This window comes from Papio anubis, chromosome 8, assembly GCF_008728515.1.
Source record: "Papio anubis isolate 15944 chromosome 8, Panubis1.0, whole genome shotgun sequence".
In the NCBI taxonomy this organism is placed as follows: domain Eukaryota; kingdom Metazoa; phylum Chordata; class Mammalia; order Primates; family Cercopithecidae; genus Papio; species Papio anubis.
The window spans coordinates 110,205,676-110,277,764 of NC_044983.1; positions in this window are offsets into that span (position 1 = coordinate 110,205,676).

Genomic DNA, 72,089 nt, shown 5'->3' on the forward strand with positions numbered 1-72,089 from the left:
TATAATTTCAATGTCCCTTTTTACTTTTATTTTTGTTCACTGCTTTAATTTCATTTCCTTGAACATTTCCTGCCACATAACGCATACCCAATAAATATTTAATAAATGAATGAAAAAAAAATTTTCAGTACTAACATTGGTGCTTCCTATTTCTACATTTGCCTCCATAGTTGCTTGTCATTCTGACTACTTCCTTGGCCATTTTGTTACCTCTGCCTCCTATGATCCCACATAATGTTGCCACTTTCTTCTAAATCAATCTGCCTCTTGAAATAAAGAAGAATATTCTGGAAGGATATTAGAACAACCTCTCTAGAGAGACTCTAGAAAAAGAAATTAACTGAGTGACCCTACCCAGTATCAGCTCGAAATATATTACTTGCATTTGATGTGGAGGACTGGCTTTTTAATACTGGTAATGTTAAATTTTTTGGTTTCACATTTCTCCCTCAAGTCCCTTCAAACTATGCCATTCTTAGTGGGTAGTAAGTTGATATTATTGAATTCCCAGAGTGGGCATTACAGCCAAGTATCCCATGTGGAATTACACTGAACAAATCAAGATACTTTCCCTAAGGAGGTAACTAAAACAACATAATAAAGTGAGATATATGATAGTAGATATTAATAAGAAGCATTGGCAGTGTAGAAGAGACAGTAGTTAATTCTGGGTGTGGAGGTTGAATAGCTCTCATAGTAGTAGAAGCTTTTGAACTTAACCTGAAAATAGGCATGAATTTTTTATAAGTGAAAATAAGGAAGAAATATCTCCAGGCTATGAAAACAGCATGAGTAAAGGCAAAGAGGAATGAAGTATTGATGTGTTTGAGAAATACTGAATGATTCAAGGTGATTAGACCATAGGGTGCATGAGACAAATTGAGATTGATAAAGTAGGTTGAAAGTTACATTAATAAGGTCAAATGGGAAATACAGACTAATAAGAAACAAACAAAACTTTGTATTTCATAAAAATGGGAACAAGTGAGTAGACATTTCCTTTACAAAAAATAACTCCATGTGAGAGTTACTGGTGAATTTTGATACCCTCATATGATACTTGTTTTTCTCTAGGTTATTTTCTCTTGGATTACCAAATAATATTGTGTAACTGCTTGCTTGCTGCAGTTTTACTCCTGATTACCCTGTTTTATCCTTCCTTTTAGTTTCTTATTTATTACATGACTAGGTTTTAGAATCTCACTACTGTCTCTCCAGCACTGACCATTGTTTTTCAGCTCTCTTTCTACCACTTCCCCTTGACTTTGAAAAGAATTATCCCTATTTTAAACACTAAACAGATAACAAACCAAAGAATTGGTACATTATTTTATAAACATTCTTTATTTTATAAAACAGACAAATATATAATCTGTCCAAGGTGGAATTATTAATTCTTTAAATCTAGAACATGTGAATGTTCCGTTTCACACCTGACAATTCTGAGTGCTGTAATGCAACCAGTGCACTATTGTTAGAAAAGATAATTTCCTTTAGAAACCACACTCACTAGCCAAATATTCAAAATTTGGAGAGGATTCAAATTCATGAGCTAAAGGTAAAAACAGTTGGAATAAACTTGGTCTTTTATTGTAGCAGAGCTTCATTCCTGTAGTGTGTGTTGACTACTTCATCCCATAGAATTAAAAGACTGGATTCTCCCATAAGCAGAAAGGTTTCATAGTGACATATTAAGGATATATAGTTATTTCTAGAAATTAAAGATTTGTTTTGCCAAAGGACACATACTGGTTTTGATGTTAATCTTTCTGGATCCCAAGTTTTAAAGATATAGATAGGGAATGTATTGTCATACTCCCAATTAGAATAATAAAATGCTGGTTTTATTTAAGAAAATACTTAGAGTGGGCAGTGCCAGTCCTCGCACACAAACCCGTATCTAAATTTGCAATTTAGAATATTGCTGTTGATGGAAGAGATGGAAAAAGCATTTCATCCTTGACCTCCTTGAGTGTTGGCTGCAAAAGGCTCACAGCTGCCCAATTCTCCAGAGAATTATCTTCTATTGATCAGGCAGTTGGCCATGCTTGCTTATTATAGCTCCTCTCCTTGCCTTTACATTCTCCCCTCACTCACTCCCTTCCTCCCACTCACTTATCACATGACATATACTTTGTCAGATGACCAATCATTCTGATTTATCTGGGATTTTCCCATTTTTGATTCTGAAAGTCCCACATCCTGGGAAAACCATCAGTCCTGGGAAAACTAAGATGGCTGTTGATGCTACAATGCACCTCATCCTTGATGTTGGCTCAGCTTCTTGGAAAACTGAGAAAATGTATTTAGAAGGGTACTGAGATAAAATTTTAGATGAAATGAAGATAATTATTTTAGATAATATAATTGCTGTGCTTTGCTTTTGTCACCATATTGCCTCATCAAATATAAAGCTGTACACTCTAAGACAATGCTGAAAAAATGATAGGCCAGATAGAGCACCAATGCAATAATTCAAGCATGGTATTCTGATAAATGTGTAATAAGTCAATGGTCGGAGAAAAGTCAGATTCAAGAGAACTTAGAGGGAGATTCAAATAGCACATGATGTCAAGATATCCGGAAGATATAATGCAATTTGTAAATATTTGTTGAATAAGCTATTTTATTAAAAGATAAAATGTACAAAAATACAGTTAGAAGGAATAAGATGTAGTGTTCAGTAACACAACAGGGACACTACAGTTAAGAATAATTTATTGTGTATTTCAAAATAGCAGAAAGAGTAGATCTGGAATGTTTCCAACACAAAGAAATGGTAAATGTTTGAGGTGATGGATATCCAAATTACCCAAATTTGATCAACACACATTGCAGGCTTATGTCAAAATATCACATGTACCCTATGTATATGTACAACTATTATGTGTTCATAAAAATTGAAATGAAAAATAAGTTCAAAAAGAAAAATAGATAAGACTAAGAGAGTAAACACCAACATAATTGAACTTAGTAGATGGTAGTATCATTAATTATGGAAGATCAAGTAGAAGGATCTGTATTAATTTATATGGCACTAAAATAGAAGAAAAGAGGAAGAGACAGTGGAAAAATAGAGTTCAGATTTTTTAGACCCTTCTGATAAAGTTTTAAAACAGTGGGACCTAATTTATAAATAGCATCCTGAATTTTGATTCAGGTCAGCAAATCTAGCATAGTATTTCAATCTACTTTTTAGACCCAGCCTATTCTGAGCATGAATATGTAGAACTTATAAGTAAATGAATACTTAAATAAATAATAAAGTTATGCCAGTTTTTGAATTATATCTCCATCACATATAATTTATCTGAAATTGTTTAAATTACTTGGTTAAGCTCAGCTTTGTCATCTATAAAATGAGTAAAACAATATTGCACATGAGGTCATTGAAAGGAATAAACAACATCGCATGTAAAATTCCTGGCCAGTATATATAGCATGAAATAAGTACTCTCAGGCAATATTTGTTGTTCATACTAGAAACTAGAAAAAAACCTTTAAGATTTCTTAGTCAATTTGTTTCCTATTTCCTGGAATGTAGCTAAATCATAGTGGGAGGGTAAATTTTTTTCTGTTGAAGGAATATCAAAAAGTAATATTGCACAAGTATGTTGTTAGGCAGATGGTCTTTATTATATACCCAGATTACAACCTTCTTTGTTACCAAACAAAAACTGTTTCAATGAATACTCAATTAATCACAACTCAGTTTCTTAAAAATGTGAATTCTGACTTTCAGGGGTTTTCTGCGTCTTAATCTTTTCTGTAGTATTATTTTACAAACATATATGCCTCATTATTTCCAGTTTCCCTTGGAGGCTTCATCCCCAGGATTATAGTTCTTTGTTCTCTTACTTCTCTTGTTCATCCCTCCTCTTTTAATAAGATTCTGTGAACCACTGTAGTTGTAGCTTATCACATTTCCTTTCACACAATCCTTGCCAATTTTCTCCAAAAGTGCTTTGTCATGGCATGTTCAGATGTCAAGCACTGCTGCATCTCAAAATGTACAAAACATCCCGTGCATTATATCCTAGGTGTTAGTAATTCCTGCTCAATAATATATTCTCGTGTATAAATAGAATTTCCAAGACTTAAATTAAACTCAGTCATTACTGGAGAAAGGTGACTTTATCAAGTGAATCTACTTCTTAAAACTATTACTATTATTTGTAAATAATCTGTTTCTATTGCTGAAGACAACCTTATAGAACATGTGTGTTCTCAACCCTTCCCTACTAGATACCTGATTTTGAAAATGCATACTGTAATTCTGACTCCACTCTTCTAAAATTAAATGAATACATAACATAGCTTGCCAAACACAAAATTTTAAAAACAATACTAGTGTCCAGTGTAGTATAATGGAGGAAAATGGGACATGAGTTATAATTGTTATGTAAATTTTAATATATAAATATTCAGACATCACCACAACGGAAGACAAAATACAGTGACCACATGCATACCTGTGCTTTATAAGACGTAATATTAGAAGAAATTTTAGTAAAAACATTGATATCGGAATAACTACTGGTATTTCAATAAGTTAGTAATAGACCAGACTTTTCTGTTATATGAGAAGAGAAAAAGCATATATTATGGTTTCAACTGAAGCAGAAACAAAATGTTAGAGCAAGTTAAGGACTTCCAGAAAGGAGGAACTAAAAAATATCACGTTGTCACAAATGGCCTTATTAATAGGACAGTGTCCACATAATTCTGTATTTACAGCATAGCATGCAAGTGCTACGGAAAATAATCTTCTATACTGAATTACCACCACCTGGCAAGACATACATTCAGACTCTAAAACTTAAAAGAAAAAATCCAAAAGGAAGCATATTTTATTCAGTTAAATGTAATATAAGACAAGTTGGAGAGAAAAAGTAAGATGAGCTATATAGAAAGTGAAATGTGGCCTGGGCATGGTGGCTCACGCCTGTAATCCCAGCACTTTGGGAGGCCAAGGTCGGCGGATCACCTGAGGTCAGGCGTTCGAGACCAGCCTGGCCAACATGGTAAAACCCCCTCTCTACTAAAAATACAAAAATTTTTCTGGTGTCATGGCATTCCCCTGAATTCCCAGCTACTTGGAAGGCTGAGGCAGGGGAATCACCTAAAACTGGGGCAGTGAGCCACGACTGCACTACTGCACTCCAGCCTGGGTGACAGAGCGAGACTCCATCTTAAAAAAAAAGTGAAATGTGGAGACATTACCAGAAGACTGAAATAGATAGACACCCTCAGATAAATAACATTTTAATATGTAATGCTCAAAATATATCTTTTTAATCATTGTTATAATTTTCAATAACAATAAAATGTTTTTATCAACTATTGTTCATATTCTTTATGTTTCTTATTTGATGGTTACTTGTTTATTGTGATTTATATATAAATGGGACTCAATGGATAACTATATGAATGACTAACACAACATTCAAAAATCATGTTAAAATTGAGAAAATTTTTTATTGTGTGAGACCATTCCACTAATTCCAGAGGTGCTCCACAGAATAATCGTAGCAACAAAAATGCTCTTCCATATTTCAAAAATGCTTTTCAAAGAGGATTAGTACTTCCCATAATGAAAACACAGCTACAAGGGGTCTTCAGCTCCCTCCTGAGGTTTATGACAACATAACATGGAAATTTCTCTTAGAGGAATAGACAATGTGAACAAATCTATTATAAAGATGCAAGGAAACAAGGTTTCCTTAATCAATACGAGTAAGGTTTAAACTCAAAATGTTTTCACTTACCAGCTCTGTGATGCTGAAGTTGTTATCTTCACTGGTACTCTGTTCTAACCTGACCAATCATCCTGGTTTGCCTGGGAGTTTCCTGGATTTCACCCTGAATATCCCATGTCACAGGAAACTCTTTAGGGACAGGCAAAACAGGATGAACAGTTGGTTGCCTTAATTTCATCACTGGAAAAAGAGAATGTCCTCATAAGATTTTTAGTAGGTTAGGTCATAAACGAGGAAGTATTTGAAGATGACTTAACAGAGTCTGGCACATACATAGTAAAGTTTCCTGAATTATAAAGGTTATTATTCTAAATAACCAATGTGATAAAATAATCTAGAAGGTGAACATATAGTTTAATTTTAAAGCTAAAAATCTCAATTTACATTTTGCTGCATATCTTAACACCTAGCCTAACAATAAAATCAACAAAAAATAGTAAGTCACAATTAATGACTATTCTTGTTTATAATAGGAACTCTGTTAAGAGTTTGAATATTTTATTTTACATTTATAATTTTCCTTTTTCATATTAAAAACAGAGATATTAATAATTGTCAAAGGTTGCATTATAAGAAAATGGCAGAAGTAGATCACTAACCGTCAAATTAATCTGACTCTCAATTCTTTGCTCTTAAGCAGCTAGTTCATGGCCTGTTTTAAGTAAGAAAGCATTACAGGCATTGAAACAAAGGTCATATTTCTTAGATTGTGGTTAGGATTAGGGTTAGGGTCTAGCCAAACACTGAAATGTTCAGCTTTCGTAATCACATTACACCAAATTATACGTTTACATTACTTGTATACTTTGTCTGGTGAGCTTGAGAGAGTAGAAAGCAAGATATTGGTACAGATCCATCATGTAGAATATGAGAAGGCACAATTTTTCTCCAATAATATTACATATCCATTAAATATATGTGTCTTCGTTTACATTCCACCCGCAGCAGAGAGTATGACAGTCAGTTGAATCTGTTTAATTTATTTATGTTTAATTCCAGGCTACACCAACAGAGAAGAAAGTAAGACAGGAAAAACAAGTCAGCCAATATAGAATGTAGTATTAAAACCATTATCGTGGTGTGATTGGAGCCTTATCCTTCTGGGGAATTCAAGAAATTAGTGAAGAACGTGTACCTTAGAGTTGTCCAGCCAAAAGGTGAGGGAGCTGGAGTATGAATACATCAACTAACCTGTATTCATTAGCAGAAGGTAGCTCCCAGGGGACCTTTATTCTCCAGATCAGAATACTTCCAGAGCAGGTTTCAGCCACCAGAGAGAGCCCTCAGACAGCTGAAAACAGGTTAGGATGCAGTAGAGGATACAACCCAAGGAGATATGGCCAGGCCACAACAGTGTCTGCTACATCATGGTACTCTACTTATCTTTTCTTAATGCCACTTCTATTTGGACATATTTAATTCTATTATATTATCTAATTTGTCAGGTATACTAAGCATTTTAATCTTTCATGCCCCTGCTGAAACTGTAGTCTTTATTATTAAATTATTTTCTTTCTCTACTTGGAGAATGCGTATTCTAAAAAGCTTGTCTTAAATATAACCGTTCCCAAACCCCTTTCTAGTTCCTCTGAGAAATATTATTCACTTTCTTTTTTTTTTTTTTTTTGCATTCTCTTAGTATATTATCCATAAGTGTTTCTATTTTAGCAAAAAAAAAAAAAAAAAAAAAAAATAGCATTTATCTATGCTTCTCAAATCACCCAGAAGCTGCCTAGGAATTTCTATGTTTTTAAGAGGTTTCAAAGTACTATTATTCCAGCTACCTATCATGCTACCTAGTATATAGCATGTATTCAATAGAAGGTGTATTATAACATAACATAATCATCTTAAAACTTTCAAATCACAAATGTTGGCTAAGAATTTAAAACACTAATATAACTTTCTGAATAAACAGTTAATATAGTATTTCACTAGTTTTAAAATATTTACATGAGATTAAGTGCAGGACAGCTTACCCTTATTCCTAATAGCATACAAAAAATCATGTAATATATCTAGAATTTAATTCTCAGGTTATATTTATGAATATTTTTACCTTTGTGTCTGTTGATTGGCAAACATTCCAATCTAGGCAGACAGGTTTTAGAAATTCCCTTTGAAATTATCCAGTGTAAATATTTTTCAAAGTCTGAGGAAAACCTAGGAAAATATGTTTAATACTCTGATATTATTTTTCCATAACTTTCAACAAATTTTGCACAGCACATCGAAGTTGCATCATATAAGTGATTCTTATGGCAACTTAATTCACTAGTGATTTTCTTCAAATCTCAAGTGTTGATCAAAGATATTAACATTACTGTGATTTTCTCTGTCAATAAGCAAATACTCTTCTGGAAATAAATCACTAATTCAGAAAGAAAGTTACTATTAACCTCTGTAAATATTTGATGAACTACATTTCAAATGGAAAATTCTTGATGCTCAAGAATTTATATATAGATGTACAATTGTTAGGAGTAGATTAATATTTATCTCCTAAGTATACTCATAAGAAATGGAACCTAAGATGAAGCAGGATGGTAGGTATCATATTTTGGTATAATATAATCATTATACAAATGGGTTTTATTTAAAATAAAGGATAGTAAAAGTGAGACCTTAATTTATCACAACATTTTTATTTTACAAATAAAACTGTATGCCCCAAGAAAGGTAATTATTCTAATATCCAAAGTCTAGAATGAAACAAATTTAAATCCTTTGATCTCCTCATAGCATGTATTTCATGAGACAGCAAGAAACAATCTCCCTTTCTCCCTTTTATCAAGTTCAAACAATTAAGAAATCAGACAGATAATGACAAGTGGCAGTCAAAATATGGTACAATGGATTTAACCCACTGATCTAATGACCTATCCTTCTTCCATGGGGAAGGGATAATGAGACAAGAAGTGTTACTAGCATCATTACTCTCAGGTATTGGGTCTTAAATGTTTGGTCTCAGTATTCCTTTAGATACTTAAAACATCAGATACCTTAAAAAGCTTTTATTTATGGATGAAATTCATTGATATTCTGCTGGAAATTTAAAACTGAGAAATGTTTAACATGGTTATTGATTAACTAATCTAAAATAATAAACATATAACATGTTAAAATAAAGAATATATTTTTATAAAAATGACATTTTACAAAATATAAGAGTGTTAGAAGTGTCATTGTTCTATATTTTCCCAAATCTCTATAATGCTTTATTGAATAGAAGACAGCTAGATTCTCAAATCTGCTTCAGCATTCAATCTGTTACCCTACCACATGCCCGCTAGTTTCTTGAAATCTCTACTGTATTTTAGTGAGAGAAAGGGAGTTTATTGCGACACTATTCACCCTAGCAAAGACTTGGAAACAACCCAGATGGTTGGTTCCATCAATGATAGACTGGATTAAGAAAATGTGGCACATATACACCATGGAATGCTATGCAGCCATAAAAAAGGATGAATTCATGTCCTTTGTAGGGACATGGATGAAGCTGGAAAACATCATTCTAAGCAAACTATCACAAGAGCAGAAAACCAAACACTGCATGTTCTCACTTATAGGTGGGAATTGAACAGTGAGAATGCTTGGACACAGGGTGGGGAACATCACATACCGGGGCCTGTCATGGGGTGGGGAGAGAGGGGAGGGATAGCATTAGGAGATATACCTAATATAAATGACGAGTTAATGGGTGCAGCACTCCGACATGGCACATGCACACATATGTAACAAACCTGCATGTTATGCACATGTACCCTAGAACTTAAAGTATAATGATAAAAAAAAATGTCAAATTACAACTTAATATTTCAAAAATAATTTTGATATTATGGACCCTGTGAAAGGGGCTCCATATCTGCAGGGGTCTTTGAACTGAACTTTTAGAACTAATACATTAGTGGAAATCCCTCCACATAGAAACTGGAAATCAGGGAAGTGCAAACTTCTCTAAACACGTACAACAGTGCTATGTCAAAAGCTTGAGTTCTGGACTAAAATTAAGGTCCATGATCTGTATAATTGTTGTAAAACCCATAAATTTTCTAAATTTAAGCTTCCTCGGAATGATGGCATCGTGAATATATAAAAGACTTATTTTAAAATCCAAATGTTATCAAAACTCTTTATGAACTATATATTTCCTATGAGCACTTTTTTATTGCTCACATTTTCAACTGATCATGGAATTGGTAGTTTTATTGTAACAAATCTTTTATAGGTTTATCTTTGGAAACATATTTTCTACATCTGTGTCATGTAGTTACAAATTATTATTTCCACTCCTTTATATTATCCTTGATTTTATAGAAAAAGACTACAATAAATAGGATACTAATTTAACAATAGAAAGTCTGCTTTCCTTTTGTTGGACTAAGTAAATATTTCTTTCCATGTTCATGTTTTATTTTCAACAAATATGTATTAGCTAGACAATTATTTTAAAGAGCGTCATTGATATTTGCTTTAAACTAAGATTGTAAGCTAAAGTGTCTTTTTCGTTGAAAGCTGCAGTAAAATTCCCCAATAACTCTTCGTTTTGAAAGTGAAAGAAATGGAAGTAAATCAGTCATGTAATTCCTTTCTACTTCACTAATCATGAGATAAATTTCTCCAAAACAGAATGATCTCCACCTCAAAATATTATCCAGAGATCAAACCACCTAGGGACTGCAACAAGCTGATGGATTAATGATAACAATAGGCCAAAACTGACAATCATCTAGGAAACTTCAGGAGCATTAAAAAAACAGAAACAAGATCGTAAAGAATGAAATGTCAATGGGAAGAGCCATGGTAAAAGTGCTGAATGTAAATGTCTTTGTCAAAAAAAAACAAAAAAACAAACAAAAAAACATGCCCATGGGATAAGCAGGTGAAGCACTACAGGTTTTCTGAAGGCTAAGGGAAATTTGAATATATTCATGAGATAAGTGATGATAAATACTAAAAGAAAAAGATACGGGAGTAATTAATGAGCATATATTTTAAAGGATCAATAACACAGACAAAAGGTAGTTCGCATTGGAAAGGCATTATTCCACTATCCAATGGTGAAAGAAAGAAGGAAAGAATTAATTCATTTATTTAATAAAAATTTATTTAGTGTCTGCCTATTGTCATAGTTTTGTCTACACTTTTGTAGGATAGCAGTGATCAAAACAAGCAAAACTCCTTGACCTCAAGATTTACATTCTACTTGGCAAAAGCAATTATTTAATCATTCAAAGTAATTTTTCAATCAACTACATGATTTTAAGAGAGAGAGACACAGAAAGAGAGAGCGAAAGATGGAGGAAAGAGGAGGGAGGGAGTCGGGGGGGAAGGAAAGAAGGAGGGAAGGAAGGAAGGAAGACAGGAAAGGAAGAAGGGGGAGAAAAGACAAAGTGATAAATGTTATAGACAATAATAAAGGGAATGGGGGTCCAATTTTAAATAAATTAGTCAGGAAAGGCTTTACTGACAAATTTAAACCAAGACCTGAATGAAGACACAGGTTAGCTATATAAACATCTGAGAGGAAAGAATTTCAGGCAGGGAAAAGGGTTAGTACAAAGGCCCTAAGGTGGGATCATAGCTAAGGTGTTAAAGCAGAAGCAGAGAGAGGTCCTAGAATGAGCAAGGAAGAGAGTAACAGAGTATGAGGGCAGGGTGGTTATGAGGGTTTAGTTCATGGAGGGTATGGTTGGTTATTTGAAGATTTTTAGATTTTACCCTGAGTTGAATGGATAGCTGTTGGAAAGATTTGAAAAATTAGTTACATGAAAATGATTATTTTGTCTCCTGTATTGAGAAGAGATTTTAAGAGAGAAAGAAGGCTGGGAGACCAATTTGGAGTCTTACAATACTATTGGTGAGAGAAGAGTGTGGCTTACATTCAGATGGTAGCAAGGGGAATGGTCCAAAGTCGTAAGATTCAGGATATATTTTCGTTCTAAAGCTCACAGGATTGGCTGAAAGTTTTGATGTGAGGTGTGAAAGAAGTAGAGAAATAAGGAATGAATCATGAGCCTGAGGAAACTTGTAAAGAGGAAGAAGAAAAAGATATAATGAGTTCAAGTGCAATGGACTTAGACTTAACAGTAAAATATCTTTGTGGCCATATTCCAAAACAGGAGTAATTACGCAATTTCAAGACAATAGAATGTTTTGAAACAGCTGCTTGAACTTGATCAAGTTCAGAACATGATATAGAAACAGAAAAATGTTCTTCACTGCTTTCTGAACTCTCTCAACCTCCTTACTAACTTGAGAGAGCATGAGGACTTGATGAGTCCCTTGACTAAAACCTCAGAATTACTTCTTACACCACAAATCTGAGTTAACTGCATTCAATACATCTAACCCTTCAACAGCTCCTGCCATCCACTATTTCATGAAACTCATACAAAGCACTTGTTTTTATTGACACACTTTAAAGTAAATCACGGCATTTCTGGTTTTGCCTACTGCCCCAAATCAGAAACCAGTTTCACATGGATATTATCAATAGTATTATTATTATTTTAAAGATACCAATCCTTTTCCAGAACTTCTTTAAGGAGTCTAAGGAATAAAAATGTTTGAGAAAACACATTGACTTGCACAAAATAATTAAAACAGCCAAAAATGTTTGCTCAAATAAATGATTACTATTATCTGTGTGCTATGTAATAGGAACTCATGGTTTGACTGTATTATACAAAAGTTTAGCCTCCCAGAGTGTTAGATATGAGGGGCTACAGTCATTAGGCATAAACTCTATCAGCAATTTTGCTGTGGTTACTACTATCTATATAGCTAAGTCATCTTATTTCTATCATGGGATACAAGTAAACCACAGTGTGCCCAATCATGTAAAAGGAACAGAGCAGACATGTTAAGAGGAAGGAACAAGACTTTCTCTTAGAAAGTCACGGACAGTTTCACTCATCACTCATCATGTGTGATACCTTTCTATTGTCTCATTTATAGGCTGGGGGGAGAAAGAACATTATATATTGTCATTGAAATTTAATGTGAAGAGAGAAAGAAATGGGACCTACCAGTTTCTGTACTAAGTTCCAAGCCTATGAATTTCTTTTAATTATTGATCTCATAAATAAACCTTCAAGAATATTTTTAGTCTTGTATCTCTTCATGGGTTAATCAGAAATTAATACCTGGATTTTATGAAATAATGAATTTGAATGCAAAAGAATCTTTGAAGATAACTTTAATTATTTTGTGATTTATGTATCTAAAGGTCATTTAATCTCAAGTAAATTAAACATTTATTATATGCCATTTACAACGTGAGGCACTTGGATAAATAGTGACCATGACAGGCACAAGTCCTTCCTTAAGACAGTGTTAGAATTGGTAAGGGAAGCAATAAATTAGAACCATAACAAAGCATGTAACTATAGAATCTGGAAAATGCAGATAACCTGAAAAATTCTGAAGTGGTCAAGGATGGCTTACAAAGAAGAAACTGCTGAAACCTGAAGAATATTTAAGAATCACCAAGCTGAAGTTGTGAAACAAACAAAGCACAGTATGAGTTAGAGTCTAGATAGGAGATTTGGCAAATTTAACAGGTTCCTCTAAATCTGAAATAAATTCCATGTAAGTGCACCATAAGAAAAACAGCTGGCAAAGATTAGGAAAGACTGGCTACGGAAATAGGCAGGCACTAATTCATAAAGGCATTTTTATTTTTACTTTTTTTTATTTTTTATTATACTTTAAGTTCTAGGGTACATGTGCACAACGTGCAGGTTTGTAACATATGTATACATGTGCCATGTTGTGCTGCACCCATTAACTGGTCATTTACATTAGGTATATCTCCTAATGCTATTCCACCACCCTACCCCGACCCCACGACAGGCCGCAGTGTGTGATGTTCCCCACCCTGTGTCCAAGTGTTCTCATTGTTCAGTTCCCACCTATGAGTGAAAACATGCGGTGTTTGGTTTTCTGTCCTTGCGATAGTTTGCTCAGAATGATGGTTTCCAGCTTCATCCATGTCCCTACAAAGGACATGAACTCATGCTTTTTATGGCTGCATAGTATTCCATGGTGTATATGTGCCAACCCAAATGTCCATCAATGATAGACTGGATTAAGAAAATGTGGCACATATAAAGGCATTTTTAACCTAAACTAGGGAGTCTGGACTCTTGCAGGGGCAAAGTAAAACCATTTAAAATTTTTAACAAGCTTCATTGCATTTTCACTTTAAAAAGGTTTTATTCTTATTTGTTAGTTTGATTTTAAGTTGTGAGCTTGTTAATACATAATGTGGCCTGTGCATGTTTTGGCTTCTTTTTTATTTTTAGGACTTTATCTTGCCTTCATTATTGCTTTTAATAAACCAGTACAGATACAATTCAATCTTATTTGTTCTCTTTCCCAACACATTCCTAATCCTTCCCCTCTCTCCAGAGGAAATCATTTTATTGATGCACATACACGTTCTTTAACCTATGTTTTTATAAATTTGTTTATATGTATGTTCCACTAACAATATTTAGTATTACTTTGTAGTTATAAGATCTTCAGATAAATGCTATCATCCTCCAGTCATATTCTGAAATCATCGTGTTTTAGTCTGTTTTTTTCTTTCAATAAACTTTTTAATTGTCTTCTTAATTTTTTCAATGACCCATGGGTCATTCAAGAACATACTGTTTAATTTCTATGTGTTTGTATAGTTTCCAAATTTCATTTTGTTATTGATTTCTAGTTACATTCCACTGTTGTCAGAGAAGACACTTGCTATAATTTCAAATTAAAAAAAAAAAAAATTTAAGGCTTGTTTTGTGGCCTAACATATATCCTTGAGAATGGTCAATGTGCTAAGAGAAGAATGTATATTCTGCAGCCATTGGATGAAATGTTCTGTAAATATCTATTAGGCCTATTTGGTCTATAGTGCAGATTAAATCTGATGTTTCTTTGTTGATTTTCTGTTTGGACGATCTGTCCAGTCCTGAAAGTGGGGTCTTGAAGTCTCCAGCTGCTTTGCATTAGGGTCTCTCGCTCTCTCTCCTGAGTTGTAATAATATTTGCTTTATATATCTGGGTGCTCTAGCACTGGGTGCATATGTATTTACAATTGTTATGCCCTCTTGCTGAATTGACCCCTTTATCATTATATAATGACCTTATTTGTCTCATTTAATAGTTTTTGTCTTGATATCTATTTTTTTTCTGATACGTGTAGCTACTCCTCCTTGTTTTTAACTCTGTTTGCATGCAATATATTTTTCCATCCCTTTATTTTCAGTCTATGTGTATAAAAATACACATGTATAAAAAGACAAATAGACTGTTTCTTACAAGCATCCATTCAGCTAACCTGTCTTTTGACTGAAGAGTTTAGTCCATTCACATTCGATGTTATTGTTCATAATAAGGACTTACTACTGCCGTTTTCTAAACTGTTTTTTAGCTGTTTTGTGGTCTTCTCTTTCTTCCTTCATTTCTGTGAAAGTATATTTTTCTGGTGTTATGTTTTACTTTCTTGCTTTTTATTTTTTGTGTATCTGTTGCAGGCTTTTTGATTTGTGGTTACAAACCACATGAGGCTACATGTGGTTATCATAAATAATATCTTATAACCCATTGTAAGGATCTGATAGGACTCTGAATCCCTTCTCTGTATTATCTTGAATTTGGTTGAACCTCCTCTAAACAGCTGTTTTGAATTCTGTATCTGAAAGCTCACATATCTGTCACCCTGGGATTAGTCACTGGTTCCTTATTTAGTGCATTTGGTGAGGTCATATTCTTCTGTATGGTCTTAATGCTTGTGGATGGTTTTTTAGTGTCTGGGCATTTAAGAGTTAGATTATTTATTGTAATCTTTGCATACTGGTCTTGTTTGCACTTGTCCATCTTGAGAAAAATTTCCAAGCATTCAAAGGGAATTGAATGTTGTGATCTAAGTCTTTGGTCTCTGCAGCCATATCTGCATTAGGGAACACCCCAAACCCAACAATGCTGTAAATCTTGCAGACTTTTAGAAGTACTGCCTTGGTGGTCTTTAATAAGATCCGCTAACAACACATACATATAGGACTTCTTCAAAATACTGCAGCCCCTAGGCCCCCCATTGCATAATCACACATTCCAGATAACCATGTCACAAATTTGAAAAAAAATTCATAGTATGAAAAATTGAACAATGTTGGGAAATCCAGAATATTAAAGAATAATTTATATGCCACATCAATAAATAATAATCTAAGTGTGTTTACAAATATTACAGTTAAGATTAAAAATTGATGAAGAGGTTGGACATGGTGGCTCACGCCTATAATTCCAGAACTCTGAGAGGCTGAGGAGGTTGGATCACCTGAAGTCAGGAGTTCAAGATCAGCCTGACCAACATGGTGAAACCCCATTTCTACTAAAAATACAAAACTTAGCCAGGCATGGGGGCACATGCCTGTAATCCCAGCAACTTGGGATGCTGAGGCAGGAGAATCACTGGTACCCAGGAGAAGGAGGTTGCCGTGAGCCGAGATTGTGCCATTGGACTCCAACCTGGACAACAAGAGAGAAACTCCGTCTTAAAAAAAAAAAAAAAAAAAAAAGAAAAGATGAAGGAAGATAAAGAATGAGATGAGAACAGAATTGAATATGAACAGTTAGTTATATTAACAAAACCAAATAGAAATTCTTGGACTAAAAAGCATAGTTATTGCAATAACTGTACTCAAAGGCTACATTAAAGAGTAGTCTAAATAAAGGAAGATATTTCATTAATTGCAAAATAAACTTGAGGATGTTATCCAGAAATAATTACAAAATAATAAAGTGATAGAAAATAAAAAAGAGAATTTTTAGGTTATAGAAGCAAACAAGGTAAAGAATGGGAGAAAGACAACATTCCAGGTGATGATGGTCAAATGATGTTTTAATTAAAGAAATATATGTGTTCAAATTTTGAAGGAGCATATGTGATTGTGAATAAGATAGTTTAAAAAAATCTATATGTAGAAACTTTACAGTTATGCTGAAAAATAAAAAGTACCAGCAAAATCTTAAAAGTACAAAAACACTGAGTATTTAAATATTCTTAAACAGATTTACAGCTGACTTCTCCTGAGCAACAACACACCACAGAAGACTATGGGAGAGTATCTCCAGTGGTCATGAATGGTAACTTTCAATATAACAGACTTTTAAAATATCAATGTAAGGGGTACAAATGCAATTTTGTTACATGGATATACTGCATACGGGTGACATCTGGATTTTTAGTCTAACCGTCACCAGAATAATATGCATTGTGCCCATTAAGTAATTTCTCATCTCTCACCACCCTCTCACCCTTCTGAGTCTCCACTGATAATCTATATTTCAAGAGTCAAGATAAAATAATGACATTAATAATTATGCACACATCAAATTACACAAGTTATTCACAGAAAGAACTGCTGACTCAAGCATGTAGAAAACACAAAGCCTGATAGAAAGTATAGAGATTACATCAGTACTCATAATAAAATATTATTTTGAACAGAATGTATTACGAAAAAGAAGGAGGCAGCTATGCTCACCACCATGCCAACAATGCTACACTTTAAAAAAAAAAATTATTCTACTACAAAGACACATGCACATATACGTTTATTGCAGCACTATTTACAATAGCAAAGACTTGGAACCAACCCAAATGCCCATCAATGATAGACTGGATAAAGAAAATGTGGCACATACACACCATGAAATACGATGCAGCCATAAAAAAGAATGAGTCCATGTCCTTTGCAGGGACATGGAAAAAGCTGTAAACCATCATTCTCAGCAAACTAACACAGAAACAGAAAACCAAACACTGCATGTTCTCACTCATAAGTGGGAGTTGAACAATGAGAACACATGGACACAGGGAGGGGAACATCACACACCTGGGCCTGTTGGGGGGTGGAGGCTAAGGGGAGGGAGAGCATTAGTATAAATACCTAATGCAGACGGGCCTTAAAACCTAGATGATGAGTTGATAGGTGCAGCAAACCACTATGGAACATGTATACTTATGTAACAAACCTGAACGTTCTGCACATATATCCCAGAACTTAAAGTGAAAGAAAGAGAGAGAAAGAGGAAGGAAGGAAGGAAGGAAGGAAGGAAGGAAGGAAGGAAGGAAGGAAGGAAGGAAGGAAGGAAGGAAGGAAGGAAGGAAGGAAGGAAGGAAGGAAGGGAAGGAAGGAGGAAGTGGAGCAAAATGGCCAAATATAACAGTCCAGCAATTGTCCTCCCCAACAAACTAGCCACACAAGAAATGACCTTCACAAAAAAATCAATAAATAAGTTAAGTGATCCAAGTACCCAGATTTAACATCATATCAAGAAAAGAGGCACTAAAGAGGGTTGGAAAGACAGTCTTACATTCCTGCATCACCCCTACCTATTTCCTGGCAGTGATGCATGACATGGAGAGAATCTGATTGCTCCGGAGAGAGAGAACAAAGTAATCTGGGGACTTTGCACTGAAATGCAGTGCTGTCCAGTCCACCTGTTTCTCTTTCCGGGGAGACTAATGGGTTTCATTGTCCTAGATTTTTTTTCATGTCAATGTCTTGGATTATATGTATTTTATTCCTATTTTCATGAATAATCCAAATTTGAGATTGCAAAATATTTATGTGACTATTTTTCTGGCACAGATATCAATAAGCATCAGGCTTCTTTGTAGGATAGAGGCTTATATTTTTAAATTTCTATTTCATAAATAGAACATTACTTTTGGCTGTTATGTATATTACTGAACCTCAGTTGCAGCTTGCAGCTCTCTGCATCATACAGACTTGAGTCTTCAACATCTTTCTGCAAGAATTTTAAATACTTAATAAATGCCTATAATAACTTTCCCAATTATGTTATCCACTCAGCTTCAAGCATCTTTCAATATTATTTTTGAGTTCACTTTTTATTTCTGATATTGGAGAATTTATCATTCTTGTGTTTGAAGTTAGTTATCCATTTTAAGTTATTTTACTACATTGCATTCAAATATAGAATTCCTAAGTTCTAGATTCCGGTTTGAAGTAGACTGTCCCAATCAGCACTGTCTTCAATATCAACATGTTCAAGTTTGGAGGCATGGAACTCTCGAGTGTTGTTCAAATGCTGTGTGTGTGTGTGTGTGTGTGTGTGTGTATACACGTATACAGTATTAGCAACAAATTAGGAAAGGAATCATTCATTAGGTGATTGGATTTTTGAGAAAGAGGAAGAATGATTTTTCATAATTATGTTAACTTTTTATAAATGGTATAACAACTATTATCAACTGAAATGAGAAACACATGAGCAAACTTACGTGAAGTTTAGATTATAAGTCTTATTTGGATATATTGATCTTGATATCCTTTGGAACATTTATTTAGGAAGACAGACTGACATATGCTTTAATGCCTAGGAAGAGACCTGAACTGGATATTTTTTAAACTGTACCTTTTATTTTATAATTAAAACAAATTTAATAGTTTAAGTGACCCAATATCTGTATCTATTTATCTATCTTTCGATATCTATACAGAGTTATATATTCAACATAATCAAAATAAAAATCCCATTAGGTTTCGCTTTCTGTGTAGAAATTAGAAAACTCAATTTATAATTTATAGTTAAATGCAAAGTACCCAAAAGAATAAAAGAGTAAAGATAAACTTGAAGAGGCTGGAGGACTCATACTCTTAGTTATTTAGTTAACAAAGCTATAAGAATCAATACAGTATGTACTGACACAAGGACTGAGCAATAAAACAATGGAAAAATGATTTCAACATGTATTTATATGTATTATTTATAACAAAAGTGACAAAGTGGTGTAGTCTCTCTCTCTCTCTCTCTCTCTCTCTCTCTCTCTCTCTCTCTTAAACTCCTGACCAGCTCAGAAACTCATTTATCATGACCCATGAATCTATATGTAGTAGAACATTGGAGGACTTCTTATTCTGTACAGATTGGATGGCAAGGTGTGCCACCTGAAGTTCTGGAAGTTCTGCTAAATTAGATGATTATTCCTTACTAATGTCTTGTATGGCCACCCCGAGTAAGGCTGTACTGCAATTACTATCCATCTTCAAACCAACCCTCTTTCTAGTTCTAGATGTATGATTCTTTGTATCTTACAGTCATTATTTTGCCTCCAATCAGGGCCAAGTAGCATTAAGAACTGCTTCTCAAAAGTTGTATAATTTTCTGCTGAACAAAACCTTGCTCCAAAACTCCAGAACTCTGTGTTGTAATTATCCCGTAGGACTTACTACAAACTGTTCCCAGCATCTTTTTCCATTATCAATATCTCCAACATTATAAAGAATGGTGGTTTGGTCTTAGTAACATGGGTTTGCTTGCAATCCTGCAACTGCTTTAGAACTCTTTTTTGCTGGTACAATTTTGTGTCGCCTTGAATATAGGCCACAGTAATATTCCTAGTTTCCTTAGACGACTGACTTCAGAAGCTGAAGAAGTTTATGAGGCTTTGTGCTTTCCTTTTCATTACAGGAGGTGCAAGATGTAATTATGTCTCTTTTATTTCAAACAAATGTCCTGCTATGCCCCTGACAATGGGAACCCTGAAACTTCTATAAATGATTCAGGCCCTGAATACTTGCATGAGTGTTACAATTACATTAACTATACCAGTAACATGTTGCTTATTTTTCCTGTTCAGTCTAATATCATTGATGTGATGAATCAGTGTGATAATCTATGACACATTCAGATGATCAAGATCTCTGTGTTTTATATTGTGACAGAGACAAGAGAGCTAACATAGCATTGAGGAGAATCTTTCTACATATATTATTATTCTGTGTGGCTAAAAAGTATTTGTGATATTCCTTTCTGACAGAGATAAAAAGAATCTATTCACTAAAGCAATGGCAGTATAATATATTGCTGTGATCATATTAATCTGCTCTATCAAAGGTATATCTGGCACAGCAGCTGAGATAGGACCCAATACTTGGATCAACCTGCAGAAGTATAAATGCTTTCCTGGTTATATTTAATTTCTGCAGGATCCAGAATATTGAATTAAGTATAATTATATAGGAACTATCACCATGGTATCTTTTAGGTCCTTAAAGGTAGTACTAAACACCACCATCCCCTTCCCAGGGGAAAATAAGTTTGTTTGTTTTTGTGTCTGCTTCATTGATTTACTATCTTGGTTGGGATGTAGAGTAGTTTCAGAGACTTCTATTTGGCTTTTTCACTGTTATATTATTTACCCTGGAGATAAAGAACCCAATGTGGGGTTTCTTGGACTGCCAAATATGTCAATCCAAATTATAATTTAGGAGACTGGGGAAATAATCATTGTGTGGGTATTTTGACTCAGTGTACATACCTTGGTCAGGACTACTCCATTCATTATGTTGCTTCCATATGTGCCCACTCAGTCTCTAGAGAGAATGAGAAATTTTCAATACAACCAAAGATACCCTCTAGCTTTTACAGTTAGCTTCAATTGCCGGTTATTAATAAATAAATTTGCCTTTTCAGTCTCTTTGAATCAAATAAGGTTTTACAATGGTAGTGCTATTTACGTTTTAGACTAAGTAATTCTTTGTTATGGGAACTGTCTTGTGAATTATAGAATCTCTATTCTCTACCCCATATAATCCAGTAGCACCCCTCCCTCATCATGACAACCAAGATTGCCTCCACGCATTGCATAATGTTTCCTGGGTTTAGGGTATGGTGAGGAGTAAATTTGTCCCTATTTGTCCCTATTTGCCATTGCTGTCCTCCAGCAGCAATGGCAATTAGCACTTGTATCTCTTTACCTTATTGTTACTCTTTTCTTCATGCATATTTAATACCTGATATATCTTGCCAGCTAGTACATTCTCTTCCATGGGTGACATTCTTCAAATTAACTATTGGTGAATGTTTCAATAATTCATTCATGACCTTGTGCCTGGGGCTGTCTGTGCTCACCTACCACCAGTAATGTAGTCTTCATAGCCAATCAGATAGTAGTGGTCTAGTTCTAAAACCCCATTTTATTAAATACTTTTTTGGTTTCAAATATCATTGCATGGAATAGCTGGAAGCAGATATGAAGACAAGGTGTTTATTAGGGATCAGTGTCTTTTAGGGAAAGGAGAAGTTAAAGCATGATTGGGCAGAACTGAACTGTAATGGAGGCGTGATATAACCTCAGCAAACGCTGAGAAAGAGGTTTAATCTAGAGTGAATGTTGCTTATCAGAGTGTCCTTTACTGGGGCAAAGTATACAGGCCTTTATCCCTCTATTAGCAGATACAAGCTGCCCTGAAGAAAGGTGCAAGGTCTATAAAAGGTGCCTCTCTGTCTGAAACAAGGAAACTTATTAGGGATAATGAGGGGCAATACATAATGATAAAAGAGCCAGTTCTCCCAAGAGACATAACAATGTTTAATCTATATTCACCTAACAACACAGCATCAAAATACATGAGACAAAAACTAACGGAGCTTCCAAGAAAAAAAAAATGAATCCACAATTATAGCTGAACTTCAATTCCTTTCTATGAGAAATGGACAGACCTAGAATGCAGAAAACCAGTAAAGACCTGACTTGTAGTTAAACTCAACATCACCATCATCCAACTGGATATTCATAGACTACTTTATCTAATGACAACAGAGTACACATTCTTCTCAAGCTCACATAGAATGTTTGCCAAGACAGATCACATTCTAGGCCATAAAACAAACTTTAACAAATTTTAAAGAATAGATATCATAAAGGGTCTAATTAAAATAGAAACCATTAATAGAAAGATAACCGAAAATCAATGAAATTCAATGAAATTGAAAACAGGAAATTACTAGGACAAATAAAATCCGAAGCTGTTATTTTTTTGCAAAGATCAATAAAATTGATAAGTGTCTAGTTAGGATAACTAAGAAATCAGAGAACACAAATTACTAATTTCAGAAAAGAAAGAAAAGACATCACTACAGATCCCATGGACATTAAAATGATAATGAAATAATATAAGCAACTTAATGTGTATAAATTTGGTTATAGATTTATAAAAGTAGTTATAGATTTATAAATTAGATTAAATAGACAAATCCTTGAAAAACATGGTCTGCCAAAAGTAGCACAAGAAGGAATAGATTATCTGAATATGCATATGGTTATTAAAGAAATTAAATGAATAACCTCCCAAAACAAAAAGCACCCAGCTCAGATAAACTCACTGATGAATTATATCAATCATTTAGGAAAAATTTATACCAATAATTTGGTATAGTGGTATGCTCTCCATAATCTTTTTCAGAAGATAGAAGCAAAATAAATACTTTCTAATTTATTCTTTGAGGCCAGTATCACCCTAACACCCAAAACAGATAAAGATATTAAAAGAAAAAAAAACTATATCCTGGCACAATGACTCATGCCTATAATCCCAGCACTTTGTAAAGCAAAGGTAGACAGAACACTTGAGCCCAGGAGTCCTAGACCAGTTGAGGCAACATGGCAAAACCCTGTCTCTACTAAAAAGACAACAAATTAGCCGAGCATGGTGATACTTGCCTGTAGTCCCAGCTACTCAGGAGGCTGAGGTAGGAAAATCACCTGAGTCCAGGAAGTCAAGGCTGCAATGAGCTGTGATCGTGCCAGTGTACTCCAGCCTGGGTGATAGGAGTGAGAGATCCTGTCTCAAAAAATAAATAAATTAATTAAATTAAATTAAATTAAAAATTTTAAAAACTCAAAAGGAAAGAAAACTATAGACCAATTTCTCTCATGATCATAGATGCAAAAATCTTTAACAAATTATCAGCAAGTTGAGTCCAACAATGTAAAAAAAAATCATACATCATGATAAAATGGAATTTATCTTAGATATGCAGGGTTGAATCAACATTCAAAAATCATTTAATGTAACCCATAGCATCAACATGCTATAAAAGAAAAAAAAAACATATATGAGGAGATGCAGGAAAAGCTTTGATAAAATTTAATACCCATTCATCACAAAAATTCTCAGTAAACCAAGAATGGGGGAAACTTCAGCAAAATGATGAAGAATTTATACAAAAAAAAAAAAAAACCCTATAGCTAACATTACACTACATGATGAGAAACTATAAGCTTTCTCACTAAAGTCAGGAGCAAGGCAGTATTGCCCCTTCTTACCCATCCTTTTCAACATCATATTGGAAGCCCTACATAATGCAATAAGAAAAGGCAAGGAAGTTGAAAGCATATTGACTAAGAAGGAAAAAATAAAGCTTTGTTTGTAGATGATATGATCATCTTTGTGGGAAATCCAAAAGAATTCATTTAAAAATCTCCTGGAATTTGTAAGCAATTATACTAAGGTTGCAGAATACAAACTTAACATATAAAAGTCAATCATTTTCTATATGTCAGAAATGAAAAAGTAGAATTCCCAAATTCTACACTTCCCAAAATAAAATACTTAGTTATAAATCTAATAAGATTTGTATGAGAAAAACTGTAAAACTTTGTTGAAATAATTCAAAGAACTAAATAACTGGAGAGATAGTCCATGTTCATTGATGAGAATACTCAATATTGTCAAAATGTCAGTTCTTCCCAGCTTGATCTATAGATTCAATGCAATCGCAGTCAAATTCTCAGTGAGTTATTTTGTAAATATTGACAAACTAATTCTAAAGTTTATATGGGGAGGTAAAAAGAACCACAATGCCAACATAGTGTTGAAAGAGAAGAATAAAGTCAGAGGAATGAAACCACTCTACATCAAGAGATACTGTAGAGCTACAGCAATCAAGACAGTGTAGTATTGGTCAAAGAATAGACAAACATAAGCAATGGAACAGAATAAAGAGGTTAGAAATTGACACACTTAAATATAGTCAACTGATCCTTGACAAAGGTGCAAAGGCAATACAAAAAAGTATAGTGTTTTTAACAAACGGTGCTGGAACAAATAGACATTCACATGCCAAATAAAAACCTAGACAAAGATATTACATACTTCACAAAAATGAACTCAAAATTCATAACAGATATAAAAGTAAAATGTAAAACTATAAAGTTCCTAGGCGATAACAGGAGAAAATCTAGATAACCTTGGATATGATGATGACTTTTTACATACAGTGCAAAAAGCACAAAACATGAGAAAAAATCAATAAGCTGTACTTCATTAAAACTAAATATTTTGCTCTCTGAAAGACAGTCAAGAGAATTAAAAAACAGGCCACAGATGGAAAAAATATTACAAAGCCATATCTGTAAAGGACTATCATCCAAAAAACACTCTTGAAACTCAACAATAAGGAAAAAAACTGACTAGAAAATGGGCTAAATCTAAAACAATCAAACTCAAAGAAGTACAGCATAGAATGGCGGTTATTAGAGACTGGGGAAACAGGGTGGAAAAATGAGGAGATGATGTTGAAAGGGTGCAAAGGTTCAATTAGACAAGCAGAATAGGTATTTTTAAGATATTTTGTAGAGTGTGGTGAATGCAGTATATAATAATGCATTGTATGTTTCAAAATCACTGAGAGTAAATTTCAAATGTTCTCACCACAAAAAAATTATTTTTTGAGATTATTAATATGTTAATTCACTTGTTTTAATTTCTCCATATTGTATGCATAAATCATAACATATCTCTGTACCCCATAAATATATACAACTATTATTTGTCAATTTACAATTACAAATTGCAAATGTATGTAAATGTATATATATGGAGTAAAATCACCAATATTATATAAGAGCTTTCCATACTAAATAAAATACCATATGAATTAAAAATGGGCCAAAGACATCAACAGACACCTCGCCAAAAAGATATACAGACAGCAAATAAGCTTATGAAAAGATGTCCCACAACATATGTCATCGGGGAAATGAAAATTAAAACAACAATGAGGTACCACAGCACATCTATTAAAAGGATCAAAATTCAGAACATCTACTACATCAAATTTTGCCAAAGGTGTGGAGCAACAGGAACTCTTGTTCATTGTTGGTGGTAATGCAAAATGATACAGCTACTTTGGAAGACAGTTTGTCAGTTTCTTATAAAACTAAACATACTTTTACCATATGATGTAGCAAGCGTGCTCCTTGGTATTTAGCCAAATGAGTTGCAAACTTATGTCCACACACAAAAAAATCTGCACATTGATGTTTATAGCAGCTTTATTTATAGTTGCCCAAACTTGGAGAGAACCAAGATGTTCTTCAGTAGGCTAATGGATAAATACATACTGGTACATCCAGACAATTGAATATTATTCAGTGCTATAAAGAAATGAGCTATAAAGTCATGAAGAGACATGGAAATAACTTAAATGCATACTACTTAACTTAGTGCAAGAAGGCAGTATGGCTAGGTTACATACTGTATGATTCCAACTATATGGTATTCTGGAAAAGGCATTTGTTAAAACCCATAAACTATAAAACTCTAAGACTAAACCCCAACGTGTACTATGGATTGAGGTAATAATGTATCTATGTAGGTTTGTCATTTGCAATAAATGTACTACTCTGGGGCAGAATGTTCATAGGAGAGGAGGTCATGGATTGGGGGGCAGAGGGTATATGGGAACTTTCTGTATTTTCTGTACAATTTTCCTATGTACATGTGAAGGCAGATCAGATGTGGGATATCTCTGTACCTTCTGCTAAATTTTGTTGTAAACTTAAAGTGGCTCTAAAAGACTAAAGTGTATGGTTTTAAAAAAAGGAAGAAAGTGGTCCTTTGCAACTCAGGTAGATCCTAAGGTACTTAGAGCTGGAAACCATCTGATACCACACTCCCTGCAGTGGACAACAAACTCACTGTAGAGGGGAGATCTAGGTGACACATCTCCAAATCAACTCCATATTTTTCACTCAATGGGAAGCTATAATGGAATAATAATGAACAGTTGCTATATGATACCTCATAAGCATACCATTTAGTGAAAGAAGTCACTCACCACCCCCTCAAAAATGACTATACGTTGAATAATTCTAAATATATGCATTTCAAAAACAGGCAAAATGAATCAACCATGTTGGAAGTAAACGTAGTGTTTACCTTCAAATGGTAAAAGCCTAGAGTTTATGTGAGGATATCTTCTGGTGTGCTATAAATGTTTTATTTCTGTATCTCAGCACAGATTACACAACTGGATTCCCTTAAGGATCTCTACATTTTTCTCTGTGTACATAATACTTTAAAGATGTATTTTTAAAGACATTAAAATATGCCTGTAAAATAGATCATAGAAATAGAATAGTAATTGTCAGTTATTCTATTTGAAAGGCATATTAAATATACTTCATTAAATATTGAATATGCTTTATTATTCTGAATTTTAGTGTTCTAAAATTTAATAATGATAATCATGATATATCATTTAAGGGATATAAATTACAGAGACCACAAATAGTGACTTAAATAAGTTAAAAATGTATTTCCATCTTTACAAGAAATTACAGGTAAGAAGATCAGGGATACAAAACATCATATTGCATACTTTAAATATGTAAATTTTTATTATTAAAAAATTTCAGGCTGGCATGTTAGCTTTGCTGCCCAAAGTCCTCAAGGATACACCTCATTCCAAGTGATTACTTCCAATTCCTGATGTATGAGTCTTGTTCTCATTGCTAATGATAATGGCTAAAAAGCTATAATAACAATAATATCTTGTTTCAGGCAGGAAAACTGAGGAAAGAATAAAAAGAAAGGAAAAAGTGCATGAAACAAATGAGAAAATGTTTATTTTCTCATTTTTCCACAAGACTATGTTTATTCAGGCCATTAGTCTGAAATTTATCACATGTTCATCACTTGAAACAAAGAAGGTTAGGAAATAAAAGATTTAGTTTCTACCATGATGTACTCTTATAAAAACCAAGAGTTCTTTACTCTGGAAGAAAGAGGGACAACTATTTGGTTTGCCCACCAATCTCTTTCACACAGGGTAAATTTTAACAAGTTTTATGTACCAGCTTTAAAAATAACAAAGATGAGCTTTAAAATGTCACATTCACCATAAGGAACTTTAAGGAAGAGTTAGTATGAATGATTCTTACATCATTTAGGAAAAAATTTACCACTGTGAAAGTGAGGCAAGACAACATAGAACTAAGACAACGGAATATGACATTAATAAATTACTCCTGATTTTTCTAAAAATATTCTGTCACCAGCTGATTGCAGACACTTTTGAGGAGTGCCAAAGTTTCAGGAAACACAAAGTAAAGTTAGAAGAAAGTAAATGTACTAGCAGGTATTACATTTCATTATCTTAATCATATTGGATGGTGCCCAAGAAAGTATGTTTTCTTTATAATTTGTTAAAGTGAAAGTCGTGTTCACTGAAAATTGCTCATGATTTAACTCATCCTGAGATAAATATTCTTAAAAGCAGGAAAATATTTTACATTTCCCAGAGGTAAATTATAGCCATATGCATTGGACACATGTAAGAAATGTAAATATTATGTAAAAAAATATATTTTAAAAATGCAGGAAACTATTTCTATTTCTATTAAATTATGTTTAAATATTCTCTCCAATCCTATGTCCTCCTCTAACCACAATTGTTTCTTCACATCTTCAGAGCTAAACTTCTTGAAAAGATGACTTTCATTACCTTTTTCATATCCTCACCTATTATTTCTTATTTCCAGCTTTCCAGTCACATATCTTTTTTACTACTGCACTAAACTGTCTCTCACAAATTTACCTTTAGTTACCAAATCCAACACTTCTTCAGCCTTTGTAATACATGATAACTACATAATGTTTGATACTATTGACCACTCCTTCTATTCATTTGTTTTTGAAATCCTGACCTTCCTCTGAAAACCTTAAATCTCCATTTCATTTGATAGATACTGAGACTGAAATTCTTAGGATCATCACAGATTGTTCTTTCTCTCATACTCTTCTTGTAAGCCATCAAGAAATTCTATTGTTTCTACCTTAACCTTTCACTATCACCACCGTAACTACCCTGGTTACAGGGTAACTTGCTGTATGTAATGCCTTTCACCCGATTTACTGAAGAAGTTCCAATTTGGTTTCTTTCTTTGTTCCTTTAATTCTGATTCTCAACACTTTAAGTGGTTATTTTAAAATATTAAGTCAGATCATGCAACTTCTCTTCTCAAAATCCAGGAATGGCTTCCAAATTCACTCTGAGTATAAACCAAAGTCTGTACAATGATCTATAAGGCCCTGCAACATCTGTCCCTGTTCCTATGACCTCTCTAACTTCACCTGAAAACACCTTTAGCTCCTTTTCAGTAAGCCAGTAAGCATACTTGCTATTTTTAAAACATTGTTTTAGATGAATATATTAGAAAATCTATTCTGATTGCCTAGGGAAAAGGAAAACTTTGTGACCAGCCAAACCACAGGAAATACAGGAGCAACAGGTGGCTTCAGGAGCAACCAGAACAAATCTTAATGGTATCAGTAGTCTTTCTTTCAACGTTCATTCTTTTTTAACAAAAGAATTTTAAATTCTGTTGAAAAAAGACTACTGATATCATAAGAATGTTATCTGGATGAATGAGTTAACGTGTGTAACGTGCTCAGAAACTCTATCAATCCGCTGTGCTCAGGATGAGCATGATTTTCTGCCCCTATGAGAACTACATTGGAAATGAGAGGAGTAGCTCTCCAAGTGAAGAGGGTTTTCATGTCCCCAAATTGGAAAAACTACAAGTTAAAGAAAACACATTACTATAATGAGAAAAATATTAGATATATTATATTTATAATATGATAACATGGATGTCCTGGGGTCTCATATAACCATGGCCTAAAACAAACCATACACTATATTGTACTATTTTCAAGTTTTTGAAGCTTAATATCAGATAGTACTGGTTTATTTGTCATATTGATAATACCAATTGTTGCAAAATCTTGACTTTATTAGCATCTTTATATGGGAACCATCTGAAAACACTAAAGTCTGAATAAGTGTCTATGCAGAGAAAAGCATTACCCAAATGAGCACATAATGGGCTGTCACTACAGTGTCTTGGAAAGCCTGAATCCATGGAGCAAGATCAGTTAACAAAAAAAAAGTCTGTTCAAATATTTAAATATGTCAGCATAGCACAAAGGAGGAAGGAAATTGATGACTCTTCAGTTGTCAGAATTTATAGTTAGCTGATTGGAATGATTCAGGAGCCCTTATTTTGCCAGCAGTTTGAGTATATTTGTACTATGCCAAAATAAGATGCAACACTAAGAATAATATTTGGGCTCATGAAGCTCTGCTATTTGCCAAAAATATATCATTCTAAATTTAGAATTTGAATATTTATTGCTACTATGTAGTGTCTATTATATAATAGTGTGTTTAAATACACAACAGTATGTTTAAATATAAGATTGGTTGAATTTTATTCTCTTTGTGGTTCCAAGATCAAAGACTTATCATCGAGGGACTACATATGGTTAGAATCTGAAGTAGCCAGATACCACCAAGAGATTTAATACAAATATTGTAAATGGAATTGTGGTTTCATAGCATACACCAAGTACATGTGGTTTAATATTGTTTGAAAGAACATATAGATTTCAGCTTGCTATAAACTTCATAAAGAAGTTCATTATGGCTTTACTAGACTCCCTTGTATTGAACACAGAAAATAAACACAGGAAAAGTAGAGTTATGAGTTGATTAGAAATATTCACTAGCTAACAGCCATGCTATTTTCTGACGTAACAAAAAGGTGTTCTCTATGTTTTCAGTAACATTTGTGTGTGTGTAGATGTGTGTTGTACATGTGCAAATGTGCTTTCATACCTGCTTGAGTGTGTATTTAAAACCCCAGAGGTGCTAATGATTTTCACTGAGTTAGCCATAAATATCAATGTGTCAACTTCTCATGACTCACTGCACACATTTTCAAGATGGTTGAAATGAGAGATTCACTCTGGAATAGAGTAAGTTTTAGTGTGAAAGTTAAAAGCTTAATAACAATAACACAACCTTGTACTTATTATTTCACTGGGCAGTACATATGTCTAATTCAAGTAACAGTGACAAACATTAAGAATGTTATTATTGTATTTTTCATTCTGTAGAAGCTTGTTGCATATCTAGTCCCTCTACTGAACTTTAAGCTCCACAGGATGAAGGATCAACATTGGGTTTGTTCCCTATTATACCATAGTCTCTGACTGTGAAATATCTGGTGATTGAATGGTCTTCCATAATATAGTTAATTAATTTATAATTCAAAAAGTTAAGTAGCTTGCAGATGAAACAACAGTTAATAAATTATGAATTTGGGCTTCAAATTCAAATAAATTTATCCTAGAATAATGCGCCTCCCTACCCTACACAATCTTTGAAAACACTTGTTGTAGTGAAATATATACAAAATTTACCATCTGAAATGCTACAATTCAGTGGCATTTAATACATTTACAGTGTTATGAAAGTGTCAACATTATCTGGATCCACAGCATTTTCATCACATGAAAAGGAAACTCCATTCTCATTAATTCCCAATTCCTTCTTCCTCCAAGCCTCTGACAACCACTAATTTGCATTTATTTCCATGAATTTGCCTATTCTGGCTCCTTCATTCATCATGACATTTACAATGCTCATTCATTTTGCAACATTTATTTATATTTCATTTGCGTGCTGAATAATATCCCATTGCAAGAATACGAATGTTATTTACACACTCATTAGTTGATGGACATTTCATTTTTGCCATATTTAAGTTATTGTGAATACTGTTGTGACAGACATTTGGGTATATACACAGAAGGAAAATTCCTGAGTCATATCATAATTCAATGTTTAATATATTGAGGACTCACCAAACCATTTTCAACAGTGGTAGCACAATATTTTGTTCCCATGAGTAATGTACAAGACTTGCAATTTCTTCACATTCTTGCCAACATTTATTCTCCTTTTTTAAGTTATAGCCTTCCTAGGGGTTACAAAGTGGTATTCCATTGTGGATTTGGTTTGCTTTTCCCTAATGACTAATAACTTTGAGCATCGTTTTACCCATTTGTTGGATATTTGTATGTCTTCTTTAGAGAAATGTCTATTCAAATTCTTTGCCCATTTTTAAATTAAGTATTCTTTTTTAATTCTAGGTATAAGAATTCTTTGTATAATCTAGATATGAGTCTCATCAGATTTATGATTTTAAAATATACTCTGTCATTCTGTATGTTGTCTTTTTACTCTATTGATAGTGTCCTTTGTGGCATATAAGTTTTAATACTGATGAAGTTAAATTTATCTATTTTTTCTTCAGTTAGTTATGATTTTGTGCCATATCTAAGAATCCACTGTCAAACCATGAAGAAATTTGATTCATATCTATTTCTTCTATCAAACCATATGCTCTGCAAGATGTGGAGATTTACCCTTACATTTTCTACAAGATTTAAACATACATTATGTTTATATAGTCTATTCTTTGAGTTAATTTTGTATATGGTATGTGATGAGGGTCCAGCTTTATTCCTTTGCATGTGGCTATCCAGCTGTCCCAGTACCATTTGTTTGAGAGACTATTTTTCCCAGTTGAATGGTCTTGGTACCCTGGTCAAAAATCAATTTAACATAGATATATGAATTTATTTATAGATTTTTATTTGATTTGACTAAGCTATATCTCTATTTTTATGCTGACATTACACTTTCTATTACTAAAGACTTGTATTAAGTTTTGTAATCAGGAAGTATGAGTTCTCCCACTATGTTCTTCTTTTTCAAGATTATTTTGGCTGTTAAGGCTTCCTTGAAATTTTATAAGAATGTCAGGCTCACTATCACTCTTTCTAATAAAACATAGTGTAATAATAATGAAAGCATCAAATTTGTAGATCTCTTTGGAGAACATTTAAAATATTAAGCTTTCCAATCCATGAATATGGGATATCTTTCCATTTATTTAGGTCTTTAATTTCTTTCAGCAATGTTTTCTAGTTTTCAGGGAATAAATCTTGCCCCTCCTGGGATAAACTTCCTTCTAGGTATTTTGTTATTTTTGATGCTGTGTAAAAATAATTCTTAGGTTGGTGCAAAAGTAATTGCTGTTTTTGCCATTAAAAATAATGGTAATCCAATCACATCTCACCAGGTCCCTACCTGGACACGTTAAAAGTAATGGCAAAAGCAGCAATTACTTTTGCACCAAACTAATATTTTATTAATTTCCTTTCAAGTGTTCATTGCTAGCATATATAAATACAATTAGTTTTGTTTGCTAATCTTGTATCCTGCAACTTTGTTGAATTTATTGGGCTCTAATGACTTTCTGTTTCTGTGGATTCTTCATGACCATAAAATCATGTCAACTGCAAATAGTTTTGCTTATTCCTTTTTAATTTGGTTGTTATTAAGTTACTTTTCCTGAAAAATTACATGGAGTATACTTTCTAATATAATATTTAAAAGATATGACAGAAGTGGGCACCCTTATCTTGTCCCTGAACCCAGAGGGAGGTTTTTTTTTTTCATCATTTTTCTTGACATCCTCTTCATCAACTTTTAATTCTGTCTCTCTAACTAGAAAAAGAGACCATATCTTTGGGCTCTTTAGTTCTTCATACCTACTTATATACTGGTCTAATTATGTTGGACAATTACAATCTGTTAGTAGTAATGGATTTACAATGATTTGTTGAGTATCCTATTGAGCACCAAATATTTTTTTGAAAATAGAAAACAAAACAAAAATTGAATTGTCCATATTTTATGCCTGAAGGATCTTATTGTTATTATACTTTACAAAACATAATAAGAGTAATAATGGAGAGGCTTTTGGGGTCCTATGGAAGATCTCTAGTGAAAGAAGTCCTAACAAAATAGGAGAGTTTATTGAAGATCTTTTTCTAGGTATTCAAAAAGTACAAGTCAGACTAAGTATCTGCCATTCTTCTTCTCTACATTAGCTCTGTGGAGGCAGGCACTGGACATTGGCAATCTCTATAGCTTCCTCTGTTCCCATCACAGAGCCCTGTACTCAACAAGTATCAAGAAATAATTGCCAAACTGAAAATAAGATTAAGTTAAATGAATGAAAAGAAATCACAGGAATTCAAACTTCCTGCTTGAAACTGAATCACTGCTTTCTTGAGCCAGTACAACTAATTTAGTTGTTGGTCTGATAAAATAGTCCTGAATATGTGTATTAGTTCATTTTCACACTGCTATAAAGACATACTGAGACTGGGTAATTTACAAAGACAGGAGGTTTAATTGACTCACAGGTCCGCATAGCTGGGAGACCTCAGGAAACTCACAATCATGGCGGAGGGCAAACGAGAAGCAAGTACCCTCTTCACTGGGAGGCAGGAGAGAGAGAGAATGAAGAACAAAGAGCCCCTTATAAAATCATCAGATCAGCGTGGCGCGGTGGCTCACGCCTGTAATCCCAGAACTTGGGGAGGCCGAGGCGGGCGGATCATGAGGTCAGGAGATCAACACCATCCTGGCTAACATGGTGAAACCCAGTCTCTACTAAAAATATAAAAAAGTAGCCGGGCGTGGTGGTGGGCGTCTGTAGTCCCAGCTATTCGGGAGGCTGAGGCAGGAGAATGGCGTGAACCCGGGAGGCGAGGCAGAGATTGCAGTGAGCCGAGATAGTGCCACTGCACTTCAACCTGGGCGACAGAGCGAGACTCTGTCAAAATAAAAAACAAAAATCCATCAGATCTCGTGAGAACTAACTCACTATCATGAGAACAGGATCGGGTAAATTGGTCCCATGATGCAGTCACTTCTCACCAGGTCCCTCCCTGGAGAGGTGAGGAGTACAATTGAGATTACAATTCAAGGTAAGATTTGGGTGGGAAGACAGCCAAACCATATCAGTATGTGCTATGTGACATGACCAGTGTCAGACCTAAAGTTTTCAGTAGTAAGCATGAACAGTCAAGGTCCCTCTCTCATGGAGCTTAGTGGAGATGTGATGAGTGCCGGCATAAAAATTATCACACATATGAGAAAAAGTATACTTACAACTGAGATAAACTGGAGAAAAAGAAAAAGAATGTGATTTGAAGAAAGAACATGAAAAGGAAACATAAACAAATCTGGTGGTTAAGGAAAGTTTATGTAAGTAAATGAGGCTCAAACTAAACTACATAGAGAGAGAAGACTGGGAAAATAATTTTCTGGACAAAGTCTACAACTCATTCAAAATCTCTGGACTGAGATCTGAGGAACCACAAGGTCAATCTGTCTCAACTTCAGAGGAAAAGTTGGAGGTTGATATGAAATGAGAATAGAGTGATACATTGTGACCAGAAAATGCATGGAGTATATGCTTGAGGCACAGACACATTTAAGATTTTTATTCTTTATGCAAGAATCAACGGCAATCTCTTCAAGGTTGAAAATGTGTAATACAAGGGTGAAAATTAATCCTGAGATTCTTAGAGATCCCTCTAGTGACAAAATGAATGACAGAATATAAGGAGATTAGAATGAATGCAATGAAATCAAAGAGATATCATATTACACAATTGTAAATAATAAATTGCATTAGCTCGTACTTGCATCGTAATGATAATAATAGGGAGATGTCATATTTTAAAGATATTTAAGAGAAATAATGTGCAATATTTGGTTATGACTTGTAAGTAGAGAGTAAAGGGAGAGTCGGGGAAGTATCATGTAAAAATGTGGAATAAGAAGACATATTAAGACTCAGATCAGAGGCCTGAACTGGATTAAAAAGCTGAGAACCATTGAAATGTAGATCATGATTGGACAAACGGGGTTGGGCAAGAGTCACTAGGGGGAGAGTATGATCTAAGAGCTTTGAAAAACTTTTGTTTTTAATATTTCATTACCAGTTAGAGAAAAATGAAGTACCACGTGCGACTGTCAAGGAATGACCACACAAGTAGGAACAAAACTACCACAAAAGTGCAGTCGAATGGAGGCCCGTGAAAGACTGAAGTACTAAATACTATTCAGAATTGTTAGACTACTAGACTGAAGACTGTCCTTTGGATTTAACAACATAAAAAGGATTGCAAACCTTTAAAAAAGCTAGTTTAGGAGTAGTAGAAGAATCAGTCTTCAATAGATTAGAAAGCAATGCAAGTGAAATGAGAAAAAAAAATATGAAGAGGTTTTTCTTTTTTTTCTTTTTTTAGTTTGGCTGTTAAGAGAAAAATCAGCTACTATATGTGAGCAAGAAAAGGATATGGAATCAATAAGGATTTTGAGAGCTTGGAAAAATTTGAGCATATTTAACATATTTGTGAAAAAGATTCACCTGAAGGTCCATAGAGTAAAAATTTCCCCAAGAATCGAAGTAGATATGTCTATAGCACAGTAGATAAATTATATTCCTTCAGGAGAAAAAAAACTTAATGAATAGAGAAATTGAAACAAGTGATTATAGGTAAGATTTTAGTAATTTTATAGTTTTGTAGTGGTAAGTAGGGAATAATAGCTTTGATTTACTTCTCTGGGACATAGAATAAAATATTTTTTGCTGGGTGCTGAAATAGCTAAATAATTAAGAAGAGATCCCCAAATATGTCCAAATTTCTGGGAAATCTCTGAAAGTGGATGAAGCAAGGTTGAATCCATATAATCTGACACAATAGAATCACACTGGTAGGGGATTTTCCCATTTATAAACCACTTTCACAGATGTCATGTAAATGATCACAACAAATTCATTCATTTAGGGCTCTCTATCTCACATAATGCTTTCTCCATAGCTGCAAAACTTTGGATAAGTTCTTATTTTTATGAATAACAAACCTCCAAAATATTTACAGTATTGAAAATGAGTGCTTTCCCCTGCACAGGCTTTCTTTTCTTCTTTTATAGGGAATGTGCTCTCCTAGTTTCTTTGCCTCTTTCTTACTATTTCTGAAAGGATCCTGCCATTTCAACCTTAAGGAATTTACTTTTATTAAATAAGAAACTGGGGTCCTTTTCCTTGTCTTCCTTACATGTTTAGTTGACCAATAAAACTCTTCAATATAAATATTATTCCCCTTTCTCAGGGTTTTTTGTTTTCATTTATGCTTTTGTTTAATGGAAGCCTTCCAAGCTTTTTAATCTGGAAAATATCTCAGGTAAACCAGAAATTGGTATAATATCTGGGATAAACGGCCTCCAAAGGGAGACTTAACCAGTCTTAAAGCAAATTAAATCTATCTCTTTATCTATATCTACATCTATTCTTTTTCATATGGACCTAATAGTACAAATAAATTGGGTCTACGTTTTGCATACTAACTGTAGAATTAAATGTCTTCTTTAGAAATAAACCAGTGTTAGAGTTATGCTGTGTTATTGTTAAAATCTAAGCAGGAAAAATTTTTAAAGTTTTTAAAGGACCTAAACATTAAGATATTAGAAACTGTATACAGTTCTTATTAATTACCAAATAACTAAAATGGTTATTTTCTCTAATAAATAAATTCCTTTGTTAATAATAGGCCAATATTACAGTATTTTGTTAATACATCAAAAATACATGAAGTTGATAATATAAAAACTACCTTGAAGCCCAATTTTAAACAAAGAATATGTATATAAAGAGGTGATAAAAAAAAGAAAGCAGAAACAAATGTTATGAATTTCCCATTAAAATGTTACCTTTTTAAAGTACACTTTTCATATACTAACTCCAAGTTTAATATAATATTCCATTTTTGTGAGGAGAATAAAGAAATTTCTTCCGTAAGTGTGTAAAATATATACACCAAATTACATCTTGGACAGCATTTCCTTAATATTAGAGTAGCATCATGATAATAAATTATCTAGTATTTATGTGTAATAAAATGTATTTCCTAAAATTATCAAAGAATTTGTATTGATTGTAGATTAAAAAATGACAAGAAAAGAATTCTTATACATGAAATAAATACTTGGTCAGTAAGTTAATATTTTGCATCTATGATGATGAGAAAATTCTAGAACCAGATTCCAGTCTCATCTACTCCATTCTGCAGCACACAACTAGGTATAGCAATACAGTGCCAGATTTTCCTCTCTACTGCAGAAGTGAATCTACTCCATCATCAATCAGCTCATTTAACACACATTGGAACTATTTATACTACATACTGCAATGAATGTTGTTATGTAAGGTGAATTTAGATATAGTCCATGACCCCTGAATCTCGCAATCTAATAAATTACATCTGTTTTGTGAATCCATTGTCCAGTGTGTCACACATAGAGGAGAATTATCTCAAAATTCAACTAGAATTTCCTGCCAACCACCTAGCTGCCTTAAAGTTACTTAGTACTTACCTTCTGTATCAAAATAATCATGTCAAGCTCTACTATTACCCGTTATAAATAAGAGAAGTGAGTATTAAAGAAGTTAGGAAAATTAGCAATGGACAAAATACCAGTAAGAAAAGATCCGGGATTAGAAAACGGTCTTTATGGTAAAAATAACATCATCAAATGCCACAAAATGTTAGCTACTTGTAAACATTAGGAACACATGTTACAGAATCTTCTGTCAGTATCTGCCCCTTCTGTTTCTCCCAAAAACAAGTTTTCTCCCAAAAACAAGGGCTCCTAGCCTAAAACTACTACTAATTGCAAATCCCAGCGAGAGCTTCTATTATCACACATACACTTAATCTAGGCAGGGAGCAGAGTCGGCTGTACACGATTTTTCAAAAAACAGATTTCAATTTAATATTGCATTTCGGAAACCTGAAGACGCAAGGGCTAACAATGTTTTAGAGCTGTACCCTTTACCACAGCAAAGAATCTGTGATCACAAAAGACTAGCAAATCTTGTTAAAATGTTTAAAATGACTGTCCCCCAAAATACACATAACCCTAAGATGCCCTGTCTCCACTTGTAGCCAAAGAGATTTCGAACCACAGAGATGGGACTGAATTTTCCTTGAACAGTCTGCTTACACAGGAAAAATTTATTCAAGACATGGAACTGCTCTTGGCACCTCCCTGAGACGCAGAAATATTTCCTCCTTGCTCTAATCATGTACGGCATTTCACACATGGATGCTCATCCAATCACACAACATGCCAGATCTCTCAGACTCCTTTGGAATTCTAAAAACCCTATGTGTGTATATATAAGTCCAGCGAGTTGGGATAGGAAAGGTCCCTTAATGCAGAGTAGTAAATCTACACGGGACTGAATAAAATGTTCTATCAGCTGAGATTTCCCTACACAATCTTTTCTACCGTTTGTACAGCAATACAGATGCAGAAAACTCAAAAATATTAATATCTGGGCAAAGCATCTTCAACGTAGTTGTAAAATTAATATTGAGTATGGCACAAGAAAAATAGAGAATGGGGACTGTTATGCTCAGGCATCAGTTATTTTCCAAAACCATGTTTTCAGTATGATGAATCCTTACACAATTTCAAAAATAACTCTGTAAGCTTTTTAATACACCTAAGATGAAAGTTGTAACTGAGATAAAACATAATATTTAGTAAATATATTATAATATCATACTGACAGTGCATTTGTTTAAACATTATTTGTCTGTACCCAAACGTCTTAGGGATTAGATGTCCTCTCAGCTTCTATGAGAGGTAGACTGATAAAAAGCATTTATTAATTCAAGACTTATTATATATGAAATGTATTAAATATGGCCCTCACCTTGGAAGGAGCAGGATAAATGTAATCCTCTCTGCATCTGTGGGTGTGTTACTCTGCAGTTATTCTGTAAATCATCTGTAATAGTGAATACCTCATTCATAGCGTTTTACATTATGCATCGTTTGTCCCCTGAAGGCATTCCACACAAACAGAAGCCATTTCCCATGAAAATATTTTATCCTTTAAAGTACAACAGCACTTAATAATATGAGGAATTTTAACTATATAAGCTATAAAAATCCTCACAATCTGCCAGCAGTTACATCCTCACTGATATATTCATTTCCTTACTTTCTAGGGTCACCTGGGTAAACACAACCACTTAGATCAAAATATGACACAGTCGCTGATGGATGGCACTTTCCATTAAAGATGTTACCGAAAGTAAGAAGTAGTTAAGGGATACACCATTCACCACAGCAGCTGGTATAAAACGTTAATACAAGCTAACTGAGAACTGTTCACCTCTGAGAACTCAAATAATCAAAAGCATTCTTTTGAGATACATTTCTTTTGGACATAAACCTTTGTTCCTTAAAATCATTGGTATTCTCCACAATATCAAAAACACTAAAACTGATCAAATGGAAATGAAGTTAGAATAATAAATAACATTCTTACTGACTGAGATGAAAGAGTATACATGGCTGAATATCAGAAATACATACAATGATTATAATGGTAGATTTATGGGTCTTTCTTTTGTCAAAGCAGTCCTGCATGACAACTTGGTTTTCTCTTGAATTTCAAAAGTTGGTTTTATGACTGAAGACAAGGATACACATAGTATTGGTATTACAATCCCACTGGTATAGACTTTGCTTTCATAATTTTGCTCATTCTTCATGAAATTTACCTGATTCCCGTCATTGACAGGTTCTCAGCATGTTTTCCATCTGGCTTTTTAATCTGAGTAATGATCTAGTTGTATTTCTCTAGACTCTGCCCCACGTTTCTTCTTTGTCACATCTAGTTTATATAGACCAGCTATTCTCAACAAAGGACAATTTTCCTTTCCAAGGGATATTTGGCAGCGTCTGGATATACTTTTGATTGCTACAACTGGAAGGGTGTTATTGGCATCTAGTGGATGGAAGATAGGAATGCTGTTAAGTATCCTACAATAAACTGGACAACCTCTCAGAGTAAAAATTATTCCAGCAAAAATATGTCAATAGTGCCAAGGTTAAAAAACCCAGATTTATACTTAAATTTTCCCATTTCCCTTCTAAAATGGCTGCTAATTAATAGCATGTTTGTACTGCAAAGATCAGAGGAGAAGGGAGGAATAATGCACATTCTTTTCAGATTATTAAAACCCAACATAATATGGAAAGTCGTACTTTATAAGAAGGCATATCTTTTATTAATTCAATTTTTATTGACATTAAGATACATAAGGAAAAATACACAAACCGTAAACATGCAGCTCAAAAAAATTCCATAATAAACACATTTAGGTAACCAGTACCCAAGTCAAGGAACAGTATGTTACCAGGACCAGCGTAATGTCCTTCTAATTTTGAATATTCAGCCCTATACTTCCTTCTGAGTTATTGACTTATTTATCCAACTACCTATAGCCTTTTTGCTCATTTTAATGGGTACTCGGAGAGGAAATATGTGTTTCTTTAGCAACATCTTAAGTCAGAATTTTTTTTTAGTAAGGTTGAGTATTGATTAGATAGAAATAGGGTGACAACAGGAGAACATTAGGTTAAAAGACTATTACACCACTATTTAAAAAAATAACCTTACTGAAATGTATTTAATGTATTTACCATTTTTGTATTGTCAGAAATTGTACCATCATATAAGACTTGCATATATAAAGGTATATTGTACTGATTTAATTCTTAAAGATAAAAGCATTGTTGAATTTATCATTTGAATAGGTATCAACAGATTTCCCTCCAAAAACAGCTATATTAATTCACATTTTCCACTGCAATATACAATCATATTTTTCCCTATATTCCCACCAGCTACATGATATTTCATAATACTATATAACATGCAAACCATGCCAAATTTTATATACTGGATTTCAGGGATATGAGGTTAAGAAATATCCAGACCATATATAATATATAATATATTGTTTGGAAAAATACAGGGCACATATTTGTATAGCTAAAGATATGATTACATAAGTATAGAGAAGGTTTGGGAGAATACATACCAACTTACTACAATCAGTTCATGACGTAATAAGAAAGAAAAGGAAATTAGGCAGTGTGGGAGTAAGTGTTCTTAGCGCTTTCAGAAACAACTGAAAGTTATTTAAAATAAAAAAATTCAGATCGGGTATACTGGCTCACCCCTGTAATCCCAGCACTTTGGGAGGCCAAGGTGGGTGGATCACATGAGGTCAGGAGTTCAAGACCAGCCTGGCTAACATGGTGAAACCCTGTCTCTACAAAAACACAAAAATTAGCCAGGCGTGGTGATAGGTGCTTGTAATCCCAGCTACTTGGGAGGCTGAGGCAGGGGAATTGCTTCAACCCAGGAGGCGGAGATTGCAGTGAGCTGAGATCCTGCCACTGCACTGCAACCTGGGCAACAAGAGCGAAACTCCATCTCAAAAAATAAATAAGTAAATAAAATTAAAAACAAAACTCAGCAAAAGTTGATCTGTAGCAAGAAAGGGATATCCTAACAGAAACTGAATGAAGTCTACAGAGGAAGACCTGGAATTACTTTGGAACTCTCTCTGTAGACCCACTGGTTAAAGGTTGTTACAAGTTTCTTAGAGAAGAGGAGTTGGAGGCTGATACAAGAAACCACACTCTGCACTATAAATTTAGCTTTACATTAGTATGTATGTTTTGCTCTTGTATATTCTCATTAAAGACATGCTCCATATAAAGTATTCAGATGCAATTTTGTGACTTTAGTTCACTGAGATCACAGAAATTATGTCTCAGTTCTTTTAATATATTATTCTAGTAGGATTCATGTAGAAATACAAATATAGGGAGGGATCACGGTAGGTCTGCATTCTCTACAGCATATTTGTACCAAACACTAACTGGAAGTTGGGAAAAGATCCGTTTGGGAGCATTGGGTTAAGCAAAATTAGACAGATTGCTTTAGCATAGACTGCCAGTAGGCAAAATATAATAAAAGCCCCTAAGGGAATATAAATGAAAACTTCCTGGTCTTATTTTGAAGAAATAGATAACAGGATATGCCTCTTTTGCTGACATAACAAGAATTTAAAGGTGAAGAATCAAGCCATGAGGGTATTGAGATGTGACTTGCTAAAAAGCAGTAGGATTCCCTTAAAGGGTGGTATGAATTGCTTCTGGATACTTACAGGAGTAGAGGATATAACCGGCAGTTTGTTTGCTCTTCTGGCTTCTCTCACCTGACAAGTACTTTAATTCATGTTAGCTTCCAATACCACTGACCTAGATGTGCCAACTGAAGAAATCAGGAAATCAACAGAGATCTATTACTTCTCTGCAACCTTTTCCTTCTATTTACCTTTTCCTCATTTCTTAGTTCCTTTTGGAGTAAACCAAAATAAAAACAAGAGGTTTGGGGCTTGCTAAAAAGTTCTTAGAGATTTCAATCACACATCTCTGAGATTTTTGTGGATCACTTAGTTCAAAAATAGATACAACGCATGCAGCATTTTAAACAATTGTTAACCATTGGATTTGTTTATTGGCCATCTATCTCAAGTAATCAGTAGAGCACACTGTGTGAAATAATGCCAAAATGTCAAAGAATGTCTAAAAAAGTATTGCAGTAGCACAGGAGACTAATATTGTAGCAGTGTTGAAGTGGTAGGAAAATAAAATATGTGGAAGCTTCATAGGACATGCTGACTATTAATAGAAAGGGAGACATAGGAATAGAGTTTATATATTTGATTTGGAAAGAGCTAGGTCAGTAAAATAGTTCCTCCTGTTTTAACATATATAATTTACATATTATTACAGAATATTTCTGTTTTTTTTCTTATTTTGAATAATTTCACCCACATATTATTATTCTGCTTTTGAACTTAGCCCTGACATATTCACATGAAATATATTTTTTACTTGCATCGTAGTTAAACATCAATTAAAACATCACACAGTAATACCACATTTCCTTATTATTAACATTGATTTTATGTTACTTGAAATTAGTTTATTAACCCAAATGTCAAACTTGCCATTCAAATTTGAACATTAATTTCAGTCCTTTAGTTCATATACTATAGTCATGCTTTTGTTTTTTATGAAAATCAAAATCATTTTAATTTATTTAAACCTTAGTAACATCTATTTATAAGTGGGGGATGGAGGTTTGCTGAGATTTGGTGTTACTGACAGGTTAAAGTAAAACAAGAAAATGTTTTCTAAAAGTTACTGAGTATACAAATGTATGCATGGTTATTAAAACCTATGGATGACAAATTTAATATTTTTATGGTTGCATATTTTTGTTCATGAATTGTTACATATACAAAGATGGTGATTCAATCTCAATATTTGTTAATCACTCTAAATATGAGTATAGTAAGGCTGAGAAATCAGCACCACCTCTGAGTTTTATATATTAGGACTGGAACCACATTCACATTTGAATGGAACTCAAGGACCTTCGCTAATTAAATCAGTCCTTGAAAACCAATATAATGAGTCCCTCCTACAATGTCTTAACTTAAAATAGAAACTGAATTTTAAGAAGAAAATTATTTTGTCTGTTAAAGTGTCTAATCAGTTCAGAATCCCCGGGATCAAGCATTCTTTAAGCATTCTCCTTGAAGCAGAAGGCACACATTACAGCTCACTGTCTGATTGCCTTGATGTATTTGCCTATCAAAGAAGATTGTTTTGGCTTCAAGAAGACTCAAACTATTGTGGAAAGATATGTATATTTATACAGCTGCTACATATCAAGATCAAACTGAAATCCCTATCAACATGAATGTTTTTCAAGACTTATATAACTTCATGTTATCATTTTCTTTAAGTTAATTCATTTTATTTAGAAGTATTTATTGAAAACTGACTGCTTGCCTGGTCTTTTGCTGGGTGTTCAGTGGTAAGTCCTAATTTCCCTAAGCTCACCCCATGGAGATAGCTGATGAGACAAATTTAAAAGTTTAAACATTATAAAACATTTAAAATAAATATATAATGGCACACGGTAATAAGTGACAGTAAATACATGTATAGGAAATATTAGATGAATAATGAAATAATCAGATGGGAGTCTCTTCTATTCTAAATAATTTTGATTAGCTTCCTGAGTGGTAATATTTAAACTGAAATATAAAATATGAAGAAATAATGAGTATTTTAAGGGATATACATGTTCTTACTCATAAGTGAGAGCTAAATAGAACAAATAAACACAAGAAGGGGAACAACAGATGCTGAAGCCTACTCGAGGCAGAAGGATGGAGTAGATGGAGAATAAGAGTACCTGACAACTATCAACTGCTATGCTTAGTATCTGCATGACTAAATAACCCGTACACCAAACCACTGTGACATGAGATTACCTATATAATGAACCTGCACATGTACCCCAGAACCTTAAATAAAAATTACAAACAAATTATTGATTCTATAGTTAGGATCTATTCCATGATTTAATGTAGCTTTATTTTGAAAAAAATTAACCAGATCAGTAAAGCTAATAATATTGTGAAAAGAGCATAACAGGGTACCTGATCTTTCAAATATTAAAATATATAGTCATTGAACAATATAAACAGATGTTTTGATCAATGATATATTATTGCAAGGACAAAATTCTAGTGTTTGAAATAATTTAACATTATTTGCAAGCACTACTTATCAATAGGGAATGAATGTGTGATAAAATAAAGTGAACTCAAAAATTAACTCTTTATTAATAATTTATCTCAACTTCACAGCATACACTTAAATAATAAGTGAATTTTCTTAAATGGATAAGTTTAGAGCTTAAAGTCTTAAAATTATTTTTAAAACCTTATTTATATATTAACCTATCAGTTGACAAGAAATATTCATCACAAATACAATGTAAGACATTTTTAAAAATATTTGCTATAGCTGAAAATATAAAAATTCCAAACCACAACCTGAAGAATAGCTATTTATATTCATGAATGAGAAATGATAATGTCTTTAATATTCAAAGAGTTTATGCAAGAAGCAGCAAAGATTAAAATTTCAGAGCTCTGATTTAAGAGGAGACAAGTTTGAATTGCAGCTTCACTGCATATTAGCCATTTAACCATACGCAAGTTACTTGAACTCTTTAAATATTAATGGCTTATATATAATGTAGAAATAATTATAGTATCAACTTGTTAGGTTTGTTAGAAAGATCAAATAAGGTAATGTAATGCTTGGCATATTTTAAGTATTCAGCTGTTATTGGTAGTATCACCATTGCTCATGTTATAATTATAAATCAACATAAATGTTCATCATATTAGTAAAAGTATGACTATAATATGCCATGTTCCTTGACAAAGTAGTTTAGGTATAGAAATAAAATAATTAAGAAAGAAAAAAGAAAAAATATGCAAGGTAGTATGTTAATTATTGTAGCTTGATTATACTGATTATTTCACAATAGATATATATATTTAAACATCAAGTTGTACACCTTAAATATATACAACTCATATTTGTCAACTATACTTAAATAAAGATGAAAAACAATCAAAAGATAAGAAGTAAAAAATATATCCTGTTGTTGGAAAGAATACAAATTGCTACAAGTTTCTTGTACATAGTTTGGTTAATAACCTGAAAATGTTAATGTCCTTTCTCCCAGTGATATGACTACTAATGCACTTTAAAAATTTAATCTGATTCCTTCTTGTGCAGCCTCTTATTTGATTTGCCTGTCTTTTTTCCATCAATACCTATCATTTCCTTGTTTTAAAATATTTGTTGTGTTTGTCTTTATTTCTGATGACCTTTTCAAGTCTGGTTTTACTATGCTAATTTAAGTTCTATATTTTAAATGTTTCCATTATGATTTAAATAATTTAATTCAGTCCATAATTTTCCTCTTTAATATTTTGCTCAACACTTTATCTTATCTTTCATTTACACTCTGTATTTTACCTGACTCACTTATTTTATCAACTATTTATTTTTCCCTCCCTCTTGCCATTTCTTTCTCTTTCCTTCCCCTTTCTCTTTCCTTCCTTCCTTCTTTCCTTCCTTCCTTCCTTTGTTTCTTCTTTCCTTTTTTCCTTCCTCCTTCCCTTTCTTCCTCTCAATATAATGCACATATATAATTGGTTTCCTATTCCTGCATTAGTTTGTTAAGGATAATACCTCCAGCTTCACCCATGTTCTTGTAAAGGACATGATCTTGTTCCTTTTTATAGCTGCATAGTATTTCATGGTATTTATTTACTACATTTCTTCATCCAGTCTACTGTTGATGGGCATTTATATTGATTCCATGTATCTTTGCTATTGTCAATAGTGCTTCAATGAACACATGCATGCGTGTGTCTTTATGGCAGAACAATTTATATTCCTTTGGATATATACCCAGTAATGGGATTGCTGGGTGCCATGTAGTTCTGCTTTTAGCTCTTTGAGAAATCGCCACATTGCTTTCCATGATGGCTGAACTAATGTATACTCCCACCAGTAGTGTATAAGCATTCCCTTTTCACTGCAACCTAGCCAGAATCTGTTACTTTTTTTACTTTTTAATGGTAGCCATTCTGACTGATGTGAGATGGTATCTCATTATGGTTTTGACTTCCATTTCACTAATAATTAGTGATGTTGAGCATTTTGTCATATGCTTGTTAGCCATGTATCTTCTTCTGAAAAATGTCTGTTCATGTCCTTTGTCCACGTTTTAATGGGGTTGTTTGGTTTTTGCTTGTTAATTTGTTTAAGTGTCTTATAGATTCTCAATATCAGGCCTTTGTTAAATGCGTAGTTTGCAAATATTTTCCCCCATTATGTAGGTAGTTTGTTTACTCAGTTGATAGTTCCTTTTGTTGTGTAGAAGCTCTTTAGTTTAATTAGATGCCTTTTGTCAATTTTTGCTTCTGTTGCAATCGTTTTTTTAGACTTTATCACGAAATCTTTGCCAGCTCCTATGCCCAGAATGGTATTTCCTAGGTTATCTTCCAGGAATTTCATACTTTTGAATTTTACACTTTAGTCTTTAACCCATCTTGAGTTAATTTTTGTGTATGGTGTAAGTAAGGAATCCAGTTTCAATTTATCCTTTCCTGTTGCTTGTGTTTGTCAGCTTTGTTGAATATCAGACAGCTGTAAGTGTGTTGCATTATTTCTAGGCGCTCTATTCTATTCCGTTGGGATTTGCATCTATTTTTGTACCAGTACCATGTTGTTTTTGTTACTGTAATCCTGTAGTATAGTTTGAAGTCAGGTAATGTGATGCCTCCAGATTTGTTCTTTTTGCTTAGTATTGCCTTGGCTGTTCAGCCTCTTTTTTTGTTCCACATGAATTTTAAAATAGTTTTTCTGGTTCTCTGAGAAATGTCATTGATAGTTTAATAGGAATGGCAATAAATATATAAATTGCTTTGGGCATTATGGCCAGTTTAACTATATTGATATTTCCTATCCATGAGCATTAAATATTTTTCCATTTGATTATGTCATTTCTGAAATTTTTGAAGTGTTTTATGATTCTCATTGTGGAGGTCTTTTGGTTAGCTGTATTCCTACATATTTCATTCTTTTTGTGGCCATTGTGAATGAGATTATGTTACTGATTTGGCTCTCAGCATGAATGTTGTTGGTATATAGGAATACTACTAATTTTTGTACATTGATTTTGTATCCTGAAACTTTGCTGATGTTCTTTATCAACTGAAAGGGTTTTGGGGTAGAGGCTATGGAGTTTTCTAGATATAGAATTAAGTCATCTGGAAACTGGGATAGTTTGCCTGCCTCTCTTCTTATTTGTATGCTATTTATTTATTTCTCTTGCCAAACTGCTCTGGCCAGGACTACCAATACTATGTTGAATGGGAGTGGTGAAAGAGGGAGGGCATCCTTAATTTTTGCTGGTTTTCAAGGGAAATGTTTCCAGCTTTTGTCCATTCAGTATGATGTTGGCTGTGGGTTTGTCATGAATGGATCTCATTATTTTGAAGTATGTTTCTTCATTAACTAATTTTTGAGTGTTTTTAATATGAAAAGATGTTATATTTTATTGAAATCCTTTTCTGCATCTATTGAGATACTCATGTGGTTTTTGTCTTTAGTTATGTTTATGTGATGAATCACATTTATTTGATTTGTGTGTGTTGAACCAACCTTGAGTCTCAGGGATAAAGCCTACTTGATGAGGTAGTTTCACTTTTTGGTGTACTGCTGGATTTGCTTTGCTGGTATATTTTTGAGTATTTTTGCATCACTGATCATCAAGGATATTGGTCTGGAGTTTTATTTTTGCATGTGTGTCTCTGTCAGGTTTTGGTATTGGGATGCTTCTGGACTCATACAATGAGTTGAGAAGGAGTCCCTCCTCCTCAATTTTTGGGGAAAGTTTCAGTAGGAATGATACCAGCTCTTCTTTGTACACCTGGTAGAATTCAGCTGTGAAACCATCTGGTCCTCAGCTTTTTTTCTTTGGTAGGCTATTTATTACTAATTCAATTTCAGAGCTCATTATTGGTCTCTTCAGGGATTCGATTTCTTCCTGGTTCAATCTTGGAAAGGTGTGTATGTCCAGGAATGTATCATCCATCTCCTCTAGAATTTCTAGCTTGTGTGCATATAGGGGTTTATAGCAGTCTGTAATGGTTATTTGTATTTCTCTGGGGTCAGTGGTAACACCTGCATTGTCATTTCTTATTGTGTTTATTTTAATATTCTCTCTTATTAATCTAGACAGCAGTCTATCTATCTCATTAATTTTTCCAATAACCAACTCTTGGATTTGTTCATCTTTTGAATGGTTTTTCCTGTCTCTATCTCCTTTAGTTCAGCTCTGATTTTGGTTATTTCTTGTCTTCTGGTAGCTTTGGAGTTGGTTAACTCTTGCTTGTCTATTTCTTCTAGTTGTGATGCTAGGTTGTTAATTTGAAATCTCTCTAGCTTTTTGATGTGGGCATTTGGTGTTATAAATTTTCCTCATAACATTATCTTAGCTGTGTCCCAGAGATTCTGGTATGTTGTGTCTTTGGGGTTATTAGTTTGAGAGAACTTGTTGGTTGTTGCTTTAATTTTACTATTTACCCAAAAGTCATTCAGGAGCAGGTTGCTTAATTTCCATGTAATTCTGAGATTTTGAGAGATATTCTTAGTCTTGATTTTTAATTCAATTGTGCTGTGTTCTGAGTGTGTGATTGGTATGATTTTTGTTCTTTTGCATTTGTTAAGGATTGTTTTATACCCAATTGTGTGGAAGAATTCTGTAGATGTCTATTAGGTTTATATAGTCGATTGTTGACTTCAGTTCCTAAATATCTTTGTTGATTTTCCACCTCAAGGATCCATCTAATAATGTCAATGGGGTGTTGAAGTCTTTCACTATTATTGTGTGGGAGTCTAAGTTATTGTATGGGAGTCTAAGTCTCCTCATAGGTCTCTAAGAACTTGCTTTATGAAACTGGGTCCTCCTGTGTTGGGTGTATATTTATTTAGGATAGTTAGGTGTTCCGGTTGAATTGAATCCTTTATCCTAATTTAATGTCTTTCTTGGTCTTTTTTGATTTTTGTTGGTTTAAAGTGCTTTTTTTCTGAAATTAGGATTGCAACCCCTTTCATTTCTGATTTCCGTTTCCTAGGCAGATTTTTCTCCATTCCTTTATTTTGAGCGTAGAAGTATCATTGCACGTGAGATAGCACTCTTGAAGACAGCATACCATTGAGTTTTGCTTCTTTATCCAGCTTTCTACTCTGTTCCTTTTTAATTAGAGGCATTGAGCCCATTTACATTCAAGGTTAGTGTTAATATGTGTGGATTTGATCCTGTCATTGTGTTGTTGGTTATTACACATACATGTTCTCATGACTGCTTTAGAGTGTCACTGGTCTTTGTGCTTGAGTGTACTTTTCTATAGACTGGTAACAGTTCTTCCTTTGCTTATTTACCACTCCTTTCAGGGACTGTTTTAAGGCAGGCCTGGTAGTAGTGAATTCCTTCAGCATTGTTTGTCTAAAAAGAATCTCATTTCTCCTTTACTTACAAAGTTTAGTTTGACTGGATATAAAATCATTGGCTGCAGTATTTTTTGATTTGAGAATGTTGAATATAGGTCCATAATCTCTTCTGGTTTATAGAGTTTCTGCTGAAAGGTCCACTGTTACCACTGTTAACCACATTGAGTTCCCTTTGCAGGTAACCTGTCCTTTTCTTTAACATGTTAAAATTTCTTTTTGATCTTGGGAAATCTGATGATTATGTGTCTTGGGGGTAATCTTCTTGTGTAGTATCTTGTAGGAGTTCTCTGTATTTCGTGAATTTGAATGTCGGACTCTCTAGCAAAGAAATCCTCATCTATGAGGAAACTTTAATGGATTGTATATTAAAATATATTTTCCAAGTTACTTGCTTTCTCCCCATCTCTTTCAGGGATCTCAATGATTCATAGATTTGGCTTCTTTACATAATCCCAAATTTCTTGGAAGTTTTAAAAATTTATTTTTGTTATCTTTTCTTTATCCTCATCTGACTATGTTATTTCAGAGAGTCAGTCTTCAAGCTTTTAGATGTTTTTCTCTGGTCTATTCTGATGTTAATACTTGCATTTGCATTATGAAATTTCTGTAGTGTGTTTTTCAAGCTCTATCAGGTCAGTTAGTTTCTTTTCCATGGTATTTTATCTGTAAGCTCTTGTATAATTTTATCATGATTCTTAGATTCTTTATATTGGGTTTCAGTGTTCTCCTGGATCTTAATGATCTTCATTTCTATCCATATTCAGAATTCTATTTCTGCCTTTTCAGCCACCTCATCCCAGTTAAGAACCCTTGCTGGAGAACTAGTGCAGTTGTTTAGAGGACAGAATACCTTCTGGCCATTGGAGTTGCTGGAATTATTGCACTGGCTCCTTCTCATCTCTGTGTGGGCATTCCTTTTGCTGTGGTATAGATTGAGTATAATCAGTAGAATTTTTCATTGGTTGTTCCCAGAGGGCTGAGGCTTTGTGAAGGATCTTTATTTGTAGCTGACTTCTTGTCTTTGGTTTCACAGGAGGTTATGTTAGGAAAAATATTTTTGGTGTTGAATTTTTGGGGTGTAATCAAGTCAGTGGAACTTAAGCATAATAATCAGTAGGTAGGCTCTTGCTCAATCACACGGCTTGTCCATATTTCCTCACAGTCAAAGCTGTGCTCCCTCTCAATGTTCTGATAGTGCAGGTTCATTACCCTCTAGATGCTGGCTACAGACCATGGCTTGGCATTCCTGTGCTGCACACTGCAGTTCTGGTGTGATCTCAGGGTTTTCATTACCTCCTGAAGTTTGAGGCAGCAGAGGAAGGGAAATTAACAGTGGTTGTGACTGAGGATCTTTCCACTTTTCTTCTTGGGCTTCACCCCAGAAGATGTGGAGCTGTAATCAAACAGTGTGATTGATCTGAAATGGAGGGGATGTGCTGTGGTCCAAGCTGGGGGGCAGGGGAGGGATGGGGCCTGATGACAAGCAGAAAAGGCAAGTGGGACCTGTGGGAGACAGGCTGTCCTCCTCTCCTTAGGGTGACTGCAGCTTGCTGGAGGTGAGGATAAGGAACTTAGAGTCTTTGTTTCTTCCCTGGTCTGAGGGTAGCAGGGGCAGTGTCACTGCACAGCAGTGTCAGAAAGCCTTTTAGTTGCCTCTGGGAGCTCCATCTCTGAGAAATATGGAGCCCCTGCCACTGGGAGTGTTCAGCCAAGGGGTGGGGTGGCTATACTGCTGACCTGAACCAGGGCCTCCACTTGTTGGCAAGCAGGGGACAAGGACCCACAGGGAGGAAAGACTGGTTCCTCTCTATATGGTGATTGTGATGTTCTGTAAGTTCGGGTGTAGCCCTCAGAATCTTTGTTTCTTTCCCAGTCTGAAGGCAGCAGAGGCAGAACTGCCACTGTGGCGGTGGCAGAGGGGTTGTCAGTTGCCTCTGCGAGCCTCTCCCCAGGAAAACTCAGAATCACTACCAGCCAGTCTTATACACGGATAACCTTTTATTATTATTATTATCATTTTTATTTTTTGAGTCAGAACCTCAATCTTGTCGCCCAGGCTGGAGTGCTATAGCATGATCTCAACTCACTGCAACCTCCACCTCATGGATTCAAACAGTTCTCCTTCCTCAACCTCCCAAGTAGCTGGGATTACAGGCACCTGACCTGCCACCATACCCAGCTAATTTTTGTATTTTTAGTAGAGATGGGATTTCACCATGTTGGTCATGCTGGTCTCAAACTTCTTACCTCATGTGATCCACCCACCTCAGCCTTCCAAAGTGCTGGGATTATAGGAATGAGCCACCACACCTTGTCAACCTTATACTTTAATAGATAAAAGATAAAGGCCTTTATCTTTTCCTTACAGAGTGTATCTGACATTGCATCCAACCCTTTTTACTCCGAAAATTTCCCTGAGTTCTATATTGTGTGAAGGGTTCCAAGAGGTCCCACATGTCCTAATGGAAGATTTCAAAAATAGCCGAGAGTCCCCCTGGATGGGTATGATGTAGTGGGGGTGGGCTGGGATATTATTTAACTAAAAACCTAGGCCTCCTAGTACTGGAGATAGGTTGGCTGTTAAGTCACACTTCATGGGCCTGTGTCACTTCTGTGTGTCATGGCAGAAGCCTAGTCAGGTGAGAGAGATGCAAGCAGAAATGACCAACCTTCTAGGGACAAGCACCATACATTGCTTTGCTGAGAAGTATAATAATGAGTCATAACTGTAGTGGATGCAGTAGGAACAGAGGCAAATCTAGGCAGAGGGTCTCCGCTACACTAGCCATAAAGTGACCAAAGGAGAGCATGTGGAACCAGATGGCATTACTCAGTTACCCTGATGATATATAAGCTTTCACTGAACACAGTTTCCACCAAGGAGGGGGGTGAGGGGAAAGAAGAGAAGAATTAGGGAAAGAAAATTTAAAATACTATTTATTCCAAAGAGACTGAGTTAACATGAAAGAAACCAAATTACTTTTAATAAGAAATTTAATGTTGTTATGGGGCAGAAATTGGTGTTCAAGAACTAAGTGAATAGTTCTAAAAAACACATAGTTACATTGTTGCATATTTGAGTGTTAAGACTATGAATTACAAACCTGCTCTAAACCTAAAAAGAGTGAGGCAGGAAAATAGGGTCTGGAGGCAGGGAATATAAGTCCAATTCACACTTCAGCTATGACAGGAAATATCTTCTCCATAGGGCATATGCTGAGTAAATTGCTGTGTAACTTTACTTCATCCTCTCCATTTACATAGGGCGTACACCAAGTGACCAATGGAAACTCCTAGCAGGTATTTAGACTCCCCAAAATTTTCTAATGGGGACCTTGAGCCCCTATGCTCAGGCCGGCTCCCACACTGTGGGGTGTACTTTAATTTTCAATATATTCTTTCATTCCTTCCTTGCTTTGTTATTGCATTTTGTCCAATTCTTTGTTCAAGATGCCAAGAACCTGGTGACCCTCCACTGGTAACATACTTTGGTGAGCCAACCAGGAGAAATTCCAGGAGAAGGCAATCCCAAAGTTTGGAATTTATTTTTCTTCTTTCTCATTTTCCTTTCTGTCCCACACAAGGGAATCGGGGAACCTCTCTCTCTCTCTCTGTCTTTCCAACTCGGGACCCTTGGTGGACAGTATCTAAACACAGAAGAAACTGCAGGTTTCTGGCCATGGCCAGTGAAAAGTAAGGGGTTTCCACATGGAGGCACCTAACCACCCTGAAGTTTACTTAAGGGACCAGGGTTTTTTTGTTTGTTCGGTTGGTTGGTTGGTTTTTTCCTCTCTTTCTTTTTCAGTCTTTCAGCAGCTGTTTCATAGTGGTTCTTTGGAAACTGAAGGCAATTGGCTGGGATCACTCCCAGTATTTCCTGAAGGCCTAGGAATGAATGGGAATAATTTGCCTGTGCAGAAGAAGGAAAGGTTCTTTTTTTATATATTTTCCAGCTGTGGTCCCTGATCCCTATGAGTGGCACAGCTCAGAGCAACTTCACACGTTTCAGGCTACTTAAACCTTATTTCCTTATGCTAAATTCTTAACGTCCTCTATCCAACTGGATAAGGGCAAAACAAATCCACCCAAGCCCCAGTTCCTATCGTTAAAGTTTATGGAAAGGGAAGCATGGGAAAGCATGGCCTTTTCAAACTATATAAAGATGCTAAAAGTTGGCGATTACACCCAGGTACCAAAGGAAAGCTCCTAGTAGGCTCTGGAGGGAAAGCATACAAAGTGGCACTGGTGCCCACCTAAGGTCAGAGACATCTAATACTCTAAGATGGTTCCCCACAGGAGGACGCTCTGGGAGATCCTGCTGACCTCAACTCCCCCAAAGGGGATGCTCTTGGGAGAGGTTCTGAGGTCTAGGAATCAACCTTCCTTAGAATTTTTTCTCACAGTTGCAATACTGCATGACCCCAAAATTGTTTAGAATCTGGAGTTTACTGTTTAATGGGGAAGTGGGATGGCACTGCATGTGTCCAGGCTTTTGTGCTGCTCTTCTAAGCAGAGGGTCTGGTTAACATGTGATGCCCTCCTTTGGTATTGTTTGGCCCCAGTGCTCTTTGGAGTCTAGGGAGATTTGGCCTTTAAAAATCAAACTAAAGGAGAAGACCACCCCTCATACTGTCTTATGCCCAATTTCTGCCTCCAAAGAAAGAAGAAGTAAAAACTATAAGGCAAAAATGAAATCCACAGGCAGACAGCCAGGCCCTGCACCCTGGGCCTGGTAGTTAAAGATTGACCCCTGACCTAATCAGTTATGTTATCTATAGATTACAGATATTGTATGGAAAAGCACTATGAAAATCCTGGTCCTGTCCTGTTCCATTCTAATTACCAGTACATGGAGCCCCAAGTCATGTACCCCCTACTTGTTCAATCGATCCTGATCCTCTCACGCAGACCCCCTTAGAGTTGCAAACCCTTAAGAGGGATAGGAATTGCTCACTCGGGGAGCTCGGTTTTTGAGGTGTGAGTCTTGCCGATGCTCCCAGCGGAATCAAGCCCCTCCTTCTTTAACTCGGTGCCTGAGGGGATTTGTCTGTGGCTTGTCATACTACAAAACTGCTATGGAGACTGCTTTACTCGAAACTTTGGTTCACAGCCTTCATTGGGTTATCTATTGGGGCTAAGTAACACCAGCAAGCTTGTATTGCTATCTCATGGCTAAGGTTCCAAGCTATTGGATCTTCATTTATGTGTGTGTATACATGTCTAGATGTGTTCATTTGTATGTACACTTATTATTACATGGTGTATCTACCAAATTTGCTTATGAGTAAGAGTGCTCATAACTAAATAAGTCTAAGCAATTTTCAAGTTTATGTGACTTAAGTATAACTTTACTAAACAAGCTAGTTTTAAAATTATTGGTGGAATAAAAATAGAAATGCCTTCAGAATTGTCTGCATACACTTTATCTGAATTTTATGTTTGTATTTGCTAGATATTTTTAAATATTAGTGTTAATTCAAGCTGGAGACAGTTAGGGCAAGCCTGCCTCCCATTCTATTCAAAGTCTCACTGAGATAAATGCATTTTTAATTTCCTCCTTCAGAAAGGCTAATCAGAAACTTGAATGAAGGCAACCATTCATCTCACATTTACTTGTGACCTGGAAGCCCCAACCTCCCTCCCCGCTTTGAGTTGCCCTGCCTTTCCAGCGGAAATCAATGTTCATTTTACATATGTTAATTGATGTCTCATGTCTCTCTTATTAAAAGTGAAAGAATTGAGCACAATGAAGGGGATGAATGTTTTAGGTAAACTTTTTGTGTGAATTAAAATCTTAAAGTTATTTTTGATGCTCATTTAATATCTGGGTCATTTTGAATTCAGAAAGAATTCTGATATGGGGAAACATGTTTCCAAAATTGTGGAGTTGTTCTTATCCATAAATACCCATATCTGGTAGTTCAGGATTTTTTGCTTTTCAAGGGTTTCACTAAAGTTTTAGGTTACTAAAGATAAAAATTATAGTTAACATAATTCTGTATACAAAAGGTACCAGAAAAGGTTATTTTATTAGTGAACAAAAGAATAATTTTGTTTAATTCAGAGGTTATTTAAAAGTTAGTTAAAATTACAGATTTGAAAAGGTTATTTATGAAACAATGTAGTAAGAAATCATTAAGTAGGGGAGAAAGATGTGGAAAAGGTTGTATAATAAAATATTCTTTAAAACCTGATAAAGTATTGGAGACATTTGGCTAACTAACATTTTTCATAGTTAAGTTCTCAGTCTTGATTAAAGTAAAATAAGAAGTACTGTAGAGAAATGCATCAGCAGTTTGGCAATTCTTTTTAATATAGTTAAACATGAAGCTGAATTTACTGTGAAGCCAAATTTCACATACATGCTTGCATTACTTCACACTATATTTACCATTTTGCCAAAGGGCTTTTGCCAGCTTTACAACTAGGTAAGGCCTGGGAACATGTGGAGCTGATCACATCCCAGCCATGTTGGAAATAATCAGACCTTATCAGCACTTAGCACATAATTAACATAACTTACCAGGTTTTACATTAAAATTAAAATTGCTAAGAGTTGCCATTATAGCATACAATTGAGACTATTAGAAATAGTTTTACATGCAACATGTGTAAGAATAGTAGTATGTGGACTTTCTTCTCTTTTTGTAAAGGTTTTGCTTCTTTAAAATTTGTCATTATTTTGAAAAAATAAATAATTTATAGTAATCTGGAATTCCAAAATCAAACTTCAGTTAATTGTCTTTCCTAATGCCTGGCTTTTTGGATGGATCGGAGGACCTCTGAAAACATCCAGAAAGAGTTTTACAGGATTATGTGGCATGTTTAGGTACATGGGATTACCAAAATAATGTTCAATTTCTGTAGGTTGTATTTTTTGAATAACACTAATATATGTTCCAAAATCGTACCAGATTTCTAAAATCCCAATGTGTAAGTATATACTGTTAATTATAATTATGGTTATTCTCTTAAGTTATTGTAAACCACAGAAATAACCAAATTTCCATGTAAATAGCTACTGACCCAAGTAGAAAAAAATTAATTAAATACCAAGAACATACTTTGTCAAATTTTCATGTTAAACCATGCTAAAATTGTTTAAATATGCAATTAGAAATAACTCCATGGTCTAAGTCAAATTACCTATGGTAACCCATCAGTTACCAGTGCTATGCACATAATTTGGATAAACAACCAGTATTCAAGAGGATATGTCTAATGTTAATTAAGCATGGACTTAATGGTGAACCAGCATGGCCACTTTGCCCTTACTGAGTCCTTACAGCTTTTATTAAAAGCTCTGCATTCTGTGACTCATCATGGAAAAGGTAAAATAAACCAAATTGAATACATTGGTGTGGTAACTTATAAATTACTAAAATAGTTTATAACCAATGTTTGGTCCTATATTCTTGGGAAAACAATTACAGTTTCAGGTACATTTGGTCACCTGGTGGGTCATTTAAACATTTTATAAAGGAATTTCATTCGATTGTTATTTCCAGTGCATGTTTTCTGGTTGTATAAAAACTTTCCCATGTAAGAGGGCTGATGTTATAACAGTAGATTATTATGCGACAGTGTATTTTCACCAGATATAAAAGCTTTTTACGACTTGGATCTTCTGAGAACATCAAAAACTGTCCTTACCATCTATACTACAACAAAACTTCAGGACCTTAAACTTTGGATTCATAATCTGACAACTGAGAAGAGTCCATCTTGGAACTGTACACCCATTGGAACCCTTAAGATAAAACTAACCAGAGAAATTTCTCGCAAGAAGAAGATGGCATCCTCTATGTAAACAGCTTTTCCCAAGTTCACAGATTAAGACTTCTACTATCATGAAACTCTTTTTTTTTTTTTTTTTTTTGAGACGGAGTCTTGCTCGGTAGCCCGGGCTGGAGTGCAGTGGCCCGATCTCAGCTCACTGCAAGCTCCGCCTCCCGGGTTTACGCCATTCTCCTGCCTCAGCCTCCCAAGTAGCTGGGACTACAGGCGCCCGCCACCTCGCCCGGCTAGTTTTTTGTATTTTTAGTAGAGACGGGGTTTCACGGTGTTAGCCAGGATGGTCTCGATCTCCTGACCTCGTGATCCGCCCGTCTCGGCCTCCCAAAGTGCTGGGATTACAGGCTTGAGCCACCGCGCCCGGCCGAAACTCGTATCTTACCCTTGCTTATGCCTTGATGAACAATAGAAGTAGAAAAGGGATATGTTATATACACTTATGGGATATACTTTTATTTGTGAAAGAATTTGTATCCAGCCTTATACCTGGATATCCATATATATATATATATATATATATATATATTTTTTTTTTTTTTTTGAGTCGGAATCTCACTCTTGTCACCCAGGTAGGAGTGCAGTGGCGTGATCTTAGCTCACTGCAGCCTCTACCTCCTGGATTCAAGTGATTCTCCTTCCTCAGCCTCCCAAGTAGCTGGGATTACAGGCACCTGCCTCCATGCAGGGTTAATTTTTGTATTTTTAATAGACACAGGGTTTCACCATTTTGGCCATGCTGGTTTTAAACTCCTGACATCAGGTGATCCACCCGCCTCAGCCTCCCAAAGTGCTGGGATTATGGGCATGAGCCACCACACCCGGACAAACTTATACTTTAGTAGATAAAAGATAAAGGCCCAACATAGGTAAGAAACCTTAATAGTACCTATGTTGCCTCATCATCATTCAGAAACAAAGCATGGGTTCACTCCTCTTAAGCCACATCATGGGTTAAAGAGATCATTGCCAGGAGGCCTTCACTCTTCTAGAAGAGCATCATTTGTTAGGTCCTCTTCTGTGGTTTAAAGTACAAGAGACAATGATTAGAAATGTATTCCCCCAGATAGGCTCTATAGCAAATTCTACTATAAAGGGCTACAGTTACACAACAGACTTCAAATTCTCTTGTGAAAGTTATGATAGAATAGGCTGAACAAAGAAGTATCTGTGCAGATGCTGGCAGTTGTGACCTATAGAGAAATACATCAAATGAAGATTATAGAAATTCAGTGGTAGAAGATTAACAAAGAGACTGCTTAGTAAAGTGAATAGACTCTTTATCTAGCTAATTCTTTGATCTATTTGATGTTAGGAGGTTTGGCTTATGGGGACCTAGGATAAGGAGCATACTCCTAACTCTTGGTATTATCCTTCCAATTGTCATAATAGTAGTCTCCCTGGTATGCGGTATTCTCTCAAAGGTATTAAATGCTTGGATGCAGTCATCTCTAGGCTGTCATATGGTCTTTCTTCAACTAAAATGACAAGAGCTGAAAGAAATGTGCAACCACGAGGACACGGTAACCTGTGAATGATATGATGAGTCCAGAAATCCAAAATGATGGTAACTGAGAGTGGTGCTAAGACCCTAAGTTTTGGTTAAAATCTTACCTAAGTGAGGACCTGACCAAAAAGGGGGAAGTTTTTAAACAAAATTCTGGGAGGCAATTGTTTTGGAACAAGCTCATGCACTAGACCCCAACACACCAAACCAAGCCAAAATGGAGTCGTTTGTGCTAAGACTTTAAGGAAACACATTGATTCTAGAACAGACCAGGTTTTATTTTTTCTCCTACAAATCTCTATAACAAACATTCCTGACAGCATAAATATCCGTCCCCTGAAGTTCCCCTTAAATCTTCTAACCAAATACACTTCCTCTTGCCTAGAGACCATCAAGCTTCAGATAATTATACAACAAAGCTTCAAGCAAGTTCCAGGTGAAGATACCACCACTGGCCATCAAGAAGCTACCCTGCCTCCTCTAGACAGAGCAGGGCAAGAGTTCTGCAATCTCTAATAGGTAGAGACTACTCCCCAAGCCAGCATGAAGCAGTTACATAAGAAAGACCATTGGTCCCTTCACCTCCCATAAAGATTTATGAGAATCACATCTCTCAGCAGGGAAATGAGGCAGGAATATAGGGTCTGGAGGCAGGGAATATAAGGCCAATTCAAACTTCAGCAATAACAGGAAATATCCACTCCATAGGGGGTATGCAGAGTAAATGACTTTGTAACTTTACTTCATCTTCTCCATTTACATAGGGCATACACCAAGTAACCAATGGAAACCTCTAGAGAGTATTTAAACATCCCGAAAATCTGTAAGGGGGTCCTTGAGCCCTTGTGCTCAGGTCTGCTCCCACACTGTGGAGCGTACTTTCAGTTTCAATAAATCCCTTCATTTCTTCCTTGCTTTGTTTGTGTGTTTTGTCCAATTCTTTGTTCAAGATGCCAAGATCCTAGATGCCCTCTACCTGTAACAGGAGGAGTCAGCAAACAAACTCATTCTGTTTGCACTAGGCACATTATATATAAAAATATCCTTCAGCTTCTATATGAAATGTGTAGTAGAATGCAACTATTTATCTTCCAATTGACTTTTGAATTCAGGAGAGCTTCATTTAACTTTAGTGAGAAAGAAAAGCAATCTGTTATTTTTTCCTGAAGAAGATAATATTAGACAATATTACAGCAAAAGACTTAAAGAAGAAGAGGTGACAAGTCATGAGGAGAGAACTTGTAAGATGCTACAGTTTAGTGTCAATATTTTGGCTTTTATTCTATATAAGATGGAAACTTATTGGTTCTGAGAAGTAAGTGACATGGTATCAAATTATTATATGAGTATAATATAGGATTAGGATGCTTATTCAGAACTATTTCTACTGTATCAAAGCTGCTGTTAGATCAGCAGAAGACTATCTCATTCATTGGGGCAAGAGATGGTGACTTGAATGAGGAATAACAGGACAGACAAGCAGTGATCAAATTTTGGATATGTTTTGAAGGTGGATTCAAAAGAATCTGTCACTCTTTTATTCAAAGTCATCCGATGACATAAGGGATGTGAGAGTTTTTCCAAGATTTTTGATTAAACAAGTAAAATGATGAGCATGTCTTTAATGAAATGTGGAAACCTGTGCATGTTTGGGAAGCATAGTCAGAGAAAGATGAGGAGCTTATGGCGAGATAGGTGAACTTTAAATTTCTGGAAGATATTCATGTGGAAATATGATGTAGAAAGTTACATGTATAACACTCTTAAGGTGATTTACTATGTATGAATGAAGATAAATGAGCTCTCGCAATAGCTGGGGAAAGAAATATCATATTTATATACTGATGGTGACATTCTAATAATGAGAAGAAAGAGAAATGGAAAAGACAGAGGGAAAAACTGAAGTGATGTCTTTAGTAGGCAAAAGAAGAGAGCAGTTATAAGATAAAGTAATGGTTTGGCCTTAGATAGAAACATAAATAATTCATCATTATAATAGCAGAAGCACATGGATAAAATAACAATAATAACAGCTGGACACATGAACATCTTTGTAGATAAGTGGGCAGATGTAATATGGGGGCTTGTGGAAGTACTCTTTAACCACATTATATTTTAGACAAGATTTTCCAGAAGCACCCCTGAGGGGGATGGCAAGTATCTGATTGAGGAAGTGTTCCCGGGAGAAGGCTGTTGTGAGTCAGAAAAGGAGGAAAGAGAAGAAGCCAAGAAAGTGTGTGATGCTGGAAAAGTTCCCAAGAGTAGCTTCAAGATCATCCCACAGGGGAATGCTAGAGAGTAAATTTTATTTCAGCATTTCTGACAGTGGAAGCATAATGAATCTGTTGTTTATGCTTCTTTTATTTTCTTTTTGTTGTTTCTGTTGGCAAGTAAGGTTATATGAGCTTTTCAATTATTTTAGCAGTGTTTAAAAAATCCAATAATCTAGCACTTAGTAGTTCTATAGATGTCCACAGGCAAAGCACAAAGCATCTCTTTGGCAAGTGTGGACTGTCAAAGAAGCAGTGTGGTACTGATCTCACAGATGTGGTGATAGCTCCCTGGTCATGAAGTAGCAGCTCCCTCATGCTGCTATGCTATAGAGCTTTGAGTAGTGTACCTAAAACAGAACTCAAGACTCTGCTTCTCCAGCCAATCCAGTGGTTCTATATGACTTTCTCTCATTGGTTAAAAAATAAAAAATTCCTTCCTGCTTATCTTGAGTGAAATGGATTTAATTTTCTAACAGATATAATAATTTGTATTAAGATCTGCTCTGATGATATTATTAAGGGTACCTTCATTTGCTCTTTAAAACAATTTTAGTTTTTACTGAAATGATCTCATCAACAAAAACTATATTCTTCAAATTAATTTAGTATATACTTGTTAATTGGGTTTCTTAGCTGAGCAAGCTTGGAGAATTACAACAAGGAAAGACTGTAGTTTAGAATATACTTGGGCTTCGTAATTTGGAGATAGAAAGGAAGGCAACTAGTTAGACACTGGGACTTGAGTGACTGACCAAGATTAAAGATTAAATTACAAGTGGCTGCTTTGTTACAACAGAATGAAAAAAGGAGACAGAGGCAGAGGTAGAAACTTCCTTAACTTTTGTTCCAAATCTAACTTCATCAATAAAGGGGCAAAATCACAGCAGGAGTCTCCTGACCTGATGTGGTGGTTTAAGACACAATGTCAATTATGTAGCATTTCTATTAAAATGTTCAACTTGAACTCAAGAGAAATCCAATGGAAGGATGTTTAGCAAAATATTTGTCCTAAATAAACTATTCTGGGCTCTTAAAATGTTAATTTCATGAAATATTTAGAACAACAATGAAAAAAGCCTGGGGAAATATTTTAGATCAAGAGATCAATGAAATCACAACTAAAAGAAGGCACAATTCTGATTAGATTTTTGGATCCTTAAAAATATAGTAAAATAACACAAGTATGAAGGGAATTATTGAGGGAGGCAAACGTGGAAATTGGAATATGGATTCTGTATTAGATAATGGGACTCAGAGTTAAATTTCCTGAATATAATGAATATGTTGTAGTTATGTTTGTTAGGGAAATAAATACCAAACTATTTAAGGATTAAAAATATTAAAGTCTGCAACTAATTCTCAAGTAGTTCAGACACACATGCACACACACACACACAGTGAAAGAGCAAAGGAAAGATTTTAAAATGATGGGTATACAAGAAGAGTATAGGTGGTTCACTGTACTGTTTTCTATAACTTTTCTAAAGTGCTAAAATGTTTCAAAATAAAACAGCAAAGAAAAAAGATAATCAAGAGAGTAACAACTCTGAAAAATTAAAATCACTCTAACTATATTGCCATTTATAAATCAATGACGATGTAGAAACATCACAAGTAACTAGAGTATACATCCACCCACCCAGAAGCACAATCTATCACATTGCGTTTTATGAAAAGTAACACCTAAAAAGCACCAGATCTTTGGTTTTTAACTGTCAACCCAACTCACAAAAGTATTGTATAACAAAGTAATGATTTCAAAATTACTTTTTTAATACAGATATGAGCTGGACAAGGAAAAAAAAAAAACAAAAATAAATTCCTTGGCATAACTTTGCCAAGCAGGCACAATTTCTGTTCACTCATTTGAGCACGGAGAGATAATTAGTTTGTGCTTTCAGAATTCATATTTTTAAAAAATAATATTTAAAACATATCTGTGCATATAATCTTGGCTTGAGTGCACAGGCTTTTGTTATTTTATTCTTAATATATTTGTATGTTATACATTTATATTTTAAAATGAAAAACTATTAATATTGTCATTAATACATTTACATTAATAGATACATGATTATTCAAATAAACATGCTATACTATTATGTGTATCATCTATCTTAAATTAATTTTGTTCTCTCTTTTATTATAGATTTTAAAAGTAGGATATTAGAACACACTAATTGCTCTTATTTTAGTTACTCCAAAATTAGGTTCCAAATGTCACTCTTTTTGAAGTTTTTTGTTTTCAACAGTTATGTGCATTTAAAAAATCAATCTAAATTGAATGTTAAAATTTATAAAAATCCTATTAGGCCCAGTGTGCTTATGTGTGATACATTCTTTAGTTTGCTTAAAAGTAAAAAAAAAAAAAAAAAAAAAAAAAAAAAAATGACACTGGCTAATGCATGAAAAGGTTACTTGTATTTTTTTTTTTTCTTAAACTAGGAATATAATAGGTTTGAAGTCCTTAAGGAAATCTTAAGCTTATAAGGAAATAAGAGATATTTCTGTGGAAACAAGCTTTCGCTTCAGGAAAAGATAGATATAAATTGGAGTCTTTTGTGTAGAAAGATATATTTGGATTTTTGCAACACACAGCTGTCAGGTTACCTAACTAGCTGATTTTGTGAAGTGTACAATTTTGACTATCAATTATTTTACACTTTTTTCTATCTTTGTATCATTATTTTAGTTTGAACAATTCTACAGGACTTTTATTAAAGAAAAAAAGTTAGCATTCATTGTGTAAAGTGAACATTTTCTCCTCACATTTTCCCTTCAACCTACCATTGTCATTGATGTTGAATTGTTTCAAGAAATAACAGAACTCTGCCTTCATTTAAAATGGGTAAATTTTTTACAAGCTTCAGAATATTGGATGTTGCAGCCGTTCAAACAAGAGCAGGAAAAAATGAGACCTCATAGCTACTTGATTAGCTTGCTTTGTTAATAAACAAATTAACAAATTAATTAATGACAAAACAATTAATAAATTAACCAGAATATATCAAGTTCCCACTTATTTTGTATTAAGCTAACTATGGAAATGACTACATTGGTTTTTGAAGTAATAATGCCAAAAGCCTCATTTATGAGTCATTGAATTTAATTATGTCTTTCATAGCACTAGTATTCTTTTTTATTGACCAATGACTAAAACGATTAGCACATATCTGAACTCTGTTTAAAAGGTTTTAGGGAATGTATAAAAAACATGACAGAATATAACATGAAATCATAGCCACTAATCAAAACATCTAAAACATCAAATTAGTGTCGTGTCTGTTTCCAATGATTGTTTATGTTCCAAAATAATCCAACACATATTACTTTTCAGATCTTTTTTTTTTTGAGATGGAGTCTAGCTCTGTCGCCCAGGTTGGAGTGCAGTGGCGCGATCTCGACTCAGTGAAAGCTCCACCTCCCAGGTTCACACCATTCTCCTGTCTCAGCCTGCTGAGTAGCTGGGACTACAGGCGCCTGCCACCAAGCCCGGCTACTTTTTTTGTATTTTTTTACTAGAGACGGGGTTTCACCGTGTTAGCCAGGTTGGTCTCAATCTCCTGACCTCATGATCTACCCACCTCAGCTTCCCAAAGTGCTGGGATTACAGGCATGAGTCACCGCGCCCGGCTGAGATCTATTTTTAAACTCTAAAAACCTTTCCCATCAACTGATCTGCATTCCCAAAAGCATCCACATGTTTTAACTGTGGCTAACACAGTAATGAGAGTAAAATCAATTAGAAATATTATTAAGGATAAAATTAAAATATAAAATATGGAAATAAAAAGTGCAGGGGATCAGATGGTTAGATATCAAATAAACATCTGATTCAAAAGTGGGTGCTGGAGATCACTGTGTTAAGTGAAATAAGCCAGGAACAGAAAGACAAACATCACACGTTCTCACTTATTTGTAGGATCTCAAAAGTAAAACAATTGAACTAATGGTCACAAAGAGTAAGGTTATTGCCCAGGCTGGGAATTGTAGTGGGGGTGGTGGCAATGATTCGTAGGTACAAATTAATAGAAAGAATGAATAAGACTATTTGATGGTGCAATAGGGTGATTATAATCAATAATAACTTAATCGTATATTTTAAAATAAAGAATGCAATTGGATTGCTTGTAACTCAAAGGATAAATACATGAGGGATGGATACGTCATTCTCCGTGATGTGTTTATTTCACATTGCATACCTGTATCCAAGCATCTCATGTACCCCATAAATGGGGTACATGACTTGGGCCCATATTACAGCTGCCTCCAATCAGACTTATTGCTGCAATTGGTAGTGGCTCTGTGTTTCTCTGAAGTGGAGTTCCAAGAGACAAATCAAAATCCTACCATTGCTATTGCCAAGGTCCTTTCCCCTGCTGTCCTGAGCCTGGGCAGGGAACATAAAGCCTGACCTCACCCCAGCACTGAAGTATGCAGCCCAGGAATGCCAACCTGACATCTGCAGCCAGCAAGAAATAAGCCCACACTCTCACAGCACTGAAAGGGAGCACAGCTACGAATGCGAGGAAATATAGAACAGCCACATGGCTGAGCAAGAGCCTACTAAGTGGCCATTACACTTACGCACCATCTACTAGATCACAGCCCAAACTTCGCCAATAAAAATACTTTGCTAGGCCAGTTGGGTGGATCACAAGGTCCAGTCTGAGTCCAGTCTGCCCAATATGGTGAAATGCCGTTTCTACTAAAAATACAAAAATTAGCTGGGCATGGTGGTGTGTACCTGTAGTCCCAGCTATTCAGGAGACTGAGGCAGGAAACCCCTTGAACCCAGGTGGCAGAGGTTGCAGTGAGCCAATATCATGTCACTGCACTCCAGCCTGGGCAACAGAGCAAGACTCCATCTTAAAAAAAAAAAAAAAAAAAAATTCATAGTATAATTGGAAGTATAAAAACAGAATAGACCAAGCCAAGGAAAGAGCCTCAGACCTTGAAGACATTATTCAAACTAACTCAGTCAGACAAAAATGAAGAAAAGAGAATGAAAAACCCATCAAGAAACATGGATTATGTAAAGAGAACAAATCTATGACTTACTGATGTTCCTAAAACAAAAGGAGAAAAAACAAGTAACATGGGAAACATATTTATAAATATTATTCATTAAAATATCCCCAACCTTGGTAGAGAGGGCAACATTCAAATTCAGGAAGTTTGGAGAACCTGTGCAAGCTACTATACAGGACAAGCCTCCCTAAGAAACATAGATATCAGATTCTCCAAGGTTAACATGAAACAAAAAATATTAAAAAGAGCTAGAGAGAAGATGCAGGTCACATACAAAGGGAACCCCATCAGGTTAATGAAAGAATGTTCAGCTGAAACCTTACAAGTCAGAAGAGATTGGGGGCCTATATTCAGCATCATTAAAAAAAAATTCCCATGAAGAATTTCATATCTAGCCAAACTAATCTGTATAAGCAAAGGAGAAATAAGATCCTTTCCAGATAAGCAAATGTGAAGGGAATTTGTTGCCACCAGACATACCTTACAAGAGGTATTAATATTGAGGGAGTACTAAACAAGGAAATGAATAATTGTTACTAGCCATCTCAAAAACACACTTAAGTACATAGACCATAGACACTATAAAGCAACTACACAATTAAGTTTGCATAACAACCAGGTTACAAAATGATTATGGAATAAAATCTACATATATCAATATTAACCTTAAGTATAAATTGGCTAAATACCCCATGTAAAAGTCACAGAGTGGCAAGTTAAATTTAAAAAGTAAGACTCAAGTTTATGCTGTCTCTAAGAGACCAACCGCACATGCAATGACATCTCTAGGTGTTTAATCCAGGGATTAAAGATAAAAAAAAAAAAAAAAAGCTACCAAGCAAACATAAAGATATAGAACAGTGATTGCTATTCTAATTCCTGACAAAAGAGAATTTAAACCAGCAATGATGGGGTAAAAAAAAGTCTTGTATAATGGCAAAGATTTCAATTAAGCAAGAAGGCTTAACTTTCCTAAATGTATGTGCATACAACACAGGAGTAGCCACATTTATAAAACAAGTTATTAGGAACTTAAAAATAGACTTCAATAACCATACAATAATAGTGGTAGAATTCAACACCTTACTAGAATTGAAGTATTAGAAATAGTGTTAGAGAGATCATTGAGACAGAAAACTAACAAGGATACTCAGGGTCTCAACTCAACACTAGACCAAATGGACCTAACAGACATCTATAGAACTCTTCAGCCAAAAACGAAAGAATATACATTCTTCTCATCTGTATATTGCAGATGCTCTAAATTGACCACACAATTAGCCACAAAACAATCCTCAGCAAATTAAGAAAAAAAACCAAAATCATACCAACCACACTGTCACTGAGCAATAAAAATTGAAACCAATACCAAGAAGATCACTCAAAATCATAAAATTACAAGGAAATTAAACAAATACTCCTGAATGACTTCCGAGTAAACAGTTTATAGCACTAAAATCCACATCAAAAAGTTAGAAAAATCTCAAATCAACAGTCTAACATCAAACCTTAAAGATCTAGACAATCAAAAGCAAATCAACCACAAAGCTAACATTAGACAAGAAGTAATGAAAATCAGAGCTGAACTGAATGAAAGTGGCAGCAAAAAACCATAGGAAAGATCAGTGATACTGATGAATTGGTTCTTTAACAAAATAAGGAAGATAGATATATTTGTAGCTAGACTCGTTTAAAAAGAAAGAGAAAAGATCCAAATAAATGCAATCAGAAATGAGAAAAGGGATATTACCACTGATCCCACAGGAATACAACAATCAGAAACTGTAATGAACACCCCTAAACACACAAACTGCAAAACCTAGAAGAAATGGATAAATTCCTGGAAACATGTAATCTCCCAACGCTGAACCAGGACAAAATTGAAACCTTGAACAGACCAATAACAACTTCTGAAATTGAATCAGTAAGAAAATCGACTAACCAGAAAATGTCCAGGCCCAGGTTTTCAGATTCACACTGAATCCTATCAGGCATATAAAAAATAAGTAGTACCATTTCTACTGAAATTATTCCCCAAAAATTGAGGAGGTAAGACTCCTCCCTAACTCATTCTAAAAGGCCAACATCATTTTGAAACCCAAATCTGGCAAAGATACAACAATAAAAGAAAACTTTGGGTTAATATAAATGATGATCATAAGATACAAAAATCGTCAACAAAGTCCTAGCAAACTGAATCCAGCAGCACATCCAAAAAGTAATTCACCACAATCCAGTAGAGTTTATCCCAGAGATGCAAGATTGCTTCAATATACAGAAATCAATAAATATGATTCATCACATAAACAGAACTAAAGACAAAAACCATATGCTCATTTCAATAGAGACAGTAAAGCTTTTGATAAAATTTAGCATGCCTTTCTGTTATAAACCCTCAACAAACTATGGATTGAAGAAACATACCTCAAAAGAATAAAAGCCATCTATGACAAACCCACAGTTAACATCATACTGAATGGGCAAAAGTTGGAAACATTCCTATTCAGAACTGGAACAAGACAAGGATGCCCACTTTTATCACTCCTATTCAATATGATCCCGAAAGTCTTCACCAGAGAAATCAGACAAGAGAAAGAAATAAAAACCTCTGAATAAGAAGAGAGGCAGTCAAACTATGTCTGTTTGCAGAAGATATCATTTTATACCTTGAAAATCTGTTAGTCTCTGTCACAAAGCTCCTTGATCTGATAAATGACTTCAGTAAAGTTTTGGGATGCAAAATCATGTACAAAGATCAGTAACATTTCTATACATCAATTATGATCAAGATGAGTTCCAAATCAACAACATAGTTCCATTCACAATAACCACACAAAAATAAAATACCTAGGAATACAGTTAACCCAAGAGGTGAAAGATCTCTACAATGGGAATTACAAAACATTGCTGAAAGAAATAAGAGTTCACATAAACAAAAAGCATTCCACGCTCATAGATAAGAAATACCAATATAGTTAAACTGACCATACTGTCCAAACCAATTTTCAATGTTATTCCTATCAAACTACCAATGATATTTTTCACAGAATTACAAAAAAACTATTCTAAAATCCATATGGAACCAGAAAGAGCCCAAAAGGCCAAAGCAATACTGAGCAAAAATAACAAAGCTGGGGGCATTGCATTACCTGACTTCAAACTATACTACATAGCCACAGTAATCAAAACAGCTTGGTGCTAGTACAAAAACAGATGCACAGATTGTTGGAACATAATAGAGAGCCCAGAAATAAAGTCACACACCTACAGTCATCTGATTTTGAACAGGTGGACAAAAAAAAGCAATAACAAAGTACTCGCCATTCAATAACTGGTGCTGGGATAACTGGCGAGCCATTATACAGAAGATAGAAACTGAACCCCTTCCTTATACCATGTACAAATATCAACTCAAGATGGATTAAAGGCTTAATTATAAAGCCAAACTGTAAAAATCCTTGGAGAAAACCTAGGAAATATTATTCTGGACATAGGCCCTGGCAAAGATTTTTTAATAAGGATGCTGAAAGCAATTGCAACAAAAACAAAAATTGACAAATGTCATTAAATTAAACTATGGCGTTTCTCTACAGAATAAAAGAAAAAAACTATCAACAGAAAAAATTAAAAACTTACAGAATAGGAGAATATACTTGCAAACTATGCATCTGGATATTAGACAGAGGTCTAATATCCAGAATCTATAAGGAATTTAAACAAATTAAAAAGCAAAAAAAAAAAAAAAAATTAAAAAGTGGTCAAAGGGCAGTATGGCCATTTTCACAATATTGATTATTCCTACCCATAAGCATGAAATATTTTTCCATTTTTTTAATGTTTTCTCCGGTTTCCTCTATTCCTATTTGAATACTCAATTTATTCCTCTTGCCTGGCCAAAACATTCAATACTATGGTGAATAGGACTGGTGAGATAGGGCATCCTTGTCTTGTTCTCGTTTTCAAAGGGAATGTTTCCAGCTTTTGCCCTTTCAGTATATTGGCTCTGGGTTTGTCGTATATGGCTCTTATTATTTTGAGGTATGTTCCTTCAATACCGAGTTTATTGAGAGTTTTTACCATAAAGAAATGTCTAATTTTATTGAAAGACTTTTCTGTATTTATTGAGATAATCATGTGATTTTATCTTTAGTTCTATTTATGTGATGAATTACATTTATTGATGTGTGTATAGCGAACCAACTTTGAATCTTGGGGATAAAGCCATCTTGATTGTGTTGGATAAGCTTTTTGATGTGCTGCTGGATTTGGTTTACCAGGATTTTATTGAGGATTTTTGCATCAGTGTTCATCAGAATTATTTACCTGAAGTTTTCTTTTCTTGCTGTTTATCTGCCAGGTTTTGGTGTCAGGATAATGCTAGTCTCATAAAATAAGTTAGAGAGGAGCCCCTTCTTTTGAAATTGTTTAGAATAGGTTCAAAAGAAATGTACATTTTTACCACTGATAGAATTCAGCTGTAAACCCATCTGCTATTTCCATTAAACTACTCATTGGTATTCTTTACAGAATTAGGACAAACTATTTTAAAATTCATATGGATCCAAAAAGCCTGTATAACCAAGAGAATCCTAAGCTAAAGAAACAAAACTTGGGGCATCACAATACCCAGCCTCAAACTATACTACAAACTAGGCTACAAATGAGTCACTTTTTCTTCAAAGTCTCAAGGTCAAAGGAGTCCCAGTGCTTCAGAATGCACTCCAGAGGAGTACAGGCTGAAGAAGATCTCTTACCCATCCAGAAAGAGAAGCAAGATAAAGGTGTCCTTTTGGTCTCCTTCCTTTTGGTGTGACCCATTGGGAGGGGAAGACAGTGGGGGCGTCCCTCATACTGTTTTCCCTCCTTGGTTCCTGGGGTCCCAGCACCTTGTTAAATGTGCCACACACGGTTGCAGGTGTGACCCTCCAGCCATGAAGCCAGAAGAACTAGGTGATTGGCATTAGTCATGTTTACTTGTGTGACTCTAGTCCTCTGCTTGTGATTTTCCTTTGACTT